Raw genomic sequence first — 59169 nt, 5'->3', positions numbered from 1 at the left:
TCTCCAGGATCGCGCCCTGGGCCAAAGGCAGGCGCCAAACCGCTGCGCCACCCAGGGATCCCCCTGTTACTCTTTTCAAACTAACTCACCGATGTCCTCTTTACCCGTTGATCAGGTGACAGACGCGTGGGTTTCCGTGTCCTGGCCATGGGGGTGCAGGCGGCCTCCGAGGCTCATTTCACTTCCTCCAGATACAAACCCGGTGCCATTGCAGGTCCTAGGGCAGCTCTGTGTCTAACTTCTTGGGGACCCTCCACGCTGATCTCCAGGCGTCTGCACCAGCCTGCATCCCCACCAGCGGTGCAAGAGGGCTCCCCCCTCTCCACGTCCTCGCCAACATCTGTCGTTTCCTGACGTCTCTTGGTGGTTTTGATTTGCGTTTCCCTGATGCCAACAGATGTGGAGCATCTTTTCACGTGTCTGTCGGCCACCTGGATGTCTTCTTTGGAAGGGTGTCTATTCAGGTCCTTTGCTCATTTTTATTTTTTTAAAGATTTTATTTATTTATTCATGAGAGACACACAGAGAGAAGCAGAGACAGGCAGAGGGAGAAGCAGGCTCCCTGCAGGGGGCCCGATGTGGGACTCGATCCTGAGACCCCGGGGTCACGGCCTGGGCTGAAGGTGATGCTAAACCGCTGAGCCCCCCACGTGCCCATGGGCTCTCTATTCTATTCCTCTGGTCTATGTGCCCGTATTTATGCCAGGACCACAGTGTGTTGGTTACTACAGCTTTATATTATAACCTAGAATCAGAAAGTGTGACACCTCCAGCTTTGTTCTTTTTCTCAGCATTACTTTGGCTATTTGGGGTCTTTTGTGGTTCCAAATGGATTTTAGGATAGTTTTTTTCTATTTCTGTGGAAAATGTCATTGGAATTTTTATTGGGATTGCATTGAATCTGTAGATTCTTTAGTGACAATTTTTGCATCTATATTCAGCAGGGCTATTGGTCTTTAATTTTCTTTTATTGTGGTGTCCTTATCTGGCTTTGGGATCAGGGTAATGCTGGGCTTGTACGAGGAGTTTGGGAATGATCTCTCTTCTTCCGTTTTCTGTTACTCTTCCTCGTAATAATTTTCCTGCCCACTCTTGCTGGCTTAGGTAATGCTTTTCCCAGTGAATTTTAGTATATGTGCTGCCGAAGCGAGCACCCCAGTGAATTTTAAAATCAGCTTGTCTATCCCCCAATTCTTCTTAGTAATTTTATTGGGATTGTATTAAATTCATGGATGAGTTTAGGAAGAGTTAATATATTTATGTTAAATGTCCTTATCCATGAATGTAGTACTCCACTCCATTTTCGGTGGTATTCTGTTGTGTCTCGGGAACATTCCAGGGTTCTTGCATGTTTCTTGTTAAGGTGACTCCTAGGTCTTGTGTTGCTGCCCTTATTTATGGAATACTTTCTTCTGTTACGTCCTCTAACTTAATGATTGTGTATCTTTTTTTTTTAAAGATTTTCATTTATTTACTAACGAGAGACACAGAGAGAGGAAGAGAAGCAGAGACACAAGCAGAGGGAGAAGCAGGCCCCATGCAAGGAGCCCGATGTGGGATTCGATCCTGGGACTCCAGGATAGCACCCTGGGCCGAAGGCAGGCACTAAACCGCTGAGCCACCCAGGGATTCCCCAATGCTTATGTATCTTGAGGCTCTTAGTATGATTACTAAGGATGCACCCAGACAATTTCCTGAATTAGTTGGGGAGCTCCCATCATTGCCTCCCATCATCGTACCTCCGTGGTACAGGCGGGGCCCCCACGTTGGCCTCTGGGGCTGGTCAAGGGAGGTTCATTGAGGCCATTGTTGCCCCTTACAATGTGATGCTTGTCTCCATACAGGTGCATGTCACCGAGGTGCAGTTTTGGTGTGTTGACCATCTATTGCTGTGTGAGAAATCACCCGAAGACTTGTTGGCCTAAAACAACATTAAACATTTATTATCTCATAGTTGGAAGTGGCTTAGCTGGTGACTCAGGCTTGTGGTCTCTCTTGAGGTTGCCGTCAAGCTGGAACTTGAGGGTCCCCTTGCAGAATGACCCACATACATTCCAGACAATTGGTGCTGGGGTTTGGCAGGAGGCTGCTGTCCCTTCTGGCATGGGACTGTCAGCAGGGCTGCTGGAGCGCCCTCGCACGGAGGCGGCTGGCTTCCCCCCACAGTCAGCCTGCGAGCCGGGAGCAAGCACAGTGTCCTTTGGCCCAGCCTTGGTCGTCAGACAGCTGCCATATGTTAGCTCTCTCCATGGTTCAAGGGATGCTACAAGGTTATGAATCTAGGAAGCAAGGACCCTTCGGGGTACATCAAGTCCCAGTGGGGGCACTGGCTGCTTTGCTAGCTAGCTGCCTGCTGAGTCTCAGCCAGTGAGCACAGTGCCTCAGTTTCCTCAAAGGTGACCACGGATGACACCTGTGCAGGAAAGTTGGGAATCAAATACAATTAAGCTGCAAAACGCTCCTGACCCCTCCAGCTGTCTAGAGAGGGGTGTGGCCCCTCCCGGCTCGCTCGTTCAGGGTTCACCGGTAGCTTTGGTGTATTTTGAGGGGTTGGATGTGGCTGCAGAGCATCCTCAGGTGAGAACCTCCCCAGGTAAGAGGGCGGGTCCCCTCTGACCTAGACTGGACGGAGCCGGTTGGGAAAGCCCCGCCCCCGGCGCTCAGCCTCTCCCCTTCCCGGGCCTCCGGCGGGGTCCCCGGTGCCCCCTCCCCACGCCCCCTCCGCTGCCTGAGCGGCTCTGCAGCAAAGGGGCGCCCGCCAGCACCTGCCCTTTGCTCCGCTCGGCTCTCCCGCCCCCGGCCCCCGCGGGCAGGGCCCCTTCTGCAAACCGCACAGGAGCATCCTCCCCGCGGGGAGCGCGCGGGCACCTGGGGGCAGCTCGGGGCGCCTGCCGGGCCGGGGGTCGGGTCGGGTCGGGGCGCGGGCGGGGGCGGCGCCGCGGCGGGAGGCGGGCTGGGGGCGGGGCGGGGGGCGGTGAGGTAATTTCCGCGCTCGGGCGTCAGCTTGAGTCACCGGGGGCAGAATCGAAAGTGATCGCTGGCGCCGGGCGGGAGCCGGGGCGCCGGGCGGCGGGGTCCGTGCGCGGGGTAAGCGCCCGCGGGCCGGGCTCGGGGGTCTCCGGGGGCCGGGCCGGGGCGGAGGGGGTCGCCCCTGGGGGGCGGGGGGCCGGGGTGCTCGGAAGCCACCTGCACCCTGGGCCCCGAAGCCCCCGGCCTGCCCCCGTCCTGCCCCCGTCCTGCCCCCATCCTGCTCCCCTGTCCTGCCCTCCCCGTCCTGCCCTCCCCGTCCTGTCCCCGTCCTGTCCCCATCCTACCCCCATCCTGGCCCCGTCCTGCTCCCCCGTCCTGCCCTCCCCGTCCTGTCCCCGTCCTGTCCCCATCCTACCCCCATCCTGGCCCCGTCCTGCTCCCCCGTCCTGCCCTCCCCGTCCTGCCTCCCGTCCTGTCCCCATCCTGCCCCCATCCTGCCCCCGTCCTGCTCCCCTGTCCTGCCCTCCCCGTCCTGCCTCCCGTCCTGTCCCCATCCTACCCCCGTCCTGCCCCCATCCTGCTCCCCTGTCCTGCCCCCCATCCTGCCTCCCGTCCTGTCCCCATCCTGCCCCCCGTCCTGTCCCCCGTCCTGCCCCCATCCTGCCCCCCGTCCTGCCCCCTATCCTGCCCCCCATCCTGTCCCCATCCTACCCCCATCCTGCCCCCGTCCTGCTCCCCTGTCCTGCCCCCCATCCTGTCCCCATCCTACCCCCATCCTGCTGCCATCCTGCCCTCACCCCGGGGGTGGGAGGCGGCCGTGGTCTCCACACCTCAGGTCCAGAACCCTTCGCGTTGCCCTGTTTACCAATATCCAGCCGGCTGGAGGTCCCCCCGGCCCCCCTGCAGGTGGACTCAGGATTCTCTGTGGAGTGGGGTGGGCTTTCCCACTCGAGGCTGACGCTGCGGCTGCAGCTGTTTCCTCCAAAACATCTCTCAGTGCCCTCAAAGTTTTCCCCGAAAGTTCCCCTCAGACCCAGGGCATCCCCATTTCCTTCCTTCTGCAGCTCCGAGGCTCGCAGTCCTGGCTGCCCCGCCCCACCCCTCCGGCTGCCCCGCGGTTCTCAGGAGCTATCACTTTGCAGAGCCAGGGAGGGGGGCGGGGGTACATTGGGGGGCATGTGCTTGCTGTGTGTTTAGAGGAGTCTGTGCTTGAGGGGACTTCAGTACAAGGACCCAGGAGGGAGGCTCCCGGGAACCCAGAGAGTCCCTGGGCCCCCAGGGCATCTGCCTTTCTGCAGGCTCCTGTTGCCAGGGCAAACCACCCCCCCCCTCCGCCCCGCCGCAGGCTCCTCTCCAGCAGGTCCCAGAGACCCTTCAGAAGAGGGAGGGTCTTGGCTGGGTTGGGGTCAGTGGGGCCCAGCTCCTCAGACCTAGCACCTCTCCTCCTGTCTGGTGGACGGAATGCTCCCTGCTTCTGCTTCCACCTCCGCCGCCCCCGGCCTGATGGGGACACCCCGTGTATCCGAGCCCCCACCCCGGGGTACACGTGGGCCTCCTGGCCTCGGGGTCTGACCTTGCTCCTTCCCTTCCAGACATTTCACATGGCTGAACAGCCCCAGAGGACCAGCTGAACCGGGAGCCTGGGATGCCGCTCCGCAGAGCCAGGCCAGAGATGGTGTCCCCAGGGTCCAGCTCATCGCCCAGCAGCCCCATGGCCACCAAGGAGCTACCTCTGGCCAGACTGTGTGCCCAGCTGGACCTGCGACTAGGCTGCTCCCGCTGTACTCAGCGCCTCAATGAGAGCACCTACCTACTGCGCCAGGTAGAGCACAGCTGTCCCCAAGCCATCCTGCTGGCCCGCTTCAAAGGAGCCACCAAGAGCAGGGTCTGGCGCAAGGTGGACCGCCGGCCCAGCTTCCCACGGCCTGCCCGCTATGAGGTCTGCTGGTACTACAGCCCGGGGCTCGGCTGCCAGCGCCACCACAACCAGTGCACCTTTGCCCGAAGCCGGGAGGAGGCCCTGGTCTGGACCTTCGAGCGTGAGCACAACGTCAGGCGCATGTGGCTGAAGTCCGAGCTGCAGGGCGGTGGGGCCCAGGGCGAGCTGCGCAGCCCAGCTGAGGCCATCCGTGCCGAGTACGGCGGCCACTTCCAGCTGCTGTGCTCCCACTGCTTCCGCTGCTGTCCTCCCCGCGTCTGCCCGGTGGACGCCCGGGGCCGCTGCCCCGAGCATGGAGCCTGCCCCTCGCTCCTGACCCACGTGAGCACCGAGGGCCGCCGCAAGCAGCAGGTTGTGGAGGTGCGGCCGCAGCCCCAGTACGGCCAGCCACTGGCCTACTGCATGTTCGTGGGGCGCGGGCGGCCCTGCCGGCACGGGGCATCCCGCTGCCAGTACGCGCACAGCGCGGTGGAGATGGCCGTGTGGGAGGCTGAGCAGCTGGACGGCCTCAAGCGGTGCGACCTGCTCTCGCCCGCTGCCCCCAGCGGGGAGGAGCGCACAGCCCGCCCTGGCCAGGCCCCCAGGGTCAAGCTGTACTGCCGGGCCTGCCTGGTCACCTGCCACTCCCAGGAGGCCTTTGAGAACCACTGCTCGTCCCTGGAGCACGCACAGATGGTGGTCTTGGACCAGGAGGAGTGCTGGGAGCACCGCAGCCCACCCACGGGGCTCTCCACATTTGAGCTCTGCCCAAAGTAAGGACCGTGGGGTGGGGGAGCGGGGTGGGAGGGTGAGCCAGGGGTTCCCTGTCCCCTCCGTGGTACAGGCGGGCCCCCACGTTGGCCTCTGGGGCTGGTCAAGGGAGGTTCATTGAGGCCATTGTTGCGGGCCTCTTCTTGGCATAGGATAGAGGAGGTCCCTGCTCCCACCCTGCCGCCCCCAGGCCTGGAATGTGCCCCGCCTCCCCCACAAGCCAGCATGGGGCTGAGAGGGCTAAGCCCTGCTCTGCTTGCTCGCCTCCCCTTTCCTAGTCCCAGCCTCTGTGAGTATGGGGACATCTGCACCAAGGCGCATTCAGAGCAGGAGCTGCAAGAGTGGACCCGACGGGTGCAGGCCGTGAAGCTGCGGGAGCGGGCCGCCTGGCAGGAGGGGCTGGCGTCTTACCAGACGCGGCTGCTGGCTGAGTACCAGCGGAGTAGCAGTGAGGTTCTGGTGGTAAGCGGGGACCAAGTGAGTGGGAGGGCGTCGCTGGGGCCAGAGCCACCCCGCTGACAGCCAGGCTTCCCTGCGCAGCTGGCCGAGACCGTCGAAGGCGTGTCCATCACGTGCAAGCAGCCCCTGGTGCATGAGGCCCATGAGAAGAAGACTCAGCACAGCTGGATATTTGACGTCAACTCGAAGGTGAGGAGCCAGCAGGCCCCGGGTTGGCTGGGGTTTGGGGTCTGCGGCCGCTGCCTTGTGCCTCCCCTTGGCCACGCCCGTGTGACCCGGAGCACGTCAAGCGCTGTGGGGTTATTCTGTGCAGTGTCTGACAGAGGGTGGGGACCGGGCTAGTGACCGCGTGTGCCCGGAGCTTCCCTACACCGTGGCCTCACTCAGCATCCACGGGGGCTGCCTCAGCCAGCCTGTGGCCCCCTTTGCAGAGGGGACCCCAAGGTTCAGACTGGCCAAGCGCCCTTCTGGGGTGACAGCAGGGTGGGGAGGGCCGGGTGTGTCGCCTGGACTCTGACGGGCGGGCCGGGGCTGGGCGCCCTGACTGTGCAGTCTCTCCCCCAGGAGCCCCTGCTCCACGTGGCCCTGCTGAAGCAGGAGCTGGGCGCAGACTTCTGGCTGGCGGCCCCCGGCCTCCCGTCGGGCCAGCTCTATGCGAAGGGCGAGCGCTTCCAGGCACGTGCCTCGCCAGCCGCGTTCCAGGTGGAGGTGCGCGTGCGGACTGCCTCCTTCGGCTGCTTCGAGCAGTGGCTGGTCTTGGACTTCGGCCGCAGGCCAGTGCTGCTGCGGAAGCTGAGGCTGCAGGCGGGCCAGGTGCCCTGCCCGGGGCTGCGGGGGAGGCCGGGGGACAGCCGCCCCAAGGAGCTGGAGCGCTGGCACACCGGCAACCGCCACGTGGTGCCTGGTGTGGTGCGGACGGCCGAGCAGGAGGCCCTGGTGGCGATGTACAAGGTGCCCGCCCTGGCCCTGGACTTCAGTCCCGGCGGCCTGGCCTCCGGACCCATGTCCTGCACCAACTACCGGCAGAGGATGCACCAGTTTCTCTATGAGGAGGAAGCCGTGCAGCAGCAGCTGGTGGCCAAGTGAGTGAGGGCGGGTGGGCGGGGGACGGCCGCTGCTGGGGTGTCGACGGCCGAGTGCCGGCCCCGTCCGCTGACCCTTGTCCTCCCCGCAGGCTGAACTTCCGGGGCGCGGTGGCCCTGAGGACGTCACTGCAGACGCCGGCCCTGGGCATGCTCTTCCCGCCGTCGGGAGCCCTGTTCGCCGAGGTCCCCAGCCCCTCCTCTCTCTTGCCAGACACGGACCAGGGCTTCCTGCTGGGCCGGGCGGTCAGCACAGCGCTGGTGGCCCCCGTCCCCGCGCCTGACCACACCGTGTACGAGGTGCGGCTGGAGACCCGGGCCAGCTCCGAGCAGGCACTGTGGCTGCTGCTGCCCAACCACTGCTGCTCGGCCCTGGGGCTGCAGCCCGAAACCAGCCCCACCTTGGAGGTGCAGTTCCAGGTCGACCCGCTGACCTTCCGCTTCTGGCACCAGGCGGTGGACGCGCTGCCTGAGGAGCGCCTGGTGGTGCCTGACCTGCCGACTTGCAACCTGCCCCACCCTCTGCCCATCCCGCCCGCAATGCAGGGCAACCGCAAGCAGAAGCTGGCTGTGGCCTTCATTGCGGGCAGTAGCCCCGGGGGCCGGCGGCCCATTGCCCCGCTGCTCATCTACGGCCCTTTTGGCACAGGCAAGACCTACACGCTGGCTATGGCCTCCCTGGAGGTCATCCGGCAGCCGCACACCAAGGTGCTCATCTGCACACACACCAACAGGTGAGCAGAGCCACCACCCAGACCTGCCCGGAGCCTGCTTCCCTAGGATCTAGGGCTGGGGAGCGTGTGCCACTGGCTTGGGGGGTCACCGCCAGAGAGGAAGGGGAGGCCGCTGGAGGCCCGGGCATGACCGCCCGTGTTGCCTGGCCATCGGCCCAGTGGGGCTGGGCTCGGCTCGCATCCTCTGGCTGCCCTGTGGACGCTGGGGGGCGGGGAGCAGCGCGGCCCCTGGGGTGAGTCTGGTCACTCTGACCCTAGGGACTCTCTGTCCTAGCTGACTGGTCCTGGGCTAAGAGACACAGGGGACACCTGTGCTTCAGGCCCAGTGCAGGGCGCCCCGGGGTCAGGGTGTGCTGCTTGGGGAGGGGCCCGGGGCGAGGTCCTGGCGTCGTCTCTGAGACGAACACAGACTCTTCCCTCAACCTCTCACCCGATCCCCTCGGTCAGTGTGGTTTTCTTAGCTCCCAGCACTTGCTGCTCAGGAGGGGTCTCTCCCGCGGGGGCCCGGCTTCTGCCCCAGAATGCGCTGGCCCTGGGTGTGTGAGGGGCTGGCCTCAGTGCTCCTGAGAGCCGGCGCCAGGTCTCCCGGCCCCTGGCCCCCCTGCGGCTCCCCCATCTGCCTCTCTGCACGGCCGGCCCCTCCTTCACCTCCTCCGGGGAGCCCTCCCTGGCCTCCCCGACCTGCGCTGTTGCCAGTTCTCGTCTGGCTCTGACCTTCCGTGTTTCTCTGTCTGTGTGTCCGTCCTCTGTGCTGGTGTTTAAGCTCTGTGGGGGCAGGACAGGCCTCGCTGCAGGCCAGGCCGGGCTCACAGTCGGGGCCTGAATGGACAGCCGCTGAGGCCCCGTGTGCCCTTCTGCCCTCAGTGCGGCCGACATCTACATCGAGGAGCACTTCCACGGCTACGTCAGCAGCGGCCACCCCGAGGCCGCCCCGCTCCGGGTCATGTACACGGACCGGCCGCCCAGCCAGACGGACGCCACGGTGCTGCAGTACTGCTGCCTGACGCAGGACCGCCGGGCCTTCCGCGCACCGACGCGGGCCGAGCTGGAGCAGCACCGCATCGTGGTCACCACCACGTCGCAGGCCCGCGAGCTCAGGGTGCCCGCCGGCTTCTTCTCGCACATCCTCATCGACGAGGCCGCGCAGATGCTGGAGTGCGAGGCGCTCACCCCGCTGCGCTACGCCGCGCCCGGCACCCGCGTGGTGCTGGCGGGGGACCACATGCAGGTCACGCCCCGGCTCTTCAGCGTGCCCAGGGCCCAGGCGGCGGGGCACACGCTGCTGTACCGCCTGTTCCAGCACTACCAGCGGGAGGCGCACGAGGTGGCCCAGCGGAGCCGCCTCATCTTCCACCAGAACTACCGCTCCACGGAGGCCATCCTCAGCTTCGTCTCGCGCCACTTCTACGTGGCCAAGGGCAGCCCCATCCACGCCAGCGGCCGCGTGCCCCCACACCCCAGGCTGCACCCGCTCATGTTCTGTCACGTGGCGGGCAACCCCGAGCGCGACCTGTCCAGCACGTCCTGGCTGAACGCGGCGGAGGTGGCTCAGGTCGTGGAGCAGGTGCGGGACCTCCACGACGGCTGGCCCTCCTGCTGGGGCGCCCGGGAGCAGAAGCACATCTGCGTTGTGTCGCACGGCGCCCAGGTAAGTGCACCCACCTGCGCTTGAGCCCCGTGACTGCAGCCGGGGCGGGAGCTCCGGGGCACTGGGTGGGGGGGCCAGAGTCCCACCCTTGGGGGGCCCGCACCGCACGCCCAGCGCTCACCCAGGCCCGCTGCGCCGGCCGCGTGTCTCCAGGTGACTGCGCTGAGGCAGGAGCTGAGGAAGAGGAACCTGGGCCAGGTGTCCGTGGGCAGCTTTGAGATCTTGCCAGGTGGGCGCCGGGGGCGGGGGCGGGGGCGGGGGGGCCTCCCCTCCTGGCCTGGCCTGGCCTGACGGTGCCCCCTTGCAGGCCGGGAGTTCCGGGTGGTGGTGCTGAGCACCGTGCACAACCACCACAGCCTGCTGAGCTCAGGGACAGCCTCCCTCGGGTTCTTCACGGACGCCCGCGTGCTCAACACCATCATGACCCGCGCCCAGTCCCAGGTGGTGGCCGTGGGGAACGCTCTGGCCCTCTGCTCCTCCGGGGCCTGCAGCAAGCTCTGGAAGAGCTTCATCCGTGAGTGTGTGAAGCATCACAGCGTCTGCCCCGAGAGCCTGTCCCTGGAGCACATCGAGCAGGGCGTGCTTCAGCAGCAGCGCTGGGCCCTCCAGGCCGGGAGGTCTGCGGCAGCGGCGGCCCTGGACGCTGTCCCAGAGGAAAGGGCAGCAGGGGAGCCGGCCCCAGAGCGTGCGGCCACGGGGGCCACGGCTCGGGGGAGGACCTTCCCGTCTAAGACCTCGGCAGCAGGAGACAAGGCCGCGCCGCGGGCAGAGGCAGGGGACGCGGCCTCAAGGTCCGTGGCCAGGGTCTGCTCCGTGGTGGGGGGCCCTGCCACGGTGCCCACGGAGGTGGAAGGCGCAACATCGGCACCATCGAGGACCTCGTCGCTGGGGGACGGGACCTCCAGGAATGCGGTGGCAGGGCTGACGGCCACGGAGAACAGGGACCCCGAGGACCCTGAGGACACTGAGTCCGACTTCTGGCCTTCTGACACGGAGCTCAACGCGGACGACTCCATCCTGCAGGAGCTCCTGGATGAAGGCCGGAACGTGACGGTCACCGTCCGGGAAGATGGGCTACTGGACACCATTGCCAGGCCCGAGTCCCCGCACCAGGCCCGGCAGTACACACACCTGCCACGGGCCACCCTGCAGAAACTACTCTGCTCGGAGCCCGAGCTGTACCGCCACTGTGCCTTCGTGCAGGAGACCTTCGAGCAGGCGACAGCCCTCCCGCTGGATGACGTGGCTTCCAGCCCCATCCAGATCAGGGGCCGCCTGCACTGTGGGATGGCCTTCAGCGGGGACGAGGTGCTCGTGAAGGTCCTGGGCCAGGACACGGGCTGCCCGGGGAGGCGGCAGGGCTGCGTGGTGGGCGTGCTCAAGAGGAAGCGCCGGGAGCTGGTGTTCGTGTGCCGCATGGATGAGTGGGACTCTCGCATCATGACCCCCGTCGATGGCTCTGTGACGAAGATCTTCGTGGCCGAGCTGAAGGACCCGCTGCAGGTGCCCATCCACCGCGTCCAGCAGGGCCGCGTGCAGCGGGTGGGGTATGAGCGGCTCACGGCCGAGGCCCGGGGCAGCCGGCTCTTCTGGGTGCGCATCGTCCTGTGGCGGCAGCGCTTCTACTACCCCCTGGGCATCGTCCTGGAGGTGCTGCCCGAGGCCACCACGTGGGAGCAGGGCCTCCGCGTCCTGGACCTGGAGCACGGCTTGAAGAAGCCCTCACTAGAGCCCGCAGCCCTCTGCAAGGTGCTGCAGAAGTACCGGGCGGAGCTTGGCCGGGCCCCCGACCACCGGGAGGACTGTCGCGGCTTCCCAACCTTCACCGTGGACCCCCAGGGCGCCCAGTACCTGGACGATGCCCTCAGCGTCCGCGATCTGGGCCCCAGGTACCAAGTGGCTGTGCACATTGCTGACGTGGCCAGCTCCCTTCCCAGGGACGGGGCCGTGGACCTGGAGGCCCGCAGGCAGGGCATCACGTTCTATGCCCCTGACCGGGAGCCGGTGCCCATGCTGCCAGCCGGCCTCTGCCGTGACGTGCTCAGCCTCCTGCCCGGCCAGGACCGCTTGGCCATCTCCCTCTTCCTCACCGTGGAGAAGGGCAGTGACCAGATTAAAAGCCTGCACTTCGCGCCCTCTGTGATCTGCTCCGACCGCCAGCTGTCCTACGAGGAAGCTGAGGCCGTGATCCGGAGGCACCCGGGTGGTGGCCGCGAGCTGCCCGCCCAGCTGGACTCTGTGGACGCCTGTGTCGTGGCCGCGTGCCACTTCTCCCGGGTGCTGCGCTGGCGCCGCCTGCAGACCGACTCCCACTACGAGCAGCCCAGCGAGGACTGTGTGCTGGGCTTCCGTGCGGCCCACGTCATGATCAAGGAGTACATGATCCAGTTCAACAGCCTGGTGGCCGAGCTCCTGGTGAGCAGCGAGCCCACGCGGACCGTCACGCCGCTGCGGTGGCAGCCCACGCCCGGTGAGCGGCAGCTGGGGGCCCTGTGTGACAAGCACCAAGAGCTGGTGGCCCTGTCGCTGCACCTCCGCCACCACCTGCCCAGCCGCGGGTCCCCCGGCAGCCACATCTACCTCCTGGCCTCCCTGTGGGAGCACGTCCAGCTCGCAGCCCGCGCCGGGGACTGGAACCGCGTGGAGGACCTCATCACCACGGACGACTTGCACCCTTCTCTGGCTCCCGTGGGCCTGGACCTCCGCAAGGCTCTGGCCCGCTCTGCGTTTGGCCGCTCCTGCCAAGGTGAGCGGCAGGAGGCTGGCCACTACTCGCTGCAGGTGGACTGGTACACGTGGGCGACCTCCCCCATCCGCAGGTACCTGGACGTGGTGCTGCAGCGGCAGATCCTGCTGGCGCTGGGCCGCGGCGGCCCCGCCTACTCCGCCCGCGACATCGACGGGCTGTGCCAGGAATTCAGCTACCAGCACGGGCGCGCCCAGAGCTACCAGCGCCAGGCCCGAAGCCTGCATCTAGCGGCGCAGCTCAAGGTCCAGCCGCGGAGCAAGCTGGGCTTCGTGGTGGGCGTGGAGACCGGCTCCCGCTGCTTCAGGCTGCTCTTCCCCGCCGACCCCGAGGCCCTGCCGGACCTCTGCCCCGTGCACTACCGCTCCTTGCAACTGGCCGAGCACCCCGGCAACCTGGAGGGGCGGCCGGGCCTGCGGCTTGTGTGGCGGCGCCGCATCTACTCCGTGTGGGCAGACGGGCCGCGCTCCCCGCTGCCGGGCGCCCTGCTCGACCCACACACTAGGCCCGTGGACGCCAGCCTGTGGCAGCAGCTGCTGGAGCTGGTGCAGGAGCAGCGGTGGCCGGAGCTGGCTGCCCTCGTGCGGGAGCAGGGCGCGGCGAAGCCCCAGCAGCGCATGCTGGGCCGGGTGTGGCAGAGCCCCTGCGGCCACTTTGTGGAGGTGGCCCGGGAGCTGGGCGGGGGGGACACGCTGCAGGTGCAGCTCAGTGCCACCCTGCAGCGTGGCTTCCTGGCACCGAGTCTGCAGCTGTGCACGGTGGCACCCGGCTTCACCCTCTGCCTGGAGCACGTGGAGCGGCTGGGCAGCTGCTTCCTGGACCAGATGCCCCAGGCCGTGCGAGACCGCTGTCCCGACGTGGCCGAGTACTCCCGCGTGTGGGGGCCCTTCTGCTCCTTGGAGTCGGCCACCGGCGCCGTCTTGGAGAGTGACTCCATCACGCTGCAGCACGTGAGCATATCCTGGGATGTGAAGCAGATGCCGCAGCGGCGGCTCCGGGGCTCCTTCTGCCTGGAATCCTCCTTCCTCAGTGAGCACTGCATCGACCTCAGCTTTGGCCACTGCTACCTCTGCCTCCGGCTCGAGGGGCTGCTGGCCGTGCCCGCCGCAGAGAAGCGGCTCCCCTCAGCTGGCCCCGGCCAGCCTCCCCCGGCCACCCCGGCCTGCGGCCCCGGCCCCTTCCTGAGCATCGACCCCGACACGTACACGTGGGTGGCCCACGGGCTGACAGAAGACTGGGACCCGAAGGAGGGCCGGGCCGACCGGCAGGAGACCCCCAAGCAGGTGCACTTCTTCATCCAGCACATGGCCATGGAGAAGGTTCCAGAAGAGGTGCTGAGGCCTGGTGCCCGATTCACCATTGAGGTGCTGCCCAAGCAGCTTCCGGACATGTGAGTGGCCTCCACGGGGGGACGCCAGGGAGAGGCTGGCGGGCGGGGTGGGGCGACAGCTCCCTGGGTCCCCTCCCCGGGCCAGTCCTGCGGGTGCCCAGTGTCCCCCTCACCACCACCTGCCCCCAGTCGCAAGGAAGAAGCCGTGCGCGGGCTGAAGCGCGCATCCCCGCTGGTCATCAACATTGCCCTGGGCCGGCCCATCCCGCTGCCCCGCCAGCTTCTTTCCCAGCAGACCCGTGGCCGAGGTAGGTGGACGTCCGGCCAGCCCCCGCCCTGCCGCTGAGTCCCTTCATCCGGCCTGGGCCCTGCCCTGCACCCCTGCTCAGCCAGGCCTGACCCTCCCTTAGGGACATACAGCAGGTTCCTGGAGAAGCAGGCGTTCGACCTCCCTGGCGGCCCCCACACGCTGAACCGCAGCCAGAACAGGGCTGTCAGGGCGGCTCTGAAGAAGCAGTTCACCGTGATCCAGGGCCCTCCAGGTGGGGCCCCTGCCGGGGCTGTGGGTGCTTGGGGCTGCCCGGGGTAGGGGGGCGGCAGCTCTGCTCATCGCGTTCTCTGCCCACAGGGACCGGGAAGACAGTGGTGGCCTTCCACATCGTGTTCTGGTTTCACAAGTCAAATGAGGAGCAGACGGGGGCCTGTGACACCCCCAGGGAGAAGCAGCTGGGGGGTCCCTGCATCCTGTACTGTGGCCCCTCTAACAAGTCGGTGGACGTCCTGGCAGGTGCGTGGGGTTGGCTGTGGGGGCTTCGCCCAGGGGTGCTGGCCCGGGGACCGTCCCTGACGCCCCGTGGCCACCAGGGCTGCTCCTGAGCAGGAGAGCGGAGCTGAAGCCGCTGCGAGTGTACAGTGAGCAGGCCGAGGCCACAGAATTTCCGGTGCCGGGTGTGGGCAGCCGGGGCCTGCCCAAGAAGAGCCCCCGGGAGGGGAGGCCCAACCAGACCCTCAGGTGCGGTTGCTCAGCTGTGTGTGTGTGAGTGGAGGCCCCAATCCCGTCTTGGGCGAGAACTAATGCGGCTTCATGGATGTCCCCCACCCCAGGAGCATCACCCTGCACCACAGGGTCCGGCAATCCTCCAACCCCTACGCACCGGACATCAGGGACTTTGATGCCCGGCTGCAGAAAGGGGAGATCCTTTCCAAGGAGGACCTCAGCTGGTAAGCAGCCGGGGCCGTGGGGTTGTCTCTGGCCTCGGGCCGTGGGCTCGCTGTAGGACCAGATGGCATCCCGGTGCAGGTACAAGACCATCCTGGGGAAAGCACGGAAGTTCGAGCTGGACCAGCACAGGGTCATCCTGTGCACGTGCTCCTGTGCGGCCTCAGCCAGCCTCAGGAAGCTGGACGTCCGGCAGATCCTCATCGACGAAGCAGGCATGGCCACGGAGCCGGAGACCCTCATCCCTCTGGTGGCCTTCTCCAAGGCCGAGAAGGTGAGTGCCGGGAGCCCCGTGCGGGTGTCACGGGCTGTGGGTTTCAACCCGGAGGGCGGCATCGCGGTCATGGTGCGGTGGCAATGGCCACGGAGCTGCGTCCCTCTAGGCCTGTGCCCGCCTGCCCCCCAGGTGGTTCTTCTCGGGGACCACAAGCAGCTGCGGCCAGTGGTCAAGAACGAACAGCTGCAAAATCTGGGGCTGGATCGGTCTCTGTTCGAGAGGTACCACGTGGACGCGCACATGCTGGACACGCAGTACCGCATGGTAAGCCGGTCCCAGGGTCTAGGCCTCCGGCCCAGGTGTCACCACCCGGGGCCCTGACCTCCGGTGTCCACCTGGCCTTTTCTGGGCCACAGGAGGCCCCCAGGCCCCCCAGCTCTGAGCCCTAGGACAGGTAGAGAGTGACGTGCCCCTGGCACATGCCCTGCCTTGCAGCACGAGGGCATCTGTGCCTTCCCCTCCATGGAGTTCTACGAGAAGAAGCTGAAGACCTGGCAGGGCCTGAGGCGGCCGCCCAGCATCCTCGGCCACATTGGCAAGGAGAGCTGCTCTGTCATCTTCGGCCACGTGCAGGGCCATGAGCAGAGCCTACTGGTGTCCACAGATGAAGGGAATGAAAACTCCAAGGCCAACCCGGAGGAGGTGGCCGCGGTGGTGAGTGCCAGTGAGACCTTCCTAGTGCCCCAGGGTCAGGGAGGGCTTCCTGGAGGAGGAGGCAGAGGAACTGAGGGAACGGGCGAGGCCCTGGTGTCCAGGGCAGGAGAGGCGCCTGGGCCAGCTTCAACAGCACCCCCTTGGTCCCTCAGGTCCGCATTGCCAAGCAGCTGACTCTGGGCAGGACGGTGGAGCCCAAGGACGTCGCCATCCTCACTCCCTACAACGCTCAGGCTGCGGAGATCAGCAAGAGGCTGGTGCGAGAGGGCGTCTCCGGAGTGACCGTGTGCTCCATCACCAAGAGCCAGGGTGAGGGTGGCCCTGGGGCAGGGGGCGCGTGCCACGCGGGTCCCAGGGTGGGCGAAGCGCCGGGGCGGGCCTCATGGTGCCGGCCCAACTGCAGGAAGCGAGTGGCGCTACGTGCTGGTGAGCACGGTCCGCACGTGCCAGGAGAGTGACCTGGACCAGCGGCCAACGAAGAGCTGGCTCAAGAGGTTCCTGGGCTTCGTCGTGGACCCCAACCAAGTGAACGTGGCCATCACCCGGGCCAGAGAGGGGCTCTGCGTCATCGGTAAGGTTGCCTGCCCGGGGCTGGGGCGGGGCGGGGCGGGGCGGGGCTCCCTGGCTGGGCGGGGCTCCCCAGGGGTGTGGCTCCCGGTGGGCGGGGCTCCCCGGGGGTGTGGCTCCTGGGTGGGCGGGGCTCCTCCCTGGGGGCGGGGCTTCTGGGTGGGCGGGGGCTCCCCGGGGGTGTGGCTCCTGGGTGGGCGGGGCTCCCCCGGGGGTGTGGCTTCCTGATTGGGCGGGGCTCCCCTGGGGTGTGGCTCCCGGTGGGCAGGGCTCCCTGGGGGTGTGGCTTCTGGGTGGGCGGGGCTCCCCGGGGGTGTGGCTCCTGGGTGGGCGGGGCTCCCCCGGGGGTGTGGCTTCCTGATTGGGCGGGGCTCCCCCGGGGTGTGACTCCCGGTGGGCAGGGCTCCCTGGGGGTGTGGCTTCTGGGTGGGCGGGGCTCCCCGGGGGTGTGGCTCCTGGGTGGGCGGGGCTCCCGGGGTGTGGCTCCGTGATTGGGTGTGGCTCCCGGTGGGCGGGGCTCCCCGGGGGTGTGGCTTCCCGGTGGGCGGGGCTCCCCTGGGGTGCTCCCTGGGGGGGCACTGGGCGGGCTGGGCCCCCCACGGAGCCCTCCGCCTTCCCTCGCCCCGCAGGAGACCACCGCCTCCTGAGCTGCTGCCCCCTGTGGCGGCGGTTCCTGGACTTCTGTGAGGCGCAGCGCAGCCTGGTGCCCGCCGGCCAGGTGCGCGTTTGCAGGAGGCCCGCCGTGGCTCCCGGGAGCGGCCGCTCCACCTGCCCGGGCCTGGGGCTGCCCCGCGGCAAGGCCAAGCCCTGAGCCCTGCCCCGCCCACTGCGCAGAAGCCCGGGCCCTCCTCCGCGGGCCCTGCTGGCCGCCTACCTGGTGGCTCGTGAGCAATAATAACCCCTTTCCGGGGTCTTGGCCTCTCCCGGGGCAGGGAGCGGCCAGGCCCGCGCAGCCGGCAGGTGCGGACACTGGGGGAAGAACGCCGGCCTCCTGGGGAGCTGCTTCCCTTGGGACATTGGGTGACAGGGAACGCTCAGGGGTCAGGGAAGGGGGCCTCTGGGCCTTCTGGTGTTGCCCGGAAGGTTAGAGGCCGGGAAGGAGGTCCCAGCCGGGCTGCTCTTCGGTCCTTGGATGCCATCCCTGACCCCACTGGGTGCTGCTGGCTGGGGAGCTCGGTCTACTTTCTTCTTTCTTTTACTTTTTTTGTTTGTTTGTTTCAAGTAGGCTCCATGCCCAACGTGGGGCTTGAACTCCTGGCCCTAAGATTAAGAGTTGCATGTTGTACCGACTGAGCCAGCCAGGCCCCCCTATTTTTAATTTTTAAATAAGCCAAAAGCCAGTGGCTTTTTTTACTGGAACAAGTTCCTTCGCCCAAACTGACAGAGAGGCCCCCTGGAAGAGAGGGCCTGTTCTGTGTCCGCACCACCCTAAGTGGGACCCCAGCCCTGTGTCCTTCAGGAGCCACCTGCCCTTGCAGGAGGAAGGGAGGACCAGAACCAGGTGCCCACACCTGGACCATGGGTGTGCGGGGTGGCCTGGGATTGGGATGACCCTGGATGGGCAGCCTTCTTGTGCCTTCAGCCTGACCTCTGCCTCCCCTTTGCAACCTCAAGCCTGCTGCCAGGTCAGGACTTTTGGGACAACCTGTCCTGTGTTTGCAAGGTTGAGGACCTTCAGTGTCACTCAGGGTGCATTCATGTCCTTCCTGCTCTGGAAACTTCTGCCTTGATATCCGCCCTCACCTCAGGCCACCCCAGCCCACCCCCAGGCAGCTCGGGCCCAGAGTCTCTGCACTTCCACCGTCCCCACGGCCTGAGGGATGCTGCCAACAAGCTGCTTATACTAGGAGGGGCCTGCCCTCCCTGTGGCCTTGCTGCAGAGCCCTCTGCCAGCGGTGGGGCAGGGGGCCGGGGGTGGGGGGGTGGGCGGGGACGACAATGATGATGTTCTGATATTTGCTACAAATCAAATGTCTACATTCCAATTTATATATATTTTCTTGTTTCTGTGCTATACGATTCAATAATAATTTTATCATAAAGAACACTCCGAATGTTATTCTCACTTCTGGGTGTTTGGGGTTTACTGGGTCAAGAAAGGGTGGCCTGTCCTCTTGTTTTGGGTTGCAGGGTGGCTATGGCGTCTGTCAAGAACCAAGAGCCCATTATAGCTGGATACCGGACAAGCAAGGACTCAGGGGCTGGTGTCCCCACATCATAGCTGACAGCAGCCGGCAGGCTGAGGAGTGTCTGCCCCACAACACGGGAAGCTGGGTGGTGGTGACCAAGGGCCACAGGGGTGAGCTGCGTCTAGGACCGCGTGCCCAGCCTAGTGAACTCTGACCCCAGGCAGGGCTGGTTGCAGAGTCCAAGTCCAGAGTCCCCAAGGCTGCCAGCCCTGACAGCGTCCTGCGAGGTCCAGGGTCTGAATACTCCCCAAGGACGCCTGAACACTGCGTACCTCCTCCAGGCCAGCTCAGGCCACTCAGGGTTTGGCTCGTTTGCTCTGAGCGCCCGGGGCCTCCAGCAGCACCAGCTGTGCTGAGGCCAGCGCGGCAGGCCCTGGCCTCCCTGATTGCCAGCGTGGGTATCAGACGGGTGTGGAGGGTCAAGGAGCCTCCAAAGCCTGTGAGCCCCCTGTGAGGCTGCAGAGGGGGCCAGACCAGCCCGACCCGGAGGGGGTCTCGGACAGCCGTACAGGCACGGAGAAGTCCTGCTACCTGGGGAGTACTGAAGGGAGGACCAACAGGTGCCCTGCGGCAGGAATTCGTGCCCTCATCAGCCCGGAGTCCGGCGAGGCTCGAAGAGGCGGGAGTGCCAGGCTTGGTGGCGAGGGGCTCTCACCGCAGGGACCCGCCTCCCTTGGTGACCCCCAACACCGGACTCCCCCTTCTTGGTGCGATCTGTGACCTGGCACAAACCGGGATCCCTGGGCTCTGGCTCTGCTCTCTCTGCCCCACCCCTGCCCCCACCCACCTCCCCTCTCCAGGGTGCCTTGGGGTGACTGGGCCTTGAGGAACATCCAGGAGTGTCCACCCCACAGCCACTTAATGCCACAGTGAGGCCTGGCCTCCTGAATGGCATGCAGCAGCGCCCAGTGGGTCAGCTCCTGGCGAGGCCTAGGGGGAGCCTACCCCACGTCGAGAGCTGGGGGGCAGGTCCCGGGGCATTTCTGACAGTTGGGGACCCGCGCGCTCTGCAAACCACTCCTCTGCCAGTGGGGGAGACTATCCCTGTTCCTGGTCATCTTTTCCTGCCACACCTGCTCTCAGGGGCCCTTGCGACCCCGGAGACGGGCACGGCAGTGGAGGGGCGGTCTGCGGACGGCGGGTCCCCACGGCTCCCCACACAGGGCCGTCCTCCTGGACCTGGACGCAGGCAAGCCGCGGCAGCAGGACGTGTGCGCGGAGCCGAGCGGGCTGAGCACCCCGAGGTCGCGGGATCGAGCCGGAGGGCGAGGACAGGCTGTAGCGGCATCAGCGCGGGGCTGGCCGGTCGCCCGGGGCGTGGCAGCTGGCGCCGAGGGCCGCCACGCGGCAGCTGCACTGGCCTGTGTCTCGGGGAGGCCCGGGCCAGGCTGCCTTGCCCGGCCCTCACCGCCCCGGGGCAGGCGTGCGGATGAGCGTTAGCTCCTTCTGGGGAAAGACTTCACTTAACCCGGACTGTCCCCGTGAAGCTACAGGTCCCCGTGGGGAACCCTGGCCTGGGGCAGGCGGGAGGGGCTGGGCCACGGGGCTGAGGCCCCTGGAGAATCCCTCATGCTTGCTCGTGGCCGCAGGTCGCCGGGACTGCGGTTTCTTTCTCCCGGGACCGGCTACCCTGGAAGGTCCAGCCTGGGCCCGCACCGGGGAAAAGAGGGCGGGAGCCCGGGGCGCCTGGGGCAGAGTCTGAAGAAAACACTCGCGTGGCTGCTGCTGCCTCTAAAACGTAAGTAGGTTTGTTTCTTTGTGTGTGTGTGAGTTTATAGTCTTTATTAGTGGATAAATATTAGAAAATCATCTCTCAGAAAGTGTGGGCAGGGGCAGGCCCGGCTTGCCTAGCCGACTGGGGGCGCGCCCTTCGGGGGGCCCCGGCCTGGTGTGCAGGGTGAGGCTGTCCCGCCAGGGCTCGTACACCAGTGTGTAGCTCTCTGCTCTCTTGACGGTGAACTTGTAGGAGCGGTTGGGCAGCAGGTTGTGGATGTCGAAGGTGCAGGCGGCCACGGGGATGATGCCGCACTGCGTGCACTCCTGCTGTGTCCGTGGGTCCAGCAGCTTGAAGCGAAGCTCAAACTGCTCTGGTGCCGCTGGCTGGATGGTGACGAACCAGCGCAGGCTGACCCAGTCCTGGTGGGCCACCGACTCCTTTCGATCGAACACGACGGGCATCTTGGTGCTCAGCATGAGCCTGATGTGCGGGATCTTGGTGGCGCCGACGTCAGACACCAGGCGGTGCTTGATGTGCAGACGCCCGGGCACCATCAGGGCCAGGAAGCTGTCCACGACCGCCGACAGGTCGGCCAGCCGCTGCTCCACCAGGCCCCAGCCGGCCACAAAGGGCCGCGGGTCAGGCGACTCCAGCAGAGCGTCGAGCTCGGCGCGGCCGCGGTCCAGCTGCTCCAGCAGGTCCCCGAGCAGCAGGAGCTGGATCTTGGTCTGGGCGGTGCCCACCTTCTTCATGCGCTGGAACTTCCAGGGGTCGATGAGCTGGAACATGGTGCTGGGCAGCACCAGGGGGTTCTGGTCACCCAGGGCCAGGTGCTTGGGCAGGATCTCGATGTAGTAGGAACACTTCCTGAGCAGCTCCATGCGGGCGTGGTGGCGCTTGAGCAGCTGCGGGCTCAGCTCCGCCGTCAGGAACTCGCGCAGCGCCGCGCGGCGCTCCATGTAGGTCCGCCAAGCCGCCGGCGCCAGCAGCTGCTGCTCCTCCGCCTCCTCCGCCTCCTCCTGGTCCAGGAAGGACTGAGGACTGTCCAGCTTCATCTTGTCCAGGCCCAGGCCTGTCACCTGCAAGTTCATTGTCTGGGGGGGGGCGGGGGCTGTGAGCGGAAACAGCCCGCGGCCTCCGCCACCCGCGGGGGCTCACTCGGGTCAGTGTTTGTGTGCGGAGGGGGCGGCTCCGGGCCCGCTGCCCTCCATCCTGGGCCCCGGGGCCCGCCCCGCAGGAGCAGCTTATGGGGGAGCACGTCTCTCTGGGAAGGCGCTGCCGGAGGCAGGTGGCCAGGCTGCAGATCTGGGTAACACCGCCCGCTGGGGGGCAACCACTCGCTGGGGAGTCATTGTGATGACACAGGGAGGGGCGAGGCCAGTGGGCTCTGGGGCAGCACCGAGCAGCTGTGGGGCCTGGCTGAGGCCTCAGGGTGCGCCCTGGGGACTGTTGAGAGGATTCGGTGTGATCCTGTCCGGGCAGCAGCAGACTCCCTGTGGGGGCCACCACCACCCTGCCGGCCTGCTACCCCTCCCTGTCACTGCAGGCCGGGGCAGGGGGCCAGGGCTCACCCAAACACAAGGCCAGCTGGTGCCTGGAGCCAGTGGAGGCGGCGGGGTGGCCGCTGGCCTCAGCTCCTGGTTACTGAGCCCCACTCTGTGCCTCGACGCCCCTCGGGGCGGGAAGATCCTGGTGCCCCATCTCATAATCGGGGTACCTGAAGCTAAAATGCCTTGTAGCTCCTCAGTTCAGGATCTGAGGCCAGCCGTCAACTCCAGGGCCTGACCCTCCTCCCGTGCCACCCCTGCCCCGGCTCCCAGCTCTAGGGGGCGGTGGGAGGGAGCTGGCTGGGGCAGGCGCAGGGGCGCCAGGACCCCCCCTGCAGGCTGCACTCCTTGAAGGGCCAGCAGTCTGACGGCTGCCCTGGGCCCCAGCCGCCCCTCAGACGGGGAGACAGCCCCAGGTTCTGGGCCAGCCGCAGCCACCCAAGGCTTCGGTTAATCACAAAGAAAGTTGGCAGGAGCCCGGGGGTCAGCGGTTTAGCGCCTGCCTCCGGCCCAGGGCCTGATCCTGGAGCCCCGGGGTCAAGTCCCACATGGGGATCCCTGCATGGGGCCTGCTTCTCCCTCCGCTCGGCCTGTCTCTGCCTCTGTGTGTGTGTCTCTCATGAATGAATGAATAAAATCTTAAAAAAAAAAAAAAAAAAGAGTTGGCAGGTTGAGTGACTTGCTGAGAGCGCCCCGAGCGGCAGGGCGGTGCCGACCCCAGTCTGGGCCCTCCCCAGAGGCCAGCCCTTCACCTTCCCGGGGAGAAGCCAGAGCAGGCCCTGGGCACCAGAGAGGGGGTCTGCGAGGCCGGGCCGGGCCGGGGGTGGCCGCCGCTGGGCCGCCCTGGGTCCCACTGTGCCCTCCCCGGTCGCCCCGCCGCCCCGCCCGCGCCCACTTGCCCTGCGTCCGGGAGCGAGGGCCGCCCGGGACCTGCTCCGCGCCGCGTCCTGCGGGTTGCCATGGCGACCGCGGCCTCTGTGCGCTCCGCCCGCGGGGCGGGGGCGGGGGCGGGGGCGGGGGCGGGGCGGGCGCCGCCGGGGTGTGGGGAGGGGGCGGCCCCGACTGGGCGACCGGCCGAGGTGTCCCGCAAGCCAAGCCCAAGTAGGCTCCCGCGGGGAGGAGTAAACTGAGGCTGGCCGCCCGCCTGCCCGGCCCTGTCCCGGCGCCCGGTGAGAGGGGAGAGCTGGGCGGCGCCGGCGGGTGGTGACAACTGCCTGGGCGGGTACTCCCCATCCGGCTGGACACATGGGGCCGCCAGGGAGCCCCTTCCCTGAGCCGTGTCAGCGGCCTGGGGCCTCCCCGCAGAGGCCCCTCTCGGACACCCAGGCGCTATTGGCCTCCTTGGGGAGGATGGGGGTGGGCGTGCCCCCCGGGTACCCTGGCGGCCCCCCAGGATAGGGCACCTGTCTCGGAGCTCCCTGCCAGCCTGTTCTGCATGCAGGGACTCCCCCGAGCTGCACTGTCCCCTCGGGGTGACCCCCGGCGAGCGGTGGCGGGGCAGTCCAGGCCTGGCACGGAGGCTGCAGAGGTCAGCCCTGGGGGGCACGCGGATGCCATTTCCGCCCCGCTCAGTAGATGCTCACCCTTGGGTTTGGAAAGGGGGTGCTGTGTGAGGGCTGGGGGGAGGCGGCGCTGGAAAGCGGGGAGCCCGAGGAGGAAGCCACCCCAGGCTGCAGCCCACCCCAGAGAGCCGGAGACCCCTGCCCTCCTGGGCCAGGTCTTGGGCCTCTGCCCTCTCCTCGGCCCCACCCCCTTTTTTTTTTACTTAACTATAAAAACTTAAATTCTTGGTTTTGAGAGAATTGTAGATTCTCAGGCAGTTGTAAGAGAATGATGCTGGCCCAGTTCCCGGAGCGCAAACATCTTTGATGACACCTGGTCGTGCATGGGAGGAAATGCAGGACTGGCCCATCCCACAGCCGCCCCCACCTTCGGGGCCCTGGCAGGGGGCGGGCAGTACCGGGCTCTCCTTAGGCTGGGGAGCTGTGAGGGTGGGGGCCTGGGGGTGGTGGGACCCCAGGGGCACAGACCCCACAGCGTGTCCTCCAGAGAGCGACCCCCTCCTCCCAGCAGAGCTGCTCGGAGCCTTCACCCGGGCCCTGCGCGCTGTGTGCACCTTCCCCGACGTCCTGGGCTAGTGGGTGCCACAGCAGCACTGTCCTCTGGGGCACCGGGGGCTCCGTCAGTGAAGTGTCCGCCTTCAGCTCAGGTCATGGTCCTGGGGTCCAGCCCCCTGCTCAGTGGGGAGTCCGCTTCTCCCTCTGCCCCCCTCCCCACTTGTGCTCTCTCTCCCTCAAATAAAATCTTTTTTTTTTTTTTTTTTTTTAATTTTTTATTTATTTATGATAGTCACAGAGAGAGAGAGGCAGAGACACAGGCAGAGGGAGAAGCAGGCTTCATGCACCGGGAGCCTGACGTGGGATTCGATCCCGGGTCTCCAGGATCGCGCCCTGGGCCAAAGGCAGGCGCTAAACCGCTGCGCCACCCAGGGATCCCCATCCCTCAAATAAAATCTTAAAAGAAGCCTGTGCTCTGACCCCTTCCCGAGTTGGGGGGGGGGTCCTCCCGTCGCCCCCACGAAGCACCATTCCTGTGGTTAGGGCCAGCGAGGAGGGGAGGCTTGCAGGCCAGCGGCAGAGTCAGGGCTGTGCCCGGTGGCTGCCCCGGAGCCCGGGCGTTGGAGGGCAGCAGCTAGACCAGCGGGTGCCAGGGAACTCCGAGAGCTGCCAATGACAAGGTGGACATAGTGGCTCTTGCTCCCAGCCCCCCTCCCCGGCCCTGGGCGTGTGTGTAAGTGTGTGTGTGTGTGTGTGTGTGTGTGAGCGCAGGAGGTGGCTTGGAGGGGAGGGGCTGCCGAAGAGAGTTGGTCTGGGGGTTTGTGGGTGGGGCGACGGGGGAGGGCCCGGCAGAGAGGTTGTGGAGTGGGGTGCTCCCTGTGAGCCCACTGCCCTCTCTCCCTCTGGGGGACGGGGCCTTCTTCAGCTCCCCCTCCCCGGTCCTCGTCACCTGGAGGTGGGCCAGGCATTCTTGGCGAGCCAGGTCCCCACTGCCCAGCACACTGTCCTGCTAAGAAGTGTCCCCACTGGAACCCCGTGGAGGCCAGGCCAGAGGACCGAGGGGGGCCCCTCCCTACCTGCTCTGACTCCTGGACGGAATGTGCTGAGTCCCAGCAGCTGGGACTCTGGGGCTTGGAGTCACTGGGAGTGTCCAGGAGGCATCCGTCCAGTGCTCAGTGCTTGACCCCAAGCGTGGGTGTGGGCGTGCAGCACATGGAGGGCCGTCCCAGGACCTGGTGAGGCCTCCCTGCGTCCCAGGGGGTCAGAGGCTCTGAGCCTGGTTTCCCAGGGGTGGGGCGGGCAGAGTCACCGAGAGGCGGTGGTGCCCAAGCTTCAGGTGTTCCAGGCCCTTCCCTCCAGCTGCCGACCCACAGGATGAGGGTCGTGCCCGCCCCCCCCAGGCTGCCTGAACCCCAGAGAGCTGCCTTGGGGCTCCTCTGCAGGGTGCCGGGGAGGGCCAGACTGGAGGGCCGGTGACGTGGGGCCGTACAGTCTGCGAGCCTCGCAGGCGGCTCGGGCGGTCGAGTGCCCCGGGGAGCCCCAGGCTGTGCCCTGCTGCAGCTCCAACAGCCGCGGCGTGGGGCCGTGGGGCCGTGGGCAACCACATGGCTCAATCCAGCCCCGGGCGGCCGGGGTGTGGCCATCGGGGCCCCAAGGGGCTGAGCCGCCTGGGGCTGGAGCCCCCCCGCAAGGACCCTGCCCCAGGAACCCCGGGGCCGCCCTCCCATCCCGCCCAGAACCGGAGGCTGACCTGGCACCGACCCGGGAGCACAGCGGAGGGTGGCGTCGCCCCGGCCCAGGCTTCCCCGCCACCCTCTGTGCCGCCGCACCCCGCCCCTCCCCAGCTGGCTGTCGGGGTGTCCGGGCCGCGGGGGTCGGGTGCACGGCCCAGCACCGGGCGGCCCCGGGGAGCGCTCCTGCTGCTCCCGAGCCCCCCGGGGACACCGATGCTCCCTGCACAACGTGCAGCCGGGGCGCGGGGCGCTGACCGCACTTGCCAGCGCCGGGCTCCCCCGCCGGCTCCGGGCGGGCAGGGAAGGGCTGCGCAGGGCTTTGCGCCGAGGCGCGGCCCACGCCTACGGAACACCCGCCGGCGCCACGCGCGCAGCTCCCGGTCCTCGTCGGGAGCCCGGCCTCGGAGGGCAAGGCTCAGGTCAGGGCGGGCGCCCGCGTGCGCTTGCGCGGACGCCCCTTGGGCCCGTAGCCCCGCCCCTCCCGCGGCCCCGCCCCCTCCCGCGGCCCCGCCCCCTCCCGCGGCCCCGCCCCCTCCGCGGCCCCCGTGCGACCATAGCCCCGCCCCTCCGCGGCCCCGCCCCCTCCGCGGCCCCGCCCCCTCCGCGGCCCCGCCCCCTCCGCGGCCCCCGTGCGACCATAGCACCGCCCCTCCCGCGGCCACGCCCCCTCCCGCGACCCCCTTGAGCCCGTAGCCACGCCCCCGTAGCCACGCCCCCCTGCGGCCCCGCCCCCTCCCGCGGCCCCGCCCCGCCCGCACCTGCTCGGGCCCCAAACACGTCCAGGCCGTCGGGGCGCGGCTGTCGCGTGCGGGGGCTGCAGGGCCGCCCTGGGCCCCATCCGGCCCGAAGCCCGGCCGCGGCGACGCCGGGGGCATGGAGCCCTTCCTCAGGAAGCGGCTGACCTTCCTGTCCTTCTTCTGGGACAAGATCTGGCCGGTGGCGGCGCCGGACGACGGGCTCCCCGGGCTCCCCGAGCGCACGGCGGACTTCAGCGCGCGGGGCGCGGGGGAGCTGAGCGTCTGCCGCGGGGACCGGCCGTGCGCCCTCAGGGAGGACGGCGACTACCTCTTGGCGCGCAGGCTCTCGGGCCCGCCCAGCCCCGGGCCGGTACCGCTCAGCCACCTGGCCAGGGCCGCCCCGGAGCCCGAGCCGGAGCCGGAGCCGGAGCCAGAGCCGCTCCCGGACCGCCCGTGAGTAGCACCGCGCCCTGGGGGCAGGGGAGGCACAGGCTTGGGGCCAGCATCGGCTCCTTCCTTCCTTCCCTCCACCGACCCGCCCCCGTGTGCCCGGGACCCTGCGGCCTTCCCACCAGGCGGAGCAAGCACGGGGTTGTCCTGGTTCCTGGACGCCGGGAGGGAACGCGGGGATGGCCCCGGCAGGAGCGGTCGGCCGGCAGGGCGGGGGCCAGACACCGGGGCCAGCCAGGCCCTCCTGCTGTCACATGGGGATTCAGCGCTGGCCCTGAGCGCACCCTGGGGCCTCTCGTGCCGCCTTGGCCGAGCGTCGCTGCCGGCAGGGCAGGGGCTAGGGTCCTGGGCGCAGCTGCGGGTGAGACGCCGTTGACACGCCGGCCCTGTGGTCCTGGAGCTCCCGATGAGGACCTAGGTGAGCAGGAGGCCATCCGCAGGCCGTGAGGGCGTGGGGGTGACCTGCTGAGCTGAGAGGTGCGCTCACCTGCCCCCTCCCTGGACTGTAGGCGCCAGGACTCTCCCTGCTGCACTGGGCCAGGCATGGAGCGGACAGGGCCCTCCCAGAGGGGGGCACGCGGGGGGGGGTCAAGCCCCCACCCCCAGCACGCCCAGGAGCCCTGGGGCCGGCGAAGTCTGCAGGCGGGGGCGGGCTGGCGGACACCCGGCTGTTGGCTCGCTAGTCTGCGATCGTGGAGGGAATCGTGCAGGGCGGGGGTTCTCCCACGGGCTTGGGGAGGACGTGACCTTCAGCCCAGACTTAGGGTCTGCAGCTCGGGGAGCTCCTGGCACAGCCACTTGCCAGCTCCGGCTGGGTGGACATCGTGCCCCTCCCTGCCTCTCCCCTGGGTGCAGAGGGTCTGCCTGGATGTCGTGGCCACGGCAAGACCTGCTGTCTAGACAGATGAGACCCCGCTGGGGGGCACGGGGAGCGGGCTGGCGATGCCAGCGTGCATGGAGGTGATGGCCGGGTGAGAAAAGACCAGAAGCTGGTGAATAGCCAGCAGGGCCAGGCCCAGCTGCCCGGACTTCCCCCCAACACTGGCCTCTTGTCTGTGTCCAGCTGGGCTGGCCTGGGCCCCTCACGTCCTCTGCCAACCAGCGTTGGGGTTCAGCCTCGCTCAGGCCACGTCCAGTTTCCCAGGGGCCCTGGGCCTCCCCACCGTGTCCTGGGGTATTTGCATGTGCCACGGCAAGGCCTGGGTCACAGGGAGGCACCTTCTGAGGGGGCTCCAGGTGTCCCTACCCCGCGCCCGCCTACTGGCAGCCTCCGATGGGGAGGGGCGCACAGACCCTCTGCTTGCGGAGCTGCTCTTAGCAGAGGCTGCGGGGCTGGGGGGCACCGGGGCTGGGAGCGGGTGCCGGGAGGAAGCCGTAATGACTGTTTGCCTGGGCCCAGGATGAAAGGGCTGCCCACACTCGTGGTGTCATTCGCTGCAGACACCTGGTCGTCTGTCCCCAGGGCCAGGCAGGCTGGGCAGGGGGAGGACCCTCAACCAGTCTCCTGTCAGCCACTGTCCTGCCCCAGAGACTTCCCGAGGACTCAGCTCCAGGGGCGAGCTGGGGATAGGGACACCCGTGCCTCTGCTCCCTGGCGCTGCTGTCCCGGGCAGTCCCTGCGGCCCTTCCTAGGCGGGAAGCCGTCCTGGCCGGTGGGCCCCATGGGGCTGGGCATGCCCATGACTGACCACCTGGTCCATTCACAGGGGACACCCTGCTTGTGTCGACTTACTAGGCATCAGGCTTTGGGTCCTGAAGCCCCAAGGAGGGGTCAGAGCCACCCTGTGGCCCCTAGAACCCTGTGTCCCCCTTTAGGGTGGAAGAGGGCCGTGCTCATGGCTGTCCCTGAGGACGGGGTCCCCAGAATCCCTGGGAAGCAGGAGGTCCCAGGATGGGAAGCTGGGCAGGCGATGTGGGGGGGCGGGGCAGGAGCATTTCCATTTTCCTTCCCAGAACGAGGACCCAGGGATCCGCACCTGCTGTGACTCAGGTGGACTGCAACCCAGATGGGGTGTCCGATGGGGAAGCCCCGGGCACCCTCAGCGTGCTCGGCTTCATGGGGGCAGCGTGTCTGCGTGGGCTGAGGGCAAGGGCTGGCCTGCACCAGGGGACCCTCAGGGGCGGACCTGGGGTGCCTCCCGCCTGACCTCCAGCTCTGGAGGGAGCTTCTGTGGGCCCCACCTGTCGGCCATGCGGGGCAGGCGGGCCATGCCCGTCCAGGGGCTTCGGAGCCTCGTGCTGCAGTCGGGCCCCGGCGGACCCCGGCCCCAGTAGGGCTCGGCAGTCGGGGCTCGGCAGGTCAGCCCCCGGCCGGGGCCGCCGTCATTCTGTGAGCCCGGCTAACGGGGAATCTGTCGGGCCGCACTGTCCTCCTGTCCCCTCCCCGGTGACTCCACAGGCGGGCACTGCGGGGAGGGCGATGCAGACCCTGCCCCGGGACCCCCGGCCGGTCCCCGAGAGCCAGCGGCAGTCGCGCTCCTAGGGGCGTGGGGGCAGGGGCCGCGGGGGCCGGGCCTGGCGCTGACGCTTCTGCCCCGGCAGCTGGTACTTCAGCGGCATCAGCCGCGCCCGCGCACAGCAGCTGCTCCTGTCTCCCGCCAACGCGCCCGGGGCCTTCCTCGTTCGGCCCAGCGAGAGCAGCCACGGGGACTACTCGCTCTCAGGTACGCGGCGGGCCCCTGGGGTCCCCAGGCCGGGCTGCCCCACGGCAGGCCAGGCCCGCTCGCCCCACCCCACCTGCCTCCATCCACGCGCTGCCTGTCGGGGGGGGGCACCCTGGGCTCGCGGCCCCCCGCGGCCCACGCCCGCAGCTGCCCACGCCCCCTCCTTTTCCGCGAGGCTCCAGGCGTCTGCGGGGCGCAGGGAAGGCTGGGCCGCCACCCGGCCGGGGTGGAGGGAGTGGGCGGCCCGCACACGGCCTTCACCTGTGCCCACTGCAGTCCGGGCCCAGGCCAAGGTTCGCCACTACCGCATCTCCGCGGCCGCCGACGGTCTCTACCTGCAGAAGGGCCGGCTCTTCCCCAGCCTGGAGGAGCTGCTCGCCTACTACGCGGCCAACTGGAAGCTGATCCGGAACCCGCTGCTGCAGCCCTGTGTGGCCCAGGTGGGCCGGTGCCCCGCACCTCCTGCCCCGGCGCCCGGCCCACGTCAGGGCAGCGAGCAAGGCCACAGGCCCAGGCCTGTCCGCGAGCAGGACCAGGAGCCAGAAAGGCCTGGGAGCCCCGGGGGCCCGGCTGTGCCTCCACGCTCCAGCCAGGCCCTGCCTGGGCTGGCTCTGCCCCACGTGCGTGGCGTCGCCATCTCTGGGGACTCCCGGGGCTGCGGCGCAGGAGCCCTGGAGGCCCCACTCCCACACCCGGCTGTGCAGGGGGCGCGAGGGCTGGGGCAAGTCTGGGGAGGGGGCGCGGCCGTGGCCCGGGCGGAAGCCGTAGGAGGGACGCCGGGGGCCCTGCGCTGGAGCAGCTGCGCGCTGGCGGCGCCGGACGAGCCATCGTGCCCGGGCCGGGCGGCAATCCCGTTCCTCTGGTTTCTAATGACAGGCCTGGCAGGGCGGTAACGAGTGTCCGTGGGTGGGTGTCCACCTCCAGCAGGTGCCACTGAGGGCCAGGTCAGGGCCCGGCGCTCCGGGAGAAACCGTCCTTTGTTTCCAGGGAGCGGCAGGCGGAGGCTCGGGGTGCCCCCCGCCCCCTCAGAAGCTCCCCCAGCAGGACGAGTGGGAGCGGCCTCGCTCAGAGTTTGCCCTGCGGAGGAAGCTGGGAGAAGGCCACTTCGGGGAGGTGTGGGAAGGCCTGTGGCTTGGCTCCACGCCGGTGGCCGTCAAGGTCATTAAATCAGGTGGGTGAGGCCCTCTGCCCCCGCGAGCCCCGGGGCGGCCACAGGCTGCTGTGGGCGGGTGCGGCAGCGGTGCCCCCTCCCGCAGCCTACATGAAGCTGGCGGACCTCGCCAAGGAGATCCAGACACTCAAGAGCCTGAGGCACGAGCGTCTCATCCGGCTGCACGCCGTGTGCTCGGCCGGCGAGCCCGTGTACATCGTCACCGAGCTCATGCGCAAGGGCAACCTGCAGGCCTTCCTGGGCGGTGAGTGGCTGCCCCGGCCCACCCGCCAGCAGCCTCGGGGCACCCGGGCGTCCACGCGCAGCCCAGACCGCCGGGCCCCTTCCCGGCACGGCCTTGGGCGGTGCACCAGGTGCGGCCGTCGGAGGCCCAGAGGGGTGGCGGGCTCCGGCCAGCGGTGGGTTCGGGCGTCGGGCCAGTCCTGTGCCTTGTGGGGGCCCCGTCAGAGCACGGCGGGCCCAGGCTGAGCTGAGCGCAGCCCCGGGCGGCTCCCTGGTGTCTGGTTGCTCCTGGGGGCGCAGGCCAGGTCGCCAGGGAGCAGCCCCCCGGGGGTCACCGTGCAGCACGGTGCCTGCTGTCCCCCCTTAGGGGCGGGGACCCGAGGCACAGAGAGAGGCATGGTGTGCACACCCGGCCCCTGACGGCGGCCTTGCTCGCAGGCCCCGAGGGACGGGCCCTGGGCCTGCCCGTCCTGCTGAGCTTTGCGTGCCAGGTGGCTGAGGGCATGAGCTACCTGGAGGAGCGGCGCATCGTGCACCGGGACCTGGCGGCCAGGAACGTGCTTGTGGGTGACAACCTGGCCTGCAAGGTGGCCGACTTCGGCCTGGCCCGGCTGCTCAAGGTCAGTCCAGGTGGGGACCACCGACCCCGCGGTGGCTGGGGGGAGGGCGTCGCTCCGCCGCCCACCCACCGCTCGTGCCCCCTCGCCCAGGAGGACATCTACTCCCCAAGCAGTGGCTGCAAGATCCCTGTCAAGTGGACGGCGCCCGAGGCAGCCAACTATCGCATCTACTCCCCGAAGTCGGACGTCTGGTCCTTCGGGGTCCTGCTCTACGAGGTCTTCACCCACGGCCAGTGTCCCTACGAAGGTGGGCTGCGAGGGGGTCTGAGGGAGGAGGCGCCCCTGCCCTGGCGGCCGCTGGCGCGGAAGGGCGCCGAGCCTCCGGGGCGGGATCTGGAGAGCCGGGCGGCGTCCACGGCGACCCCGGGGGAGGAGAGGCCGCCCGCCAGCCCCTCTCACCGCCTCCGCAGGGCTGAGCAACCACGAGGCCCTGCAGCAGGTGACTCGAGGCTACCGGCTGCCGCGGCCCGCCGCCTGCCCGGCCGAGGTCTACACGCTCATGCTGGAGTGCTGGAAGGGCAGCCCCGCGCGGCGGCCGGCCTTCGCCACGCTGCAGGACAGGCTGAGCGCGGCCCACGGGCGCCTCTGCCCTGCTCACACGTGACCCGCGGCGCCGGGCATGGGGCTGGGGCCGGGCGTCCCTGCGTGGCCTGTGCCCGCGGACAGTATTGGCTGAACGCATCCGGGGTGCCGGCGGCCTGAAACCGCCCCTGGCCGTGGGCCTCGCACCCTGACACACCCTGGCGTGCACGCGTGTGCACGAGGAAGGCAGACGCCCGCTCACACAGGAGGGGCTGAGGTCCTCGGCCGGCGTGACCTGGTGTCCCTGGAGAGGGAAGGTCCCCGCGTGGGCGTCCAGGGGCTGCCGGGCTGGTTCTGGCCCACAGAGGAGCCCTGCTCCTGGACCCTTCGCGCCCTCTTCCCGACTTTCTGCAGAGTCCCCCTGTGGCCCGTGCTGGGCTCCCAGGCAGACCCCGGGCACAGGGCACACTGGCCCCCCGGGCACAGAGACCGGTGCTCAAGGCAGCACCCTATAAACATACGTGGACTCAGACACACGCACAGACACGCATTCCGCGTGGGCCGCGACCCCCAGAACCACAGCGGGAGTGGGAGCTGGTTGGTCACAGCAGGAGAGCCCACCCTGTGGCCCAGGGCATCCTGGTGCCCAGATCAGGGGACCCTGTTCCCAGGGTGCTGGCCCCCGGCAGGCCCGAGACTCCCTGAGGCTGCGACCCAAGTGGGGGACATCAGGCCGGGTGGCTGCCCCGGGTGGGAGACCCTTAGATGGGGCAAAGGTCAGGCAGGCAGGGTGTCCGCCTCGGTGCTGGGGGCGCTGGGAGCCGGCCTGGCTGTGCAGGGTCGGGCGGGGGCGCGGCTGGATGCCGTGGGGTTCAGGCCGCTGGCAACAACCGGCTCCTGGGAAGGCAGCAGTGGGCGTCCGGGCGGGCCTGCCCCACCTGGGCTGATCTCCCGCCGGTGGGGACGTCCGGGTGACACACGCGGTGCTGCTTCTCACTCCCCCGCCCGCTCCAGTCACCATGAGATGGTGTCCAGGTCCTCGCCCCCCGCGACCCCCGTGATGGCAACCGCGCCCGCAGAGGGCCCGGGGGACGGGAGGGGAGAGGCAGGCAAAGCCGCCCCTGCTTCTTGGGCCTCCGTGCAGTTCGGCCTGCTCTGTACCCTCCCCCCATCACAGGCCCTGCCCGAGGGCGGGCACAGGGTCACCGGGACCCCAGAGCGGGCACAGACGCCTCGCAGGGCTGGGGAGGGTGCCGAGGTCACCGCAGGCCAGGGCAGCACGGAGGGAGGGGGCAGGCACTGGCCGGCCAGGCTGGGGCCAGCACCCCCCACCTCGGGAGGGTTTGGCCTGCAGCCCTGGGACCCCTGGGTCCTGCCCTGGAGGGTGGGGGGCCTCCGGGTGAGACAAAGGAGCCGGTGCGGGTGGAGCCGGCCGGGCAGTGGCCTCTGAGGGAAGGAACGTGCTGGGCTCGGAGCCGTGCGTGGGGGTCGCGGCGCACTCCTGGCGTGTCACCAGCCACAAGCCGAATGGGTTCGGTGCTCCGGGGCCTCGGGCTGGCCTGGGCGGGGGGCCCTCCGTCCTCAGTACCCTCCTGCCTCCCGGGGTCGCCCACGGAGATCCCGGGAGGTGTGCGCTGAGCGACTCACCGAGGTGCCGGGACGGGTCCCCAGGGCACAGGGGACCGGAGCAGAGTGCCCAGGATTGGGGGTGGATGCGCAGAGGGGGCACCCCCCCCCGCCCCGCGCCGCCTGCTGCTGAACTTCCCGAGCAATACACGTTCCTCTTGATCCGCAACCGGACTGAGCCGCGGTGACTCCGCTCCCAGGACCATGTCGGGCAGGCATCACCTGCGCCTCCCCAGCCCTGGGCCTCAGCCATCTTCGCGCCGACCCCAGGGCGCCCCGGCCGCCCCAGCCCCCTCGGTGGGTGGTGGTGGCCGGGAGCCCCCAGGGCAGGGAGCGGACGGCAGCGCCCACCTGGGCCTCAGGCAGTGGAGACCTCGCCGTCCCTCCTGCCCCACTGGTCCGGAGCCCCCCCAGGTTGGGCCGGGGTGACCTCCCACGGGCCCTGTCCTTCCCCCTCCCCCTCCCGCCTCACTCCCACCTGAGCCCCCACGGCTGGCCGGGACCCCAGGAAGGGCCCAAGCGGCTGAGGCCCGGCTGCGTGGCCACGTGGTAGACACGCTTCCCGGAGCAGGTGGGCATGACGGTTGCCCAGGCGGACCCGGCCTCAGCGGGGGGGAGAGGGGGGGTGCAGGCGAGAGCTGCTGGGCCGGCGGGGGGCAGCCCTGGGTGCCGGGGAACCCAGGGAGAGGCCACCTGGTGGCTGCAGGTGGGGCCGCCTCCGCACAGGGGAGCAGGCCGGCTCCCGGCCTGGGAGGGGACGGCCGCGAGGCCAGGAGGCCAGTCCTGCTGCACCGGCCATGGGATTCCGGGCCAGGCCCACCCGGGGCCCCAGTACGTGGGCCTCTGGGACTTCCAGGCCCCACACGGACGAGGAGCTGAGTTTCCGGGCGGGGGACCTGCTCCGCGTGGAAGGAGGAGGACTGTGGGGGGCCGTGCTGCTGGATGCGGCCAGCGGGGCCTGGGCCAGGGCTACGTGCCCCACAGCTACCTGGCTGGGAAGGGGACGGTAGAGTCTGAGCCGTGAGTGTCCCCGTGGCCCTGCTGGGTCACCCCAAGGGGCCCCCCTCCCGCAGCCCTCAGGACAGTGTGTATTGCCCAGTGGCTGGGTCCTGGGGAGGGTCGAGGTGCGGGGCTGCTCCTGGGGGACACGCGACTCCACCTCCTGTGCCTCCTGTTGGGCTGGATGCCCCCGCCTGGTCCCGGGAGGGCGGAGTAGGTTTGGGCATGTGACATCTGGGGACAGGGGGCTGCAGGGGCACGCGGCCCCTCCTCTGGGCTCCCCCACAGTCACTTCATGGTGCCAGGACCCAGAGAGGACACAGGGGGTCCACCATGGGCTCCCGGATGGCCAGCCGAGGGCTGGGGTCTGCGTAGGGGTCCGGGGCAGGGACTAGGCCTTTTGGGGAGCGAAGCTTCACTCACCTTCCAAAGAGCCAAAACCAGACGCGTGACCGACTTGGAGCAGGACGGCCGATGCGACAGGCCTGTCTGGGTGCAGGGGCTCCCGGACGTGGTGGTTGCCCCACGGCCCGTGGGAGCACAGGGAGCGCAGGCCACCCTGGGCAGCCTGGCAGAGCCGTGTGCACGGCGCCCCACACTGCTCCCCTGAGCTCGGGGCCGAGAGCCGGCCTGAGGGGCTCTGTGCCTGCCTCCTGTGACCCGGGAGCTGCTGGGGCCCGGGCGAGGGGTCCTCCTCCTGCAGGGAGACCGGCAGTGCCATCGGACACAGCACGCTCTCACAAGGCAGGGTCCCGTGACAGCGACAGGGCAGAGCTGGCCACTGCTGGTGCAAAGGCCCTGAGGTCCCCACAACCTAGTGCATTTGAAAAGCAGGAAGGAGGAGGGTGGTCGGAGAGGTGAGCAAATGAGATTCAGGGTGTGTTAACGATCAGGGCGGGCGTGGGGCCGGGGCCCGGGGTGGGGGCTCCTGTTCATGACGCCTGAAGGAACAGGGACCAAGGGCAGAGCTGGGCAGCCACGCCCGGTGGTCCAGGGCTGGTCCTGCCCCGTGCCGGCGCGTGTGGGCGCCCGTGGGCCCGTGTGCGTGAGCACCCGCTGAGCCTGGCCACGCGGCTGCCGAAGCCCAGACCCCGGGGTCCCACTCATGTCCGTGGGATGGGAGTGGCTCTGACCCCACAGGTGGCACACCCTGGGCCCTGGGCAGGGGGCAGCGGTGCCTGCAGCCCTTCTGGGTCACTGCGGCCTTTCCTGGGGTCCAGCCCGGCCCCGTGGCACATCCGGGGTCTCCGAAGGGCAGAGAAGTGGCCGTTGGGCAGGGACGGGATCATGGGGGCTGTGGGTCGGGGAGTCGGGGCGCAGCTGGGAGGATGTGGGGTCAGCAGCCCCGGACCGCCCCGCCCCGGCCCAGGTGGCTCGGCCGCATCTCGTGCTCCGAAGCGCCGCACCGGCTGCAGGCCGAGGACACCCCGGGCGCCTCCCTGGTCGGGGCAGCGAAAAGCCGGGCGCCGACTACGTTCTCTCGGGTACGGCCTCCGCGACCCTTGGTGCCAGCCCGTGGCCCCCCGCGGGACTCAGGGTCCCCCCACCTGGCCCGCCCCCTCGGTCTGTGTGTCCGCCCAGACTCCCCCAGGGCGGCTAGTTCCTGGGGCCCCGGATGCGAGCGCCTCCGTCCCCTGCAGTGCGGGACAGGCGGGCCGTGCGGCCACGTCCTCCCGCGGGCTGCCCGAGCTCCCGGAGCATCACCGGACCCGGAGTCTGTCCCACGGCCCGCGGCTGACCGTGCCCTGCTGGAAGGTAGGCCACCCGCTGCCCCCCACCCACCCCCGTGCACGGCCCTCGGCGTGGGGGCAGGCGGCGGGGGTGGGATGTGCCTTCCCCCGGGCCAGGGAGGGGCCGGTTGTGCTCCCGCCCCGCCCCGTGTCCCCTGTCCTGTGTCCCTCCAGGCCGGGGCAGCCTGGGGACAGGGCGGCTAGCTGAGTCTTGTGTGAGTGGCCGCGGCTGAGGTCACTAGCCTGCGGGGGCCCTGAGGGTGTCTGCGGCGCCCGGGAAGCCTGGCCACAGGCCGGACCCTGTGTTGCTCTACATTTGAGGGCAGAGAGGGGCCCCCGTCCTGGGGTCAGAGGGGGGCATCCCTGAGGGTGGACTGGGGGGAGCACCCCTGGCCTGTGTCCCTGCTGTCCCTCCAGCTCGAGCCCAAGCCCCTGCCCCACGTGAAGGCTGGGAGAGGCCGCGGGGGGAGTTCACGCTCTGCAGGAAGCTGGGGTCCGGCTACCCCGGGGAGGTCCTCGAGGGGCTCTGGAAAGACCAGGTCCGCGTGGCTATCACGGTGATTGCTCGAGGCGAGTGGGGCCTCGCGGAGGGGGCGGGCGGCCCAGCCAGCCCGGGTGTCACGGCCTGCGCGCAGCACCCACGGCAGGGTCCTCTGGCGTCCTTTCGATGTATGTGCTATTGCCTAAATGCACTTATTTAAGAAAGCAATTTTAAATTCTTAATGTAAACGGAAAGCCATTAAAGTGAGTAGACCCCTAGAAACCTGCCGAGTCCTCTAAAATCTCCTTTCAACTCACGAGGTCCGGATCCCCTTCAGGAGCCAGGGGCTCGCGGGAACACACGTGGGGGATGTTCCGCTTTGCATGTGGCCTGGGCGGGCGTGGGCCGCGTGGAGCAGCCGTGACGCCTGGGGCGGGGGGGGGGGGATGGCAGGGCCGGGGCCGCAGCCACCCAGGCCTCCTGCCCCCACAGGTGACCTCCTACACCAGCACACGTTCCAGGCGGAGGTCCAGGCCATGAAGAAGCTCCGACACAAGCACGCCCTGGCACCGTAGGCCGTGGCATCCGGGGGGACCCCGTGTACATCGTCACGGAGCTCATGCCCAAGGGGAGCCTTCTGGAGCTGCTGCGGGGTGAGCGGGCTGGCGGGCGGCACCCGGGCTTCCTCTCTGGGGTCCTAGTGACCCGTGCTCGCTGGAGGGCGTGGGAGACGTGCAGAGAAACCCCTCGTGGCCCCGTGCCAGGCACAGGCCTCCAGCACGCCCTTCTGGCTTCCGGACACGCAGCCCGGGTCCTCACTGCTGTTCTGGAAGGCGCTGGCCCTTCCTCCGGGGTGTGTGCACGGGCACTTGCCCATGTGCACACGAGTCACAGCCCTCGCCCTCTGGGACCTCATTTAGCACACACAGCACACACGGCCGCTGCCCGTTAGAGATGCGAGTCGACGCGGGTGTGCCGCAGGACGGGCGGCGTCCACACGCGCGTGTGCCTGCCCAGACTGTAGCACCAGGGACGCTGGGTGTCAGGCGCGCAGCGTTCCCACGGGCCCACGACCACGTGCACCAGTGGAGCCGCCTTGCGCGTTCGCCGGCGCTGAGCCTCCACGAGGTCCTCAGCCGTGTCAGCGCTGCTGTGACGGACGCCCCGGTCCTTACGCCGCTCAGTTCCTATCACTTTAGTGTCCATTCCCGGAAAGGAAACTGGGGGGACGGCGACGGGGTGTGTACAGTCCGTGCCTGCGCCCGGACCCAGACCCGGCTTCCAGGAGGGCTGCGACAGGTCCACTGGTCCCATTTTTGCATCAGGCCCTGCCTCTGCAGCCGGGTCCCCGAGCCCCTGACCGCGGCTCCTGCCCCTGCAGACGCCCACGAGGAAGCCCTGCCCTCTCGGAGCTGGTGGGCCTCGCGTCACAGGTGGCCGAGGGCACGTGCTGCTGCAGTCGCAGCACTACACCCACCGGGACCTGGCCGCCGGAGCGCCCCCGTGGGGCCACACGACATCTGCAAGCCGGGGACTTCGGGCGCCAGGCTCACCAAGGTAGGCGGCCGCGGCGGGTGTCCGGTGCCTGCAGCCGGGGTGTCGGGCGCGGGGGGCCGCCCAGCCTCGGGGAGGCCGCGGGCGCAGGAAGCTGCGAGGGGACAGGCAGGCCCCCCCCGGCCCGGGCAGCCCGGCCTCCCAGGCCCATCCGCGGACCCCCTCCACGCGGTTTAGCCCCGAGCCCCGCGCACACTCAGCAGCTCTACAAACAGCCGCGACACCGGGCGCCTGACAGGGCCTCCGGCCCACGCCCCTCAGAGCCAAGTTCCCGAGCCCTTGAAAGCCACGAACGTGCGCGGCCGCTCCGAGCGGTCACCACGGCCTCCCGCGCTGGCCGCGCTCCCGGCTCCGATGTCCCCGCTGACGGCCGGCGTCCAGGGCCTCGGCTCCCGGGCTGCCGTCTGGACGCCGCGGCTCCGTGCTCGGCGCGAGCGGGTGCTGCCGGGAAGCCCGTCTCCTCGCCCACCCGGTGGCCGGCAGCAGGCAGGACAGGCGGTCGCACGGCCTTCCCGTGCCCAGCCCGCCGGGGGCAGCCCTGTGAGCCCGCGATGTGAACACCTCGCCCGCCTCCCGGCGCCCCCAGGGCCCGTGTCCAAGCGCCTCCCTCTGGGGGCACCTGCGCCCGATCCGGTTGCAGGAGGATGTGTACCTCTCCCAGGACCGCCCCCGACGCCCCCTCCCCAGCGCTTTACTCCATCGGATCTGACGCCTGGTCCTTCGGGATTCTCCTCCACAAGATTTTGAGCAGGGGGCAGGTGCCTTATTCGGGTACTGGGCCCCCAACAGGGTCCCTGACGGGGGTGGGGGGTGGGGCAGGAGGGTGCCATCACCTGGACCCGGCGCGTGCACCAGCCAGCCCTCCGGGGGTGTTAGGACTGTGTGCAGGGGTGCAGCGGGCGGGAGCTTGGCCCAGGGTTTCCCGCCAGGGCAGCAGATGGCAGTGTGGCTTCCTAGGGGGGAGGGGAGGGGAGGTGGGCGCCAGCTGCCGGCCCCCGCAGCCCCTCTCGCTGCCCCCCCACAGGCATGTCCAACCACGAGGCCTTCCTGAGGGTGGACTCGGGCTACCGTGGGCCCTGCCCCCCCGAGTGCCCACCCACCGCACACAAGCTGATGCTCTCGTGCTGGCACAGGGACCCCGAGCAGAGGCCCTGCTTCAAAGCCCTGCGGGAGAGGCTCTCCTGTGTCACCAGGTACGAGGACCCGCTCTGAACGACCCCCTCCTGCTGCACCGTGGAGGCAGCTGGCCCAGGACCCGGGGAGAGGGGCCGGGTGCCACCCTGGGCCTCAGATCAGGAGTACGGGCAGAGGAAGGTGCTAACACGCTCCTCGGGCCACGGGCCCACCCTGTCCCGGCGCAGTGGAGGCGTGGCCCCTGCTGTCCTCCTGAGGCTCTTGGACGGTGCCGCAGCTCTCCACAGCCAACGCCAATTCCAGAACCCTCCAGCGCCTGGTTACCCTCCTTCCTAAAGGGCCCAGGGCTCACCCTGTGCCATGTGGCCCAAGCCTCCTCCTGACTGGGGGGGGAGGGACAGAGACTTCCCAGGACGGACTGTTGGCTCATGGGGCTCTGCTGTCTGCCAGCCGGGGCTGGGCGCCGTCCCTGCCTTCCTGCCATGGCAATCAGCAGCTGGAGGGCCTCATCTGGACACAGCCCGAGCAGCTCTCAGGCGACCCTCTGGGGCCCCTATCCCACCCTGGGTCCATCTGATGAGGTGGGGATGGCCTCCCTAGCCAGCCTCCTGCCTGGACAGAGCAGACAGGACGGGGCTGCAGCCCCAGGGAACCGCAGGCTCTGCCCACACCTGCGATTGCTGGTGCGCAGCTATTTATAGCCCACTACGGGGAAGAGGGGCAGGAGCGCAGCCAGCAGAGCCCCTGACCTCCCTCCCGAGGCTGCCCTCTCCTGACCAGCACAGCCGGGCCAATCTGCGCTGGCCGCTGCGGTGTGTGGGCACTGCTTGTGCACCGGCCCGCCCGCCCAGGAGGACACGAGCACAGGCTCCCCAGGTCCCTGGTTGGAGCTGGTCCACAGCTGGGTCACCTGTGAGGAATGGGACACCCCTTTACCCCCTTGCCACTCAGCGTTAGTTTTGGCTCCCTGTACCCAGGACGTGTCCCACAACGGCCTAGAAGAGGCACCACCGTTATAGGAAGGCTCCTGGAGACAGTCTGGCCCTGTTCCCTCCCTGCAGTCACGAGCGGGGGGCAGGGGCACAGCTCCCTCTAGCCCAGGGCCCTGAGGGGAGGCTCCCTGTCCAACTCCTGAGCCTGCTCTCCCCGGCTCCCACCCCCTCAGCTGCCAAGGCCCCACACTTGTGGAAGCAGCTTGCCGGCCTGAGCCTGGGCCCGACCTGGCAGGGGGCTCCCCAGCGAGGGGCCCGGGGACGGCCCAGGGAGCAAGGCCAGCTCCTCGCCCCCGCCAGGAAGTGAGGCTGAGAAGGGTCTGGTGACTTCAACCCCAGGCCCGGGGGCACACGGCTCACAGCTCACGCACACCACCAGGGCCACTGGCTGCTTGGAGTTTATTTTCCACTTGGTGCAAGGCACACAGTTCCAGGGTGTCGGGAAGGCTCGCGTGCGGCTTGGGCAGTAAAGAGTGGGATTCTCTCAACTTCCTTTTTGGTGTTGTGCTATTTTGATACAAAAGAACCCAACAGCTTGTGCTCGCTGCAGCCTGCCTGGTCCATAGGGCAGGGCGGGAGGGGAGGGGAGGGGAGGGGAGGGAAGGGGAGGGGAGGGGAGGGAGGGGGTGAGCCAGGCCCCCCGACGAGCCGGGCGCCTCGGAAGCCTCGGAAGCCTCGGAAGCCTCGGAAGCGGTGCTGGCGCTCAGGACGGCGGCCCGGGGTCGGCTTGGCCAGGCTGGCGCCCGGGCTGCTTCCTCGCGGCTCGCAGGGCCGAGTCGCCGGTGCCGGCGCCGCCGGAGGCCTGGGGAGGCTGCGGGCTGGGGGAGAGCCTGGCTCAGAGGCGCCCGCCCGCCCCCCGCCCGCCCGCGCCCGGCCGAGCACTCACCGCGCCGGCGACTGCAGCACGGTGGCCGTGGACGCGAGCGCGGACCTCCCGGAGAAGAAGCCGGCCCACCAGGGGCCCGCGGCGGCCGTGGGGGGCCTGCCCTCGCCGGGGCGCTGCGGGGCGGCCTCCCCCGCGCAGTCGGCGCCGCCGCACGCGCTGTTACCGGACGCGGAGCCCAGGCGGCCTGCGGGGGGGGCCGGGTCAGCCTGCGCAGCGCCGCGCCGCGCCGGGCCGGGCCGCACGGGGCGGGGGCGAGGCCGTACTCACGCCGGTAGTAGTCGTGCGTGGCCACGAGCGAGCCGCCGGACGGGATGGCCGCCATGACGCCGCCGCCGCCGCCCGCGCCGGGCCCCGGAGCTCCCGGACGGCCGCCCCGCCCCCACCTCGGCGGCGCCCCCTCGCGGACCTCGGCGCGCGGGCACAGGTGGCGGGGACGGGGGCGCCGGGCCACGGACGCCGCGGGCACCGGAGACCGCGACGGCCGCGCCGCCTGCGCATGCGCGGGCGCACCCGCTGGGCTCGCGCCCCGGACGGAGGGTGCCCCGCCCCCGACCCGCGAGGCCCCGCCCCCGACCCGCGAGGCCCCGCCCCTCTGAGGCCCCGCCCCCGTCCCGCATGGCCCCCGCCTCCGTCCTGAGCCCCGTCCCTCTCTGAGGCCCCACCCCCGTCCGTGAGCCCCGCCCCTCTCTGAGGCCCCGCCCCCGTCCCGCGAGGCCCCGCCTCCGTCGGTGAGCCCCGTCCCTCTCTGAGGCCCCACCCCCGCCCGTGAGCCCCGCCCCTCTCTGAGGCCCCGCCTCCGTCCTGAGCCCCGTCCCTCTCTGAGGCCCCGCCCCCGTCCCGCATGGCCCCCGCCTCCGTCCTGAGCCCCGTCCCTCTCTGAGGCCACACCTCCGTCGGTGAGCCCCGCCCCTCCCGGAGGCCCCGCCCCGTTCGTGGGCCACGCCCCTCTCCGAGGCCCCGCCCCTGTCCCGCGAGGCCCCGCCTCCGTCCGTGAGCCCCGCCCCCTTTCGAGGCCCCACCCCCGTTCGTGAGCCCCTCCCCTCTTCGGGGCCACGCCCCCGTCCATGAGCTCCGCCCCTTTCGAGGCCCCACCCCAGTTCGTGAGCCCCGCCCCGTTCGTGGGCCCCGCCCCTCTCCGAGGCCCCGCCCCCGTCCTTGAGCTCCGCCCCCTTTCGAGGCCCCGCCCCTGCCGAGCCCCTCCCTGCGAGGCCTGGGTCCCAGCCCGCTGGCTCTGGGGGAAGTCCAGCCCCAAGGCTCCGTCCCTGGGGAGGCCTGGCCTGGGATTAGGGTGGTTAAATGACCCTCCTACCCGGTCCTGGAGCAGAGCTCTCCCGGCCTAAAGGAGGCCTCTCCCCCATCCCACAGCAGGGCTTGTCCACCTTCCTGAACCCTAGCAGTCCTCTGGGATCCAGGACCCCAGGTGGTCCAACCTGTCTCCACCTCTCCCACCCTTTGGAGGTGGTGGGGGCGCAGGGCCGTGGCCTCCTCTCATGGGGCCTTCTCTGGGGATAGGGCCCATCCCACTCTCCTTGGGGCCAGACTGGGGCGTGGCTCTGCATGCTCAGCCCTCTGAGCAGGCCCCAGCAGCATAGCCTCCCCACAGCCGTGGGCACCGGGTGCTCCCCAGGGGTACTGTGTGTGTCGGGCCCTGCAGCTGGACCTGTGGTGGGCACAGCCCTTCAGGACATCAAAGTAGGTGCCCGTCCCCGTGCGGGTGTCTCGGGAGCTGACTCCCTGGCGGCCAGCACAGCGCTGGCCTTCCCACAAGGCACAGGGTGCAGGAGAGGGTGGCAGTGGAGGGCCGCAGGGGCAGGGAGGCTCGTGTGCACGGTGGCCATGTGGGGATGCCTCCCCTAGCTGGAAGCACAGGCCCCCTGCTTGGGGCAAGCCCAGAATGTTCCCCTGCAGTGAGGGGGCCTCAGCACACCCTGCTGTGTCAGGAGGAGGCCTCTCCTGTTGTGGACATTCAGCCCTCCCCAGCCCCCGCGCCGGCCTCCCTCTGTGCAGGGGGCCAAGTTCTGCGCTCGGTATTCCTGGCCCTGGCCGGGCAGGCTCTGGAGGAGTGCGTGGGGCTTCAGGGAACAGCCCCGAGGAAGATCTCATGACCCTTTCCGCTGGGCCCGCCACATCTTCAACACCCCCCCCCCCCCCCCCCGCCCAGGACCCCTCCAGGATTCCTGGGCCTCACTCAGCAGACAGGAGGTCGAGGCCTCAGGAAGGGAGGGGCCTGGCAGCCGCTGGAGAGGACCCCCTGTCTGGCTGGGTGGGGGTCACGGCTGCAGACTTTCCGACCATGCCCCGGCTTGGGCAGCAGTGTGGCCCAGGGCACCGTGGGGGAGCGGCAGGCTGGGTAAGGCTCACTGCTTCTCCACCTCCTTCATCTCTTCCCCGTGGACCAGTCCCCTGCTGCCAGTCCCCTGCTGGCCCACGGGGAAGAGGACAGGTCCAGGGGCTGTCAGCAGGGGGTCAGCCGGCTCATACACGCAAGGGGCACAACACTGCCAGGCCTGTGCATCGGGGCGGGTAAGGAAGCTCCTGCTCTCTGCGGGCTGTGCCCAGAGGGTGACAGGTGCTGTGGCAGCCCCAGGGCGGGAGGCGCACAGGCCCAGGCCCCAGGAGCCCTGGGGAGCAGCGGGCGAGATGGGCCCACCGGCAGGGTACCCGCTCCCCCTGAAGCCTGGGCCCTGCCCCCCGGGAGGCCCTGACACCGCCGCAGCCCGCACCTGCTCCCCTCGGTACCCAGGCCCGGGGCTCCCAGGGGCTCCTCGTGTCGGGCCCAGGCCTGGGCTCCTGCGGGCAGAGGCTTCTGGGAGGAGGGCAGAGGGGCCAGGCTGGGGCCTAACACCCCTGCTCCAGAACCTCCATCAGAGGGGCAGGAGCTTCGGGCGCTCACGGGAGACGCGAGGCGAGTTCTCAGGCCAGGCCTCTCCCTAGGCTGGAGCTGGGACGTCCCGTGTTCTCTTCCACGTCCCAGAGCGTGTCACACAGCCACGTGGCAATGCTCCGTCTGCTTTGATGAGGTCTGGTGGCTCTCGCGTGGTCTCTCTAGCTGCAGCCTCCAGGCCCTTCCTCACCCTGTTGGGGCCATGGGACACCCCACCCTGCCCGGGTGCAGGCACGTGCTGGTGGGGACTCTGGGCCGAGCACCCTGCAGGGCTGAGGGCCAGGCCAGCCGTGCCCGGGGTCACCCTGCGGTAGGCCGGGTCGGGGAGCCTGGGCAGGCAGGGCACATGGCCTCGACCTGGCTGCGGCCACCTCCCCATGGGGCTGCCTCCCGTCGAGGTGTCACAGGCCAGGTCCTCGCGAGTGGTGGCTGGAGTCGCGGGGTGCGCGCTGGGGGGGGGCTGGGGGGCGGAGCAGTGGGGCCTGTGCGGCGCTGGAATGAGAGGTTCTGTGAGGGGTGGCTGGTTGGCAGGGCCTTTGCCCCCAGCGCGCTCGGCCAGCACGGCTGCCGGGGGACCGGGTCCCGAGGCCTGGGGGCTGGCGGCGGGGGCTGTGCGCTGACCACCCCCAGGCAGGGGCCTTCCCTGGAGGACTCCGATGCCCGTCCCCGCAGGCCACCCTCCGGCCACCTGCAGGCCGCCTGCCACAACCCACCGCCTCCCCAACCTCGCTGGCGTCCTCAGGAACAGAAAATCCGAAAGGGGGCGGTTTTCCTTGAAACTGTAAACAAGGGGGCCCCCGGGTGGCTCAGTGGCTGCACATCTGCCTTCGGCCCAGGCCGTGACCCCGGGGTCTCGGGATCGAGTCCCACGTCGGGCTCCCGGGATCGAGTCCCACGTCGGGCTCCCTGCATGGAGCCTGCTTCTCCCTCTGCCTGTGTCCCTGCCTCTCTGTGTCTCTCATGAATAAATAAATAAAATATTTTTAAAAAATAAAAAATAAATCAAAGGTTGCTGCTAGAGGGCCTGGCTTGTCACTCCGGCCGCAGGTGTTTGGGGTAAGGGAAGAGCAGGGCTGGGGCTCTCGGGGCTCAGGCTGCTCCTGGAGAAGGAGGCCCCCGGGGACCACAGCAGCCCAGCCCTGCCCCCCACCTTTGGGTCAGAGGTCTCCTTCCCCAGACCGCAGCTCTGTGGGCTTCCCTAGCAGGAGCTGGTGCCTCTGTAGGTGATGTCCCCCTCCGCAGGAGGAGGTAACGCTCCAGACTATGGGGGGCACTTCCTGCGGCCTGATGATGCCCTGGGGGCGGGACCGCAGCCCTTCCCATCATCTTACCTGTGGAATGGAAAGAGCCCGACTCACGGGCTATTTTGAGGTTAAAGATGCTTCACGTAAATGCTTAGACCAGTACCGAGCACGTAGCAGGTGCTCAGCGAAAGGCATGAGCTTTATTAACAGCGCTTTTCACTGCTGGAAATTAACCTAATTTGTTTACTAGGTGGTTAAGTAAAATTTGCAGGAGGGGGGTGCCCGGGGGGGGCTTAGTGGTTGAGCATCTGTCTTTGGCTCAGGGTGTCACCCCGGGGTCCCAGGATCGAGTCCCACGTCGGGCTCCCTGCGTGGAGCCTGCTTCTCCCTCTGCCTATGTCTCTCTCTCTGTGTCTCTCATGAATAAATAAATAAAATCTTTAAAACATTTAATAAATATATTTGATGAAAGGGTGAATTGAGTAATAAAAGATATTACAGATGAAGGAGTGAGGAGGTCAACATTCTCTCCAAAACGCAAATGTAAACCTGGAAAAAAAAAATGTCAGAAACAGCCATTTTAGTGTTCTGAAATTCAACCCAAGGCACACAACAAACTGGAAAGGGTTCATTCATCAAAAATACCGAACTTTAGGATAAAATCCAAAATTACTCAGCATAAAAGCACCAGGAAAAGCGCAGTTGGTGCGGGAAACCACAGCAAACCCCGAGACACTGAGACGTCGAGATGCTGGACGATGTGACAAAGGCCATAGGGCAGCTGTCGCAGGATCGGAGCCGCGGGCACTCGTGAGCACCCGTATCGAGTGATGGGGAAGGAGCTTTGGCAAAACCCAGCATCCGCTCACGGCAACTACCCAGCAGACGGGGAATAGAGGAGAGGGTGTGCGATGGATCGTGGAGCAGCGATGGAGAACTTAGGGCCGGCGCGGCCAGCCTTGTGCACGACGGAGAAGGACCGCGTCTTTGCCCCGGGACTAGGGACTGTCCACTGCCGCCGCCGCCGGTATCCTGCACCTGCTGGACGCGTCAGCCGGCACAAGGCCAGAAAGAGAAACAAAAGACACACGGACCGGCCACGAGGAGTGAAAGCATCCCTGTCCACTGGTGGCATGACGGCCTGTCATCAAGGACCCCACAAAAAAGCTGAGTGAACAAGCGTGGTGAGCAGGAGGCGGCGTTAGTCCCCTTCCACGGGCCGCTGACGACTGGAAGCAGATGCGTAGACACGGCCATCTATAAGGTGCGTCCCGGCCATGAGACACTTAGGTTTAAACCTGGCAAAACTTAGGTGCCAAACATAAAATGCCAACAACAGAAGCCAAGGAAGATGAGGGAAACAGAGGCTGAGCCCAGCGCACACGTCCAGCCCTGCGCCCGGCGCAGGCCAGGGACGACGGCAGCAAGGTTTCAGAGGAGAGACGAGCAGTCCCCGAGCTATGTGACAGACACACGAGGCATCAGCACTAGGACGTTTTTGGAAAAGAAGAATGTGCAGGAATCACAGCCCCCAAATTGGGGTGACATGCCTGTAACAGAGGAGCCGGCATCGTGCCACCGTGACCCCGGTCCAACGCGTTGGCCGCCGCCCCCAGGAGGCCCTGTGCTCACGCAGTGGTGCCTCCCTGGGCGCCTCCTCGCCCTGTGGCCAGGAGTCTGCCTTCTGCGTCCGTGGGCTCGGCCCGCGTGGGGGCTCCTGGGTCCGGCTTCCTTCCCTCTGCCGGGCGATGGGGCTCACGCACACTGCAGCGTGGCACCCGACGTCCCCTTTTCCAGAAAGATCGCCGTTGGTGTAAAGGACACGCCACAGAAGCGACGCCCCCGACTGTTGCTCAGCGTGCGGCCCGGCGGCGTTGGGAGAGCCCTCACTGCCGCCTGCTCCCGGCGCTTTCATCCCGTGGAACTGGGACTCTGTCCCCATTAACAGCCCCGGCACCCCTGTGTCCCCCGACGTTGTCCCCGCCACCTCCTGCGGGTGCAGCGCCGCCGCCCGTCTTTGGCTCCACTCTCACCCTCGGGGTAGAGCTCGTCCTCGTCTGAAGGTCACGTTGTTGACAGGAGACCTTTCTTGTGCTTTCACGGACGTTTGTCGCGATAAACATCCTCCTCGGCCCCATTTTTGGTGCGTGGCCTATGCCGCGGACGCCGTCATCCTTCCCCACCTTCCGCCAGGTCTTGCCGCCGTCCCCCCTCCGAGCCGTGTCGTCCGGTTTCCGTAGACCCGCAGGTGCTCCAGCGTGACCTGTTTCGGGCGCCCACCTTCAGCCTCTTGTGAGTCCAGAGGTGGCTTCACGCGAACAGCTTCCAACACCCTCCGAGACCCGGTCTATGCCCGACATCCGGTCCGTGCGGGAGGCCCACGCGGGTGTCCGGCGGGTGCTGCTGGGTGGCGGGTCCCGCATGCGCCTTCCACCTGCCTGGTCTGCAGCGTGAAGTCCTCGGCTTCCCTCCTTTGCTTCTGTCCGTCCGTCCGGGCGGCCTGCTCGTCGTCAGGGTGGGACTGACGTCTCCGACTGTCGCTGCAGAAACGTCTGTGGGTTTGCGTCCTGCATCTCGCTGACCCGTCACCACGCACAGCGACAATGACGTTGACTATCTTTTCCCGCACCTCTCGACCATCTGCAGGTCTTCTTTTGGATAAGTGTTTATTCAGATCCTTTGCCCTTTTTTATTTTATTTTATTTTATTTTATTTTATTTTATTTTATTTTATTTTATTTTATTTTTTTCTTTGCCCGTTTTTAAATTGACTTGTGGCCCGTGCGTCATGACGTCCTGATAGTTCCTCATACATTCGGGATACTAGACCCCGGTCCAGCGTGATTTGTAAATGTCCTTCCCATCCTGTAGGCTGTGTCTCCACTTTCTTGACTGTGTCCTTTTTAGTGCAAGACTTTAAAATGTTGATGAAGTCCCGTTCGCTTACATTTTATTCTGTTGTTCACGGACTTGGTGCCACATCTAAGAAACCACTGCCAAATCCAAGGTCATGAAGATTTACACCCATGTTTCCTTCTAACAGTTTTATAGTTTTATTGGGCCTTTGATCCATTTTGAATTAATTTTTGCACTTGGCAGAAGGCAGGGGCCTGGATTCAGTCTCCCTCACGTGTCTACCAGCTATTGCCGCACCATCGCTCTAGAGGCTGTTCTTTCCACACTGTCTACGTTTAGCAATTGTTATAAAACTACAATAATCAGGTCAGGTTGGTCTTGGTAAAGAGATGCAGACATAAATCAATGTGACAGAGCAGTGTCCAGAAGCCCTCCCAGCATATGTCCAACTGCGTTTTGAGAAGATGCAAGAGCAATTCAACAGAGAAAGTAGAATCTTTTCGATAAGCGGCGCCGGGAGAATTGGACATCCTTATGCAAGGAAAGTAAAACTTGACCTAAATCTCACATCTTATACAAAAACTAATTCAAAATGGGTTATGCGTCACATCAACAAGAGAAAAACAAGGTCCATATGATGCTCTCAATAGATGCGGAGAAAGCATTTGACAAAATACAGCATCCGTTCCTGATCAACACTCTTCAGCGTGTAGGGACAGAGGGAACAGTCCTAAGCATCTTAGAAGCCATCTACGAAAACCCCACAGCGACTATTCTTTTTTTTTTTTTTTTAAGATTTTATTTACTCATGAGAGACACACAGAGAGAGGCAGAGACACAGGCAGAGGGAGAAGCAGGCTCCCTGCAGGGAGCCCGATGCAGGATTCGATCCCAGGACTCCGAGGTCACGCCCTGGGCCGAAGGAAGACGCTCAACCGCTGAGCCACCCAGGGATCCCCTCACATATCATTCTCAATGGGGAAGCACTGGGAGCCTTTCCCCTAAGATCAGGACCACGACAGGGATGTCCACACTCACCACTGCTATTCAACATAGTCCTGGAAGTCCCAGCCTCAGCAGTCAGACAACAAAAAGAAATAAAAGGCATTCAAATTGGCAAAGAAGAAGTCAAACTCTTCCTCTTCGCAGATGACACGATACTGTACGTAGAAAATCGAAGAGACTCCACCCCAAGATTGCCAGAAGTCATCCAGCAATTCGGCAGTGTGGCAGGAGACAAAATCAATGCCCCGAAATCAGTGGCCTTTCTACGCACTGACAGTGAGACTGAAGAAAGAGAAATTAAGGAGTCAACCCCATTTACAATCACACCCGGAAGCATACGATACCTAGGAATAAGCCTAACCAAAGAGGTAGAGGATCTGTACCCTAAAAACTACAGAACACTTCTGAAGGACATTGAGGAAGACACAAGGAGATGGAAAAGTATTCCATGCTGATGGATCGGAAGAATTGATATTGTGAAAAGGTCTGTGCTACCGTGGGCGGGACCGCGGGCTCCCCAGCGAGTTACGAAGAGAGCTGCACTGCTGGGGATTTACCCCAAAGATACAGATGCAGTGACAGGACCCCTGCACCCCAGTGTTCACAGCAGCAGTGTCCACAACAGCCACACTGTGGGAGGAGCCTCGGTGTCCGACAGATGATGGGTGAGGAAGCTGTGGTCTCTGTATACAGTGGGATATCCCTCGGCCCTCAGAAGGGACGAACACCCACCATTTACTTCGACGTGGATGGACCTGGAGGGTATGATGCTCAGTGGAGTAAGTCAACCTGGGGACAGTCATCACATGGTCTCACTCATACGGGGAATATAAGAAATAGTGAAAGCGGGATCCCTGGGTGGCGCAGCGGTTTGGCGCCTGCCTTTGGCCCAGGGCGTGATCCTGGAGACCTGGGATCAAATCCCACGTCAGGCTCCCGGTGCATGGAGCCTGCTTCTCCCTCTGCCTGTGTCTCTGCCTCTCTCTCTCTCACTGTGTGCCTATCATGAATAAATAAAAATTAAAAAAAAAATAAAAAAATAAACATAAACTATTAAAAAAAAAAAAGAAATAGTGAAAGGGATTATAAGGGAAAAGAGGGGAACTGAGTGGGAAAGATCAGAGAGGGAGACAAACCATGAGAGACTCCTAACTTTGGGAAACAAACAAGTGGAAGCGGAGGTGGGGGGGGTTGGGGTGACTGGGTGACGACACTGAGGGGGGCACTTGACGGGATGAACACTAGGTGTGATACTATATGTTGGCAAATCAAACTCTAATAAAAGCAAATGAAAAAAAAACCCAAAATGGGTTATGTATCTAAACGTGGATTGGAAGGGGGACATGGGGGGCTCCATCGGTGAAGTGTCTGTCTTTGGCTCAGGTCACGATCTCAGAGTCCTGGGATCGAGCCCCACATCGGGGTCTCTGCTCAGCAAGGAGTCTGATTGAGACTCTTTCCCAAAAAAATCTTTAAAAAAGAAAAATAGTAACCAGTGCTGGTGAGGATGAGGAGAAGCTGAGCCCTCCCGTGTTGCTGGCGGGGATGCAAAATGGTGCAGCTGCTGTGGAAGACAGTCTGGCAGCTCCTTGAAAGGCTAATGGTCGCCCAGCACAGCGGTTTTACTCCTAGATATCTACCCCGGAGAGCTGGAAACACGCATCCGCAGAGAAAACTCGGACCCGGGTGTTCACAGCAGCTCCCAAAAGTCCATCGGCTGATGAACGATGAACAAGACGTGGTGTAAGGAACCAGCAAGGTTTTATTTATTTATTTATTTATTTATTTATTTATTTATTTATTTATTTATTTATTTTTGAACCAGCAAGGTATTATCCGGTGATTGAGAAAGGGGAGGAAAAAAAAAAAAGAGAGAGAGAGAAAGGGGAGGAGGTAACGATACGACCGCAACTGGGATGAGCCTTGAAAACACGCAAAGAGGCCGGTCGTAAAGGACCACATGACCCCTGACTCCGTGCCTACGGAGTGGCCAGCGCGGGCGAATCCAGACACACAGAGTCAGGTGGTTGCCTTGGGCTTGGTTTAAGGTAGGGGAGGGGTGGGAGTGATGGCCAGATGGTACAAGATTTCTTGTGGGGTGATGGAATGTCCTCGGTCGGGCAGACGGTGACGGTCCCACACTCCAAATACACTTAAAGCCATTGGATTATCCACTTTAAATGGATGCACTTTGTGGTATGTAAGTGACACCTTGATAAAGCTCTCCCTTCCACCCTCCCTCCTTCCTTCCTTCCCTCTTTCCTTCCTTTCTTCCCTCCCTCCCTTCCTCCTCCCTCCCTCCCCCCTCCCTCCCTCCCTCCCCCCATCCTTCCTTCCTTCCTTCCTTCCTTCCTTCCTTCCTTCCTTCCTTCCTTCCTTCTTTCAGATAAAAGACCAAAACAGAACTTCATGAAAGCAGATGCGCCCATCAGCATACGGGAAGTTATTCAACGTCATCAGCCATTAGAGAAATGCAGGCTAGAACCACAACGGGATGGCATCACACACCCACGAGAGCAGCAGAAAGCACCCTCCACCCAGACAATTCCACGCGCTATGGAGGGTGCGGAGTCCCGGGGACTCCTATGCCCTGCGGGGGGTGTGCAGGATGGGACCTGAGTCTGGAGACCAGTTTGGCAGTTTCTTTCTTTCTTTCTTCTTTTTCTTTTTTTCTTTCTTTCTTTCTTTCTTTCTTTTTTTTAAAATAATTTTATTTATTTATTCATGAGAGACACACACACACAGAGGCAGAGACACAGGCAGAGGGAGAAGCAGGCTCCACGCAGGGAGCCCGACACGGGACTCGATCCCGGGACTCCAGGATCACGCCTTGGGCTGAAGGCGGTGCTAAACCGCTGAGCCACCCGGGCTGCCCAAGTCTGGCAGTTTCTTACAAGGTTGAACACTCACATGCCATGCGACCCGGCAGTCCCACTCCTGGAATCTTCCAAGAGAACCCTAAACGTGTTCATACAAAAACTCACGTACAAACGTTGACGGCAGGGATCCCTGGGTGGCGCAGCGGTTTGGCGCCTGCCTTTGGCCCAGGGCGCGATCCTGGAGACCAGGGATCGAATCCCACGTCGGGCTCCCGGTGCATGGAGCCTGCTTCTCCCTCTGCCTGTGTCTCTGCCTCTCTCTCTCTGTAACTATCATAAATAAATAAAAAAAATTAAAAAAAAAAAAAAAAAACGTTGACGGCAGCTTTCTTCATAACCACCCAAACCGGAAACAACCCCAATGGCATTCGGGGGACGAGTGGATAAGTAAACTGTGGTCGCTCCACACACGGAACATTATTCATTGATAAAAGGAATGAACAGCTGGTCGAGAATAACCAGGATGAACCTCTAAGGTGCTGTGCCGAGTGCGAGGAGCCCCGGCCCCAAGGACGAAGCCCGTGCTTCCATCGCCAGGACGGAGCCCGGAGCACAGACGGCGGCCGGGGCAGGAGGACCGTCTGAGCAGAGGGAACACGGCGGTGGGTCCTGGTCAACAGAGCGTCAGGAACCCGTGCATGCGCTAACACTCATGCAACTGTGTGACTTCCCAGGGGCTCGTTTCTGTGTGATAATTTATTTATTTATTTTTATTTTTTATTTTTTTAAAGATTTATTTATTTATTTATGATAGAGAGAGAGAGAGAGAGAGAGGCAGAGACACAGGAGGAGGGAGATGCAGGCTCCATGCAGGGAGCCCGACGTGGGACTCAATCCCGGGACTCCAGGATTGTGCCCTGGGCCAAAGGCAGGCGCCAAACCGCTGCGCCACCCAGGGATCCCTCTGTGTGATAATTTAAAAAGATAAAAATAAAAAATAATAGGGACTCCTGGGGGGCTCAGTGGTGGAGTGTCTGCCTTGGGCTCAGGGTGTGACCCTGGGGTCCCGGGATCGAGTCTCACATCGGGCTCCCTGCATGGAGCCTGCTTCTCCCTCTGCCTGTGTCTCTGCCTCTCTCTCTGGGTCTCTCAGGAATAAATAAATAAAATCTTAAAATAATAATAATAATAATAATAATTTTAAAGCACAACCATCATAGTAAAAATCGATTCAGGTGAGAAGCATCACTGAGTGCTAGGCTGCGAGAGGGATTTCCATGAGGAATGGGATATTTATAGATCCCGAGGCACCTCCTCATTAATTAGCTATTGATTACAAAGGGAAAAATGTAACTTTACTATGGAAGAAGCTAGCGGCCACCACCTCAACCGGGGGACCGCTAAGGAGCACCCTGTGTCAGCAGCTTCCCTTCCGACGGGCTGCGGGGACTCGTGTCGCTCTGCTGGTGCTCCTGGCACAAAACAACACTTGAGTTTCTTCATGCAGAAACATCAGGAAAGCCAAAAGAGGATCATCTTCAAAACAGCTGGCCTGGGCTCTAAAACATCCCAGGGTCATAGAAGACACACGGCAGGGAACTGTTTCTAGCACATGTGGTCCTGGAACGGGGGGACGGGGTGCCAGGCAGCCCCAGGGGTTGGGCAGCCTTGCGGGGGATGGGGTTCTGGGCAGCCCAGGGAATGCCGTTCGGGTACTGGGGAGTAGAGGCCGTGACTCACGAAGCCCTCTCACACGTGGATCAGCATAGACACGGAGAGAACGATCACGGACAGGTGGACGCTGACGACTGGTGGGTGTGAACGAAGGCCACAGGCAATGCCTGGGACACTGACTCTGGCAACTTTCCTCCAAGTGTGAAATTTTTTCAAGATAAAAAAATGGATGCGTGTGGATCCTTCGTCCACTTCCGAGCACAGAGAAGTGGCAGGTCGCAGGCCAGCCCCGCTTCCACGAGCGACTGGAGCTCCACGCGAGGCGGGCAGCGGCTGGAGGGACGTCAGCTCCGCCGACCCACACTCGCTGGGCCGCCCACGGGGGCTCCGGGCTGGTGTGCAGGCCGCTGACCTGTGGGGAAGCTCGGGTGCGAGGCTCCCGCCTGTGGCCGGGGCGGGGGAGGCCAGCGGAGGCGTCCCAGGGCGGGCGGTACCGTGCCCCGAGTACTGGTACCGACTGCTGCACAACAGCCTCCCACAGATTCAGCGACTTTAAAAATCATGCGTTTAGGGGCACGTGGGCGGCTCAGTCGGTGAAGTGCCTGCCTTTGGCTCAGGTCACGATCTCGGGGTTCTGGGATCGAGCTGCGAGTCGGGCTCCTTGCTCAGCGGAGAGTCTGCTTCTCCCTCTCGTCCTTGCTCATTCTCTCGGTCACTATCTCTGTCTCTCTCTCTCAAATGAATAAATAAAGATCTTTAAAAAAAATTAAAAACATGCGTTTATTGTACGTACCTGGCTCTGTGGTCAGGTCCAGGCACCACTGATCTGCGTCCTCTGCTCAGGGTTTCAAAAGTGAGCAGTCAGAGCCGAGGCTTGGGGTCGTCTTCTAAGGTCACGGGGCTGTAGGACTGAGGCCCCCTTTGTCTGATGCACAGCTGGAGGCCTGCTCTGCATGGAGGAGCTGCCCACGGTCTCCTGCCATCGGCCCTCACCGGCCTTCTCACCTCCTGGGAGCTCACCTCTTCAAGGCTGGTAGGAGAATCCCTCGCTCAGGTCTGTCTGCCAAGACAGAGTCTTTTTTTTAATACTGTATTTATTTATTCATGAGAGAGAGAGAGAGAGAGAGAGGGGCAGAGACCCAGGCAGAGGGAGAAGCAGGCTCCATGCAGGGAGCCCGATGCGGGACTCGATCCGGGGACCCTGGGGTCACACCCTGGGCTGAAGGCAAAGCTCAACCGCTGAGTCACCCAGGTGCCCCCAGACTTATTTTTTTTAACACAAAAGTCGCCCATCAAGTGCAGCTCTTGATCTCGGGGTCTTGAGTTCAAGCCCCATGTTGAGTGTAGAGAGGACTTAAATAAATAAACACTTTAATACCAGAGGGGAAAGGCGACAACCCACGGTCATGTCTACTCTAGGACCATCTAAGAAGAGTTAGAGCCGAGCCCCGTGGAGAGCGGGGGACCAAGATTGAAAGTCGAATCTAACCAGCCCCGGGGCTCGGAAGACGCGCCGCCGGTTTTACCCGTAGACCGGCCGCAAGGAGCCCGCAGGCTTGCAGCCGAGATCAAATGGCTGCAAGACGAGAACCAGCAGGCCTCACGCGAGGACCACGGAACCCAGGGTTCCCAGAGCGTTCAACTTCCAGCCCCAGATTACTAGATGTGCAAAGCAATAGGTAAATGTCCTCATCGCCAGAGGGAAAAGGCCGCGTAGCAGCTCATCTGCTCTCAGCTGTAAGTCCGTCCTCACCGCCTGCCCTACAGGATGGATCTGCTCACCCGAAGCGGAAGCGCTCAGCTCTGCCCATCGTCACAGAGCAGGTGCTGAAGTGTGACCTGAGAGCCGAGGGGCAGTCCGCGGGCAGAGTGGCACACGGAGCCCACAGGACGCGCGGGCGGCTTGGTGGTCGTTCCAATTCGGAAACGGACTGTCGCGGGGCAGTGAGGAGGACCAACCAGCAAACACAACAGCTCGGACGCATGACAACAGGTGGCGGTGGCAGGAGCCACACAGAAGACCACGCAGGGCAAGTTTGCCAGCAGACAGTGCGATCTGGGGTCTGCAGTGGGGACCGCGGTGACCTTGGAGGGCAGGAGGGGGTGTTCTCTTTCTTGGGGTGGGTCAGGGACATGGGGACCCTTGCACTCCTAAGTATTTTCAAGGGCAGCGCCCGTCCCCGCCTCCTCCCCAGGAGAGGGCTGGCCTCCTCAGCCCGGCCGCCGTGCAGGGGGTCTTTCCTGGGCCCCCACCACCCATGGGGACAGTGACGCCACCGCAGCCTCCGCAGCAGTCAACCCGAGGCCCCCGGGGCCGCTGCTCTGGAGGCGGTGATTCCCCAGGTGAACACCTGGGCTCTGTTGCTAAGGAGCTTGGCTCCGCCAGGGCCTCCGAGCCGGGCCGCTCCTCCCTGAGCCCGAGCCCTCTCCCTCCACCCGCGGGCGGGCAGTGGGCCATCTCGCCCTCCCCCCTGTCCTCCCCCGGGGCTCTCGGTGGCCCCCAGCCGCATGGACCTGCCGGGAGGGCGCCACAGCCCTGGCCTCTCGGGGAGCTGGGGGGCCAAGCCCGCCACGCCCCTTCCCTGGAAGCAGGGGGACGCCGGGCAGGGGTGGAGCTCCAGTGTTGGCGGACCGCCCCCCGGCCCAGGTGACCGTCACCAGGCTCCTCCCGGCGGTGCGGCTCCGTCACCATGGCAACATCCAGGGCGCAGGTACCGCAGCTCCTGGGCGGGCCCAGGCCGGTGCCCCTCCTCCCGGCCCCTACCCCCCAGGCACGCTGGCTTCCCCCGGCGGCCTGGACTGTCCAGGGTCACCAGCGCCCCGGGGCGAGCACAGGGCTGGCCGCTGGGGGGTCGGGGTGCCGGCCGCGCCCCTCCAGCCCCACCCCCTGGGAGCACCAACTTCTCGGATCTGGGGCCTCGATCTTGCTTCTCTGGCGGAAGCTCCTGGCCGTGGAGGCCACTCGATTTCCGGCCCCAGAGGCTGCTCGGTTCCCGGGGAGCTGGGAGCGGGAGCGAGTGTCCCCGAGGCCGTCCAGGGTCGTGCTGCCCAGGACGGCTGGACACTGGATGTCACTGGCCCCGCAGGGAGGCTGAGCACTGACGTCCTGTCACCCCAGGCCGCGAGCTGAGGTCATTCAGAGACGCCCCAAGGCGGCGGGGCGCCCGAGCCCTGCCCCCACCCTGCCCCCACGCCTGGGCAGCAGCTAGCAGGGTGACCGGTGGCCCTGGCCCCCACAGGGCAGCACATGCACAGGTGGTCAGTGTGCATTCGCGGTTATTATTAACCGGGCGGTGACATCACCGGCAGCCAATCGGAGCAGCGTTTATTTCCAGGCTGACAGCTTGATAACGGTTAATTTTAGCTGGATCTTCTTTCTCCAGGCTCATGAAGCCTCAGCCAGCCAAAGAGGGGGCTGCGTGCGTCTCCCCAGGCCGCTCATGGCTGGGGGCACCTGCGGCCAGAGGGGCCTGAGGGGGCGGACCTGCACCCCCTCCTGCCCGCCCCCCTGCACCAGGCTGGCCGGCCCCTTCCTGGCTCGCGCCCCCCACCCTACCCGTGGTTGCTATGGGGGCCATCGTGACAGGTGGCTCAGATTTGGGAGAAGGAGAAGGAGGGGAGGGGGAGGTGTGGGGAGCCCGCCCCGGGGAGGAGAGGAGTGCAGGTGGGACCCAGTTGGCGTCTGTCCTGATGTAACACGGGCCTGGCTCGGCTGCAGCCTGCACGCTCTGCCCTCCTTGCTGTGTGACCTTGGGCACTGTGGTCTGCGGTCCGCGCCCAGTGGGTGCTCGGTGGCCGGCGGCCCCGCCCAGCACTTGGTGAGCCGCGGGGCTTGGCGACCGGCTGCGTAGTATTTGGTATTCAGCAGACCTCCCCGGCCAGGAGTCACCGGGCGCAGGCGGCAGGCGGCAGGCGTGTCATTATTCAGCGCCGTACCTTGTTTACGCACGGTCCAGTGAGCTTGCGGGTCTGCTGGCCGCCGTGGGGTCCAGGCTCCCCGGCAGGCAGCCCACCCCGGGCGGATGGGGCACAGCCTGGGGACACAGGCACTCGGGAGACCCACCGAGACCCCTTGGGGGGGCTGCGCGCAGCACCTTCGGGGAGGCTGCTGCATTCCACCAGCAGTGGCCGCCGCCCCGGGCAGCGTGGCCTCCTGGCACAGGCCAGCCCCGGTGTGATTTGGTCGCCACTAGGCTGACCGCAGTGGGTGAGCCAGGAGTGGAGGGGCGCAGCTCAGACCTGTTGGGGGGCCGGTCTGCAGGCAGCCCAGGGTCCTGGGTGCTGGTGGTCCCTCTGGGGCAGTTGGGTGCACATCCCCAGGGACTGGGCCTCTGCAGTCATGGTTTGGCCCATCCCAGCTTCATCCAATCCCAGTGTCTTCCAAATCCCTGCTAACCTTCAGGCAGGAGGGACACGTCAAATATAGAGGGCAGCTGGGCGGGGGTGGGGTGGGTCTCCACTGCTTGCCAGTTTATTTTTAATCCTGGCTCCTGTTTGATGGTATCAGCAGCACTTGGAAGTGCCCCGAGTCATCTGAGGGCCCCTCCCTGCCCGGAAGGGTTAGGAGTGCGGCTGTGGCTGCAGATGTGGGTCCTGTGGGGCAGGGCCTGGTGGGAGGGCCTGTCCCCTCCCCAAGAGGCCCCCCATGGGCTGGGGAGACCTGCTTGGCCCCCAATCACTGCCCTGGGCCCCTTTACTTCCTGCTGTGCTGCGGGGGCTCTGTGAGGCATTGCCCCAGGGGAGGGTGCTAGGCACTGGGCCTCTGCTGTCACCCACTCACCTTGCTTGACCTTCTCCCAGACCTCGCAATTACAAAGATGAATAAGACAGGAGTGGGAGTGGTCTCGGATGGATGGAGCCGCAGGGAGAGGTGCGGGGGGCCAAGAGGCCTGCGCCCCGGGCTTTCACACAGCACGGGCCTGCCTGGTTCCCTCCTTAGAACCCACGTTGGCCATTGCCCTGGGCTGCCCTGGACCCTCCAAGACCCCCCCCAACACACTTTCTACAGAACTGGCCCATCCGTGGCTTCGCACTCTGGTCACATGGGGGCCAGGAGTGAGGCCAGAGCCTGGACTCTGCCTGCCCGGGACCCCTCCCCGCTCGCGCGCACCAGGGCAGCCTGGAGGGTGTCGGTGGGCTCTGGGAACAGACTTGCGTGGACAGAGGCCCAGGGTGGACAGCAGGGGAGGGAGGTTGAGGTGGATCTCCCACAGAGCCTCGAGCCACTCGGCCGGCTGAGGGGACCCTGGAGACACCGTTCTCCGGCTGTGCCGTGGGGCCGGG

General features: G+C 66.2%; 5 protein-coding genes and 1 long non-coding RNA gene across 11 annotated transcripts; 4 read left to right on the top strand and 2 right to left on the bottom strand.

The window, feature by feature from the left end:
- The first annotated feature begins 2981 nt into the window (after positions 1 to 2981).
- Positions 2982 to 18420, top strand: HELZ2 (helicase with zinc finger 2). 2 transcript variants are annotated; one of them, XM_077873903.1, is made up of 20 exons: positions 2982 to 3087; positions 4563 to 5661; positions 5938 to 6121; positions 6200 to 6307; positions 6683 to 7200; positions 7293 to 7934; positions 8799 to 9582; positions 9736 to 9811; positions 9890 to 13718; positions 13848 to 13966; positions 14069 to 14200; positions 14287 to 14445; positions 14523 to 14670; positions 14763 to 14879; positions 14959 to 15151; positions 15284 to 15418; positions 15590 to 15808; positions 15961 to 16117; positions 16212 to 16379; positions 17005 to 18420. In XM_077873903.1, exons 2-20 carry the CDS (start codon positions 4616 to 4618, stop codon positions 17184 to 17186), a joined length of 8916 nt encoding a protein of 2971 aa, XP_077730029.1. In that variant the 5' UTR covers positions 2982 to 3087; positions 4563 to 4615; the 3' UTR covers positions 17187 to 18420. The 2 variants fall into 2 exon arrangements, with proteins under 2 accessions (XP_077730029.1, XP_077730030.1); XM_077873904.1 differs by lacking the exons at positions 15961 to 16117; positions 16212 to 16379; positions 17005 to 18420 and having other exon boundaries at positions 15261 to 15418; positions 15590 to 15781.
- Positions 18421 to 20311: 1891 nt separating this feature from the next.
- Positions 20312 to 22838, bottom strand: FNDC11 (fibronectin type III domain containing 11). 3 transcript variants are annotated; one of them, XM_077873934.1, is made up of 2 exons: positions 22728 to 22838; positions 20312 to 21375 (listed from the first exon to the last, which is right to left on the bottom strand). In XM_077873934.1, exon 2 carries the CDS (start codon positions 21370 to 21372, stop codon positions 20371 to 20373), a length of 1002 nt encoding a protein of 333 aa, XP_077730060.1. In that variant the 5' UTR covers positions 21373 to 21375; positions 22728 to 22838; the 3' UTR covers positions 20312 to 20370. The 3 variants fall into 3 exon arrangements, with proteins under 3 accessions (XP_077730060.1, XP_077730062.1, XP_077730061.1); XM_077873936.1 differs by lacking the exon at positions 22728 to 22838 and adding an exon at positions 22581 to 22595; XM_077873935.1 differs by lacking the exon at positions 22728 to 22838 and adding an exon at positions 21853 to 22559.
- LOC144298708 (uncharacterized) lies at positions 20381 to 24135 on the top strand. The gene is made up of 2 exons (XR_013365635.1): positions 20381 to 22997; positions 23627 to 24135. It is a non-coding gene; the product is annotated as an uncharacterized LOC144298708 (long non-coding RNA).
- Positions 24136 to 26427: 2292 nt separating this feature from the next.
- SRMS (src-related kinase lacking C-terminal regulatory tyrosine and N-terminal myristylation sites) lies at positions 26428 to 32085 on the top strand. The gene is made up of 8 exons (XM_077873933.1): positions 26428 to 26808; positions 29347 to 29468; positions 29745 to 29908; positions 30456 to 30639; positions 30725 to 30883; positions 31300 to 31481; positions 31572 to 31728; positions 31892 to 32085. Exons 1-8 carry the CDS (start codon positions 26492 to 26494, stop codon positions 32083 to 32085), a joined length of 1479 nt encoding a protein of 492 aa, XP_077730059.1. The 5' UTR covers positions 26428 to 26491.
- Positions 32086 to 34206: 2121 nt separating this feature from the next.
- PTK6 (protein tyrosine kinase 6) lies at positions 34207 to 41011 on the top strand. The gene is given in 19 exon segments (XM_077874064.1): positions 34207 to 34488; positions 34490 to 34586; positions 34589 to 34649; positions 35061 to 35209; positions 35679 to 36068; positions 36071 to 36165; positions 36279 to 36383; positions 36776 to 36797; positions 36800 to 36928; positions 37332 to 37424; positions 37427 to 37492; positions 38221 to 38241; positions 38244 to 38288; positions 38291 to 38326; positions 38329 to 38396; positions 39034 to 39056; positions 39058 to 39164; positions 39418 to 39586; positions 39755 to 41011. Coding segments are annotated over 19 exon segments (2067 nt in total). The 3' UTR covers positions 39864 to 41011.
- PPDPF (pancreatic progenitor cell differentiation and proliferation factor) lies at positions 36960 to 41890 on the bottom strand. 3 transcript variants are annotated; one of them, XR_013365633.1, is made up of 4 exons: positions 41673 to 41890; positions 41406 to 41589; positions 41155 to 41337; positions 40902 to 41023 (listed from the first exon to the last, which is right to left on the bottom strand). XR_013365633.1 is itself a non-coding variant. In XM_077873938.1 (4 exons), exons 1-3 carry the CDS (start codon positions 41725 to 41727, stop codon positions 41223 to 41225), a joined length of 354 nt encoding a protein of 117 aa, XP_077730064.1. In that variant the 5' UTR covers positions 41728 to 41890; the 3' UTR covers positions 40902 to 41026; positions 41176 to 41222. The 3 variants fall into 3 exon arrangements, 2 of the variants coding, with proteins under 2 accessions (XP_077730063.1, XP_077730064.1); XM_077873938.1 differs by having other exon boundaries at positions 40902 to 41026; positions 41176 to 41337; XM_077873937.1 differs by lacking the exon at positions 41155 to 41337 and having other exon boundaries at positions 36960 to 41026.
- Between the last annotated feature and the right edge of the window lie 17279 nt (positions 41891 to 59169).

Source organism: Canis aureus, chromosome 26 (assembly GCF_053574225.1).
Source record: "Canis aureus isolate CA01 chromosome 26, VMU_Caureus_v.1.0, whole genome shotgun sequence".
Taxonomy (NCBI): domain Eukaryota; kingdom Metazoa; phylum Chordata; class Mammalia; order Carnivora; family Canidae; genus Canis; species Canis aureus.
Note: the sequence above shows the minus strand (reverse complement) of the source record. Positions and strands in the feature narration are given on the sequence as shown.

What these genes read in the sequence shown, in the direction of transcription:
- FNDC11 (XM_077873935.1), bottom strand. Translation starts at nt 21,987, where the DNA reads ATGAGATGGGGCACCAGGATCTTCCCGCCCCGAGGGGCGTCGAGGCAC. An exon ending in CCAGCTGGCCTTGTGTTTGG is followed by an intron (nt 21,376 to 21,852) that starts GTGAGCCCTGGC and finishes GCCCCCCCCCAG; the next exon opens with ACAATGAACTTGCAGGTGAC.
- HELZ2 (XM_077873903.1), top strand. Translation starts at nt 4,616, where the DNA reads ATGCCGCTCCGCAGAGCCAGGCCAGAGATGGTGTCCCCAGGGTCCAGC. An exon ending in ATCTGCACACACACCAACAG is followed by an intron (nt 7,935 to 8,798) that starts GTGAGCAGAGCC and finishes TTCTGCCCTCAG; the next exon opens with TGCGGCCGACATCTACATCG. An exon ending in TTGTGTCGCACGGCGCCCAG is followed by an intron (nt 9,583 to 9,735) that starts GTAAGTGCACCC and finishes GCGTGTCTCCAG; the next exon opens with GTGACTGCGCTGAGGCAGGA.
- SRMS (XM_077873933.1), top strand. Translation starts at nt 26,492, where the DNA reads ATGGAGCCCTTCCTCAGGAAGCGGCTGACCTTCCTGTCCTTCTTCTGG. An exon ending in GAGCCGCTCCCGGACCGCCC is followed by an intron (nt 26,809 to 29,346) that starts GTGAGTAGCACC and finishes CTGCCCCGGCAG; the next exon opens with CTGGTACTTCAGCGGCATCA. An exon ending in GCCTGGCCCGGCTGCTCAAG is followed by an intron (nt 31,482 to 31,571) that starts GTCAGTCCAGGT and finishes CCCCTCGCCCAG; the next exon opens with GAGGACATCTACTCCCCAAG.
- PPDPF (XM_077873937.1), bottom strand. Translation starts at nt 41,727, where the DNA reads ATGGCGGCCATCCCGTCCGGCGGCTCGCTCGTGGCCACGCACGACTAC. An exon ending in CACGCACGACTACTACCGGC is followed by an intron (nt 41,590 to 41,672) that starts GTGAGTACGGCC and finishes CCCCCCCCGCAG; the next exon opens with GCCGCCTGGGCTCCGCGTCC. An exon ending in GTGCTGCAGTCGCCGGCGCG is followed by an intron (nt 41,027 to 41,405) that starts GTGAGTGCTCGG and finishes GTATCAAAATAG; the next exon opens with CACAACACCAAAAAGGAAGT.